The 68137-nt window shown below is 69.5% G+C and overlaps 7 protein-coding genes across 7 annotated transcripts in view; 1 reads left to right on the forward strand and 6 right to left on the reverse strand.

Annotated features, from left to right (window-relative positions):
* Window positions 1-228: 228 nt before the first annotated feature.
* Window positions 229-11825, reverse strand: LOC142595611 (CUGBP Elav-like family member 3). Its single transcript, XM_075724270.1, is given in 13 exon segments — window positions 229-356; window positions 1145-1288; window positions 1649-1747; window positions 2241-2306; window positions 2377-2526; window positions 3838-3856; window positions 3858-3977; window positions 4488-4631; window positions 5448-5527; window positions 6127-6255; window positions 6821-6869; window positions 8339-8421; window positions 11681-11825. Coding segments are annotated over 13 exon segments (1356 nt in total).
* Window positions 11826-14863: 3038 nt separating this feature from the next.
* Window positions 14864-18613, reverse strand: MRPL9 (mitochondrial ribosomal protein L9). Its single transcript, XM_075724513.1, has 7 exons — window positions 18533-18613; window positions 17640-17799; window positions 17149-17273; window positions 16721-16771; window positions 16306-16407; window positions 15775-15858; window positions 14864-14995 (listed from the first exon to the last, which is right to left on the reverse strand). Exons 1-7 carry the CDS (start codon window positions 18611-18613, stop codon window positions 14864-14866), a joined length of 735 nt encoding a protein of 244 aa, XP_075580628.1.
* A 1845-nt stretch (window positions 18614-20458) lies between these two features.
* On the reverse strand, window positions 20459-24102 carry TDRKH (tudor and KH domain containing). The gene is made up of 12 exons (XM_075724592.1): window positions 23979-24102; window positions 23605-23711; window positions 23293-23482; window positions 22921-23060; window positions 22562-22847; window positions 22038-22204; window positions 21781-21953; window positions 21436-21500; window positions 21188-21339; window positions 20947-21072; window positions 20731-20827; window positions 20459-20514 (listed from the first exon to the last, which is right to left on the reverse strand). The coding sequence occupies exons 1-12, from the start codon at window positions 24100-24102 to the stop codon at window positions 20459-20461; spliced, it is 1683 nt and encodes a 560-aa protein (XP_075580707.1).
* A 3148-nt stretch (window positions 24103-27250) lies between these two features.
* Window positions 27251-34423, reverse strand: RORC (RAR related orphan receptor C). Its single transcript, XM_075724354.1, is given in 11 exon segments — window positions 27251-27310; window positions 27312-27410; window positions 27614-27717; window positions 27720-27737; window positions 29156-29266; window positions 29342-29449; window positions 29987-30119; window positions 30290-30411; window positions 31494-31856; window positions 33347-33488; window positions 34349-34423. Coding segments are annotated over 10 exon segments (1131 nt in total). The 5' UTR covers window positions 33360-33488; window positions 34349-34423.
* A 10431-nt stretch (window positions 34424-44854) lies between these two features.
* LOC142595736 (acyl-coenzyme A thioesterase THEM4-like) lies at window positions 44855-49978 on the reverse strand. The gene is made up of 5 exons (XM_075724563.1): window positions 49841-49978; window positions 49642-49790; window positions 45238-45348; window positions 45020-45144; window positions 44855-44916 (listed from the first exon to the last, which is right to left on the reverse strand). The coding sequence occupies exons 1-5, from the start codon at window positions 49976-49978 to the stop codon at window positions 44855-44857; spliced, it is 585 nt and encodes a 194-aa protein (XP_075580678.1).
* Window positions 49979-57312: 7334 nt separating this feature from the next.
* S100A10 (S100 calcium binding protein A10) lies at window positions 57313-61535 on the reverse strand. Its single transcript, XM_075724517.1, has 3 exons — window positions 61506-61535; window positions 60033-60174; window positions 57313-57474 (listed from the first exon to the last, which is right to left on the reverse strand). The coding sequence occupies exons 2-3, from the start codon at window positions 60162-60164 to the stop codon at window positions 57313-57315; spliced, it is 294 nt and encodes a 97-aa protein (XP_075580632.1). The 5' UTR covers window positions 60165-60174; window positions 61506-61535.
* Window positions 61536-64662: 3127 nt separating this feature from the next.
* Window positions 64663-68137, forward strand: part of DEDD (death effector domain containing) — a 13468-nt gene continuing 9993 nt past the window's right edge. The window contains exon 1 of the mRNA XM_075724373.1: window positions 64663-65461. The gene's annotated coding sequence lies outside the window, so the exon portion shown is untranslated. The remainder of the gene's footprint in view (window positions 65462-68137) is intronic.

Here is a 68137-nt window from a genome sequence, read left to right on the forward strand (position 1 = left end):
GGACCGAGCCCCCTGCGGGCACCACTGGGGGGGGGAAGGGAGGGGCTGCTCTGCAATCGGGGGGCACCCGAGGGTGCTGCTCCACAGCCTCCGGACCTGGATCGGGGCGGGGGGGGAGAGATGGGGGGCATTGAGCAGAGCTGGGGAGGGGGCAGGTGGGGCTCCCAGCCAAGGGTGCCGGGGGGTTCCTGGGGGGGTCCCGGGGGGGTCCCGGGGGTCTCACCGGGCTCAGTACGGCCGGTTGGCGTCTTTGGGCCTCTTGAGCTGCACCTTGAGGCGCTTCATCCCGATCTGGAAGCCGTTCATGGCCTGGATGGCCGCCTGGGCGCTGGCCGGGTTGTCAAAGCTCACGAAGCCTGCAGGGACGGCGGGGACATCGGGGGACATTGGGGACTGGGGGAGGTGGCCACAACCCCCCTGCCTCTGCCCCGCCACCCTGGGGGGGCGGGGGCTCTGCTGTGGGGCGAGGTGGCCCCGTGGCACCCGCTGTGGTGGCCCTGTGGCACCCGCTGTGGTGGTCCTGTGCCCTGGCCGCGGTGTCCCCGGCCCCCATCCCTGGTGTCCCTGGCCCCGGTGTCCCTGTGCCCTAGCCGCGGTGTCCCCGGCCACAGTGTCCCCATGCCCTGGCCACAGAGTCCCCATCACCGGTGGCCCTGGCCCTGGTGTCCCCGTGCCCCGGCTGTGGTGTCCCCATCCCCAGTGGCCCCATCCGTGCTGGCCCCATCCCCGGTGTCCCCATCCCTGGTGGCCCCATCCCTGGTGGCCCTGGTCCCGGTGGCCCCATCCTTGGTGGCCCCATCCCTGGTGGCCCCATCCCCGGTGGCCCTGGTCCCGGTGGCCCCATCCCCGCTGGCCCCATCCCCGGTATCCCTGGTCCTGGTGGCCCCCTCCCCGCTGGCCCCATCCCCGGTGTCCCTGGTCCCAGTGTCCCTGGTCCCAGTGTCCCCATCCCCGGTGTCCCTGGTCCCGGTGTCCCCATCCCCGGTGGCCCTGGTCCCGGTGTCCCCATCCCTGGTGTCCCCATCCCCGCTGGCCCCATCCCCAGTGTCCCTGGTCCTGGTGGCCCCATCCCCGCTGTCCCTGGTCCCAGTGTCCCCGTCCCCACTGGCCCCATCCCCGCTGGCCCCATCCCCGCTGGCCCTACCGAAGCACTTGCTCTGGTTGGTGGCGCGGTCCACGAAGACCTTGGCAGAGATGACGTTGCCGAAGGGCAGGAACATCTGCAGGATCTCGGTGTCGGCGAACTCCTGGGGCAGGTGGTAGATGAAGATGTTACAGCCCTCGGGGCCTGCGGAGGGAGCGGCGTCACAGCAGGCACGGGGGGGGCACCGGCCCCGCGCCCCCCAAACCCGGCCCCATGTGCCCGTGGGCACCCCAAAACCCAGCCCCGGGCACCCACCGGGACCCCCAAAACCTTGCCCTGCACCCACAGCCCCATGGGCACCCTCAGTCCCAAACCCCGCCCTCCCCAGTGGGGCACCCCTAAACCCCGCTGGGGGGGGGGAGGCACCCCAACAACCCCCCATGGGGCATCCCCAGCCCCGCCGATGCCCTGGGGCACCCCGGCCCCGCAGCTCGGGGCACCCCAAGCCCAGCGCCCTGGGGGGGCTCCCTCGGGGGTCTCGGGGGGGCCCTGGGCCGTGCTCACCTTCGCGCTGCTGCTGCTGCGGGGGGGGCGGGGGGGCGAGCAGGGGCCCCGGGGGGGCGAAGGCCGGGCTCACCAGCCCGTAGGCTGCCGGGTAGGCGGCTGCGGGGGCGAGACAGGGTCAGCCCGGTGCCGGGGGGACACAGACACCCCCCCCCCCCCGGCACCCCCCTCCAGCCCAGCACTTCCCAGTGCCCCCCAAAGCCGTGCGATGCCCCCCCAGTAGCCTCAAACGGCCCCCAGTGCCCTCCCAGCACTTCACGGTGCCCCCCAAAGCCATGCAGTGCCCCCCCCAGTGCCCCCCAGTACCCACCCACCCCAGCCTTCCAGTGTCCCCCCAGTGCCCCCCTGAGCCCCGAGTGCCCCCCAATGCCATGCACTGGTCCCCCACTGCTATCCCAGTGCCCCCCCAGTCCTAATCAATGCCCTCCCAGTCCCTCCCAGGTACCCCCAACGTCCCCCCGGTGCCTCCCAGGTGCCCCCAACATCCCCCAGTGCCTCCCAGGTGTCCCCAGTACCCTCCCAGTACCCACCAGTGCCATGCAATGCCCCCCCAGTACCCTCCCAGTGCCCCCCAGTGCTCCCAGTTCCCGACCTGTGTAGTGCTGCATGCCGGCGTAGGCTTGCTGCAGGGGGTCCCCCGGGGCGGCGGGGCTCTGGGCTGGGGGCAGAGGGGGCTGTTAGGGGGGCCGGGGGGCGGCGGGGGCACGGGGTGGGGGGGTGGCAGGCACCTGGGAAGGGGGGGACCCCGCCGGCGTAGACGGCCTCGGGGGCGGGGGGTCCCGCGGGCTGCGCCGGCACTGGGCTGTAGCCATTGACGCTCAGCGGGGCCGCGATGGCGGGCACCGGCGTGGCGGCCATGGCCGGCGGCGTGCTGGTTCCTGCGGGGACACCCGCGTCACCCCCGTGGTGGCACCTCCATGCCCTCCGTGTCCCCCCACCCCACCCCAGGTGGCCCCGTCCCTCCGCGTCCCCATCGTGAGGGTCCCGAATCCAGGTGTCTCCAGCCCGCGGTGCCACCTCCACGTCTTCATTGCAGTGCCACCCTCCCCGTGTCCCCGTCCCATCCCTGGGCATCCCCATCCCTGGTGCCCCCCATCCCTGGTGCCCCCCATCTCCCCCTGCCTCCCTGTCTTCCCATGGCCCCCCACATCTCCCCTTGCTGCCCCTGTGTCCCTGCCGTGTCCCCACATCTCTGTTCCCATCGCCCCCATCCCGATGTCCCCGTCCCCAACGCCACTCTCGTGTCCCCATCCCTGGTGCCCCACCTCCCAGCGCCACCTCGCCATGTGCTCCATCCCTGGACAGCCCTGATGTCCCCCATTCCCAGGTGTCCCCCCCCATCTCTGGTGTCCCCCATCCCTGGTGTCCCTCATTCGCAGGTGTTCCCTCATATCCCATGTCCCCATCTCTGGTGTCCCCCATTCCCGGGTGCCCCCATTCCCAGGCATCCCCCATATCCCCATCCCTGATGTCCTCCATCCATTCCCAGGTGCCCCACGTCCCGTGTCCCCATCCCTGATGTCCTCCATCCATTCCCAGGTGCCCCACGTCCCGTGTCCCCATCCCTGATGTCCTCCATCCATTCCCGGTGCCCCCATGTCCCGTGTCCCCATCCCTGTTGTCCTCCATCCATTCCCGGTGCCCCCATGTCCCCATCCCTGTTGTCCTCCATCCATTCCCGGGTGCTCCCACGTCCCGTGTCCCCATCCCTGATGTCCTCCATCCATTCCCGGTGCCCCACGTCCCGTGTCCCCATCCCTGTTGTCCTCCATCCATTCCCGGGTGCTCCCACGTCCCGTGTCTCCATCCCTGATGTCCTCCATCCATTCCCGGTGCCCCCATGTCCCCATCCCTGTTGTCCTCCATCCATTCCCGGGTGCTCCCACGTCCCGTGTCCCCGTCCCTGATGTCCTCCATCCATTCCCGGTGCCCCCATGTCCCCATCCCTGTTGTCCTCCATCCATTCCCGGGTGCTCCCACGTCCCGTGTCTCCATCCCTGATGTCCTCCATCCATTCCCGGTGCCCCCATGTCCCCACCCCTGATGTCCTCCATCCATTCCCAGGTGCCCCCACGTCCCGTGTCCCCATCCCTGTTGTCCTCCATCCATTCCCGGGTGCCCCCACGTCCCGTGTCCCCATCCCCAGTGTCCCCAGTGTCCCCGTCCCCCCTGTGCCAGGTGCCACCTACCTGAGGAGGGGGGCAGGGGGAGTGGCGATGAGCCCGTTGGGGTTGACTGTGCCCATGTGCTGCATCTGGACGGCCATGGTGGCCATGGGGCTGAGGTAGGCCGAGTGGGCGGCCACCAGGGCCGCCTGCTGCTGCATCAGCTGCGGGGACAGCGCCTGGCACCGGGGTCCCCTCCCGGAGCCGTGACCCCACCCCGCCGAGGGGGACCCTCATGGCCCTGTGGCCGCCACCCCGCACCCCGGTGCCACCACACTGGGCCGTGGAGAGCCAGCAGCTCCCCATCACCCCAACGCTCATCACCACTGGGTCCCCACCCCGGAGCGTGGAGCTCCACCACCTCCCCAGCCCCATCACCCCAACATCCCTCACCCCCTGGCCCTGCCCTGCGTTACGGGGTCCATCCCCCTCCCGCTGTCACCCCAGAGCCCCCATTCTGGACAACGGGGCCCAGCCTCTCCCAGTGCCCATCACCCAGCATCCCCATCCACCATCAAGGGGGTTTGGTCCATCAGTGTCCATCATGATGGACGTCCCAGCATCCGTCACCAGACACCCATCACCCCAATGACCTCATGCTGGGCCATGGCAGGGGGGGTCCAACAGCCCCATGACCATCCTGTCCCCCCCCCGGTGCCCCGTGCCCACCCTACCGCCTGCGTGTAGGCGCTGTAGGCCCCGAACTGGAGGGCGATGGGGCTGAACATGCCCAGCTGGCTGGCGACCTGCTGCATCCGCCGCAGGCCCCGCTCCTTCTCCGTGTCCGCAAACTTCACCACCAGGCTGGAGGAGGCGCCCTGCGAGGGGACACGGTGCCCACGCCGTCACCCGGGGGGGCGGCCACCCGTGCTGGGCTGCTGGGACCCCCGGGGGGCGAGAGGGTGGGGGCGGTGACAGGGATGGTGGGGATGGTGGTGGGGTGATAACGGGAACGAGGAGAGGGATGATGATAGGGATGATGGTGGGGATGATGACAAGGATGATGACGGGGATGATGGTGGGGATGATGACGAGGGTCGTGATGGGGATGATGGTGGGGATGATGACGAAGGTGGAGATGGGGAGCATGAAGAGGGTGGCGATGGGGACGATGACGAGGGTGATGATGGGGACGATGGTGGGGACGGTGACGAGGGTGGCGATGGGGACAATGACGAGGGTGGTGATGGGGATGATGGTGGGGACGATGACAAGGGTGGCGATGGGGATGACAAGGGCAGCAATGGGGACAATGGTGGGGATGATGACGAGGGTGGCGATGGGGAGGATGGGGATGATGACGAGGGTGGCGATGGGGAGGATGATGAGGGTGGCGAAGGGGATGATGGGGAGGATGACGAGGGTGGCGATGGGGACGATGGGGAGGATGACAAGGGTGGTGATGAGGATGATGGTGGGGGCGATGACAAGGGTGGCGATGGGGACGATGGTGGGGATGATGACGACGAGGGTGGTGATGAGGATGATGGGGACGATGGTGGGGATGATGACGAGGGTGGCGACGGGGACGATGGGGAGGATGACGAGGGTGGTGATGAGGACGATGGTGGGGATGATGACGAGGGTGGCGATGGGGATGATGATGCCGGCGTGCCTGGCAGTGCCCGTCTCACCGGCAGGGTGCGGCTCCCGTGGAGGGCGGCAATGGCGGCCTGGGCCTCCGCGTGGCTCTGGAACTTGACGAAGGCGCAGCCTGGGGACAGCAGGTCAGCGCCGCACGGGGCCCAGGGCACCCACCTCCCCCCAGCGCAACCCCCCACGGGGCCCGGGGCACCCACCTCCCCCCAGCGCAACCCCCCACGGGGCCCGGGGCACCCACCTCCCCCCAGCGCAACCCCCCACGGGGCCCGGGGCACCCACCTCCCCGCGGGGCAACCCCCCATGGGGTCTGGGGCACCCACCTCCCCCCGGGGCAACCCCCCATGGGGCCGGGGGCACCCACCTCCCCCCGGGGCAACCCCCCACGGGGCCCGGGGCACCCACCTCCCCCCGGGGCAACCCCCCATGGGGCCCAGGGCTCCACCCAGGGTGTTTGGGGACGGGGACAACGGCCACCGTGCAGGGTGCCCTGAGCCCTGCCATGGCCTGCGGGCCCCCTCGGACCCCCCCCCATCACCCCCCTGCCCCATGGCCCCCCTTGAACCCTCTCCACCCCCCCCATGGACCCTCAACCCCATCCCTGCCCCCTGCACCCCCCCCACTTCACACCCCTGCCCCACGGATCCCCTCCTCCCCACCCCACAGAGCCCTCGGGGACCCCCCAGGCCCCCCCCAGCCCCCCCGGCCCCCCACCTTTGCTGGTGCCGTCGGGGCCGCGCAGCACCGTGCACTCATCAATGGTGCCGAAGGGCTCGAACATCTTGCGCACGTCCTCGTCCGCCTGCTGCTTGCTCAGCATCCCCACGAAGAGCTTGCGGTCCTCTGCGGGGACAGCGGGGGTGGCACGGGGACAGCGGGGTGGCATGGGGACAGCAGGGTGGGGACCCCCCCCCGGGGACACCGTGCTGAGCTGGGACCCAGGAACAGGGATATGGGGACATCGGGATGGGCTGGGACCCCTGGGAATGGGGACACCCCACGGGGCTGGGGACTCCCCCCCAGGGAATGGGGACATGGGGGGGACAGGGATGGGGACCCCCTGCCCTGGGGACAGAGCCCTGGGATGGTGGCAGGGATGGGGACCCTGGGATGGGGACCCTGGGGTTGGGGACCCTGGGATGGGGACCCCAGGGATGGGGACAGGGATGGGGACCCTGGGGATGGGGACAGGGATGGGGACCCCGGGGATGGGGCCAGGGATGGGGCCCCGGGGATGGGAACAGGGATAGGGACAGGGATGGGGCCCCCCCACCCGGCTGACACCCGTCCTGGGGGTGGGGGTGGGGGTGGACGTGGGGTGGCCCTGGGGTCTCGGGGGGGCACGGGGGCGGTTTGGGGACACAGGGGTTGGGCCCGGGGCCCCGGGGGGGGGGAGGGGGGGGGGTACCTCCGCGGCTCTCACTGTCCGCCGGCTTCACCTGGATGGGCCGGTTCATCTGGGGGGCACAGAGGGGGGATGGGGACACAGCCCCCCCCCCCCACCCCCCCGAGGGCCCCAGGCGTCCGGCCGGGCACCCCCACGCGCGGCAGCTGCACGGATCTTCCCCCCCCCCCCGCCCCCCCCGGCCCCCCGAAGATGCTCCCGTCGCCATGGCAACCCCGGCCCTGCATCCCGTTACCCGGCAACGGGCGCCGCGGCGGCCGCCGCTGGGGGGGAGGCTGAGGGGCCCCGGGGTGCGCTCACGAGCACCCCCCACCCCCCCTGCTAATTAGGGGGGGATGAACCCCCCCCCGCCCCCCCTCCAGCCCCGTAACCCCCAGAGACCGGGGGGGGGGGCAGGGCGCAGATGCCCGGTAACCATGGCAACGGCAGAACGTGCTCCATGGCAACCGCCTACTCATCCCCAATTTACCCATCCCCGTTGCCCGGCAACGCCGCTGACATCATCAGCGCTCGCTATAAACAATGACGGGGATGGGGGGGGGGTGGAGATTTGGGGGGGGGGGGGGGCAGGGAAGGGGGGGGACCCCCGGGCCGGCCGTGACCCCGCCCCCCCCCGGGATGGGGCCGTGCCCGGGGGGGGGGGGAGGGGCCGTGCCCCGTGCCGGGGGGGGCGGGGTCGGCCCCATCTGACCCCCCCAGCCCCTTTCCCCGCCGAAAGCGAAGGTGCCCCCCAGCCCCCCCGCCCCAGCTGCCGCTGCCCCCCCGCACTAATCCCCCCCTAATCCCCCCGGGCCCGGATCAGCCCCGGCCGCAGCGCGGGGGGGGGGCGGCGCGGGGGGCACCGGGCCCCCAACGCCCCAAATTGCCCCGGGGCTCCCCCCCCCCCCCCAGCGTCGCCCCTCGGGGCCTGGGGGTGCGGGGGGGCCCGGCGCGGTGGGGCGGGGGCAGCTGGCGGGGCGGTGCCGCCCCTAATCCCCCCCCCCCCCCCCCGTAAATCCCCCCCCCCCGGGATTTACAGCCCCCAAATCCCCGGATTATCCCGGCGAAGCCAAATCCCCCCCGGGGCCGGCGGGACACGCGCAGCCCGGCGGGGGGGGGCACCGACCCCCCCTGCCACCACACCCGGGACCCCTAAACCCCCCCCCCAAAACCACCCCCCCCCACGAGGCCCCGCACCCGCATCCCCCCGCAGCCACGATGGGGGGGGGGGGCTGGGACCCCCCAGCTGCCATGGGGGGGGTGGGGGGGCACCCAGAGCCTGGGATCCCCCCCCCAATTCCCCCCCCCCCCGGGCTTTGTTAGCTCAGCTGCCCGGTGCCCGCCGCTCGCCTGGCAACGCTTCGTTAGCGCCAGGCCTTCGTTAGCGCCAGGCCTTCGTTAGCGCCAGGCCTTCGTTAGCCGTCTCCAGGCGACGCGGCGCCCGCCCGCTATTTATAACCCCCCCCAGCAGGTGTTCGGGGGGTGCCCCCCCCCCCGCCCCAGCAAAGGTGGGGGTGTCACGGGCGGGGGGTCCCCACTCACCCCCGGGAGGGTTTTCTGCTCGTGCAGGGCGCTCTGCGCCTTCAGGGCCGACTCGCGGGCGCAGTAGGTCAGGAAGGCGCATCCTGGGGGGAGAGATGGGGCGGGGGGCGGCATGGGGGGGTGCGGGACCCCGCACCCACAGCCCACGGCCCCACAGAGCACCCAGACCCCCTATAGCACCCAGACCCCCATATAGCACCCAGACCCCCATATAGCACCCAGACCCCCTATAGCACCCAGACCCCCATATAGCACCCAGACCCCCATATAGCACCCAGACCCCCCTATAGCACCCAGACCCCTATATAGCACCCAGACCCCATAGAGCACCCAGACCCCATATGGCACCTATGTCCCCATAGAGCACCCAGACCCCCACGCCCCCATATAGCACCCACGTCCCCATATGGCACCCAGATCCCCTATGGTACCCACACCCCCATATAGCACCCATGCCCCCATATAGCACCCAGATCCCCTATGGCACCCAGACCCCCATGTCCCCATATAGCACCCACGTCCCCATACAGCACCCAGACCCCCACACCCCCATATAGCAACCAGATCCCCTATGGTACCCAGACCCCCACGGCTCTATACAGCACCCACGCCCCCATACAGCACCCAGACCCCATATGGCACCCAGAGCCCCTATGGTACCCAGACCCCATATCCCCATAGAGCACCCACAGCCCCACAGATCACCCACGGCCCCATATAGCACCCGCTCCCCATATGGCAGGCACCCAGAGCCCCTATGGTAGCCAGACCTCACATCCCCATATAGCACCCAGACCCCCACGCCCCCATATAGCACCCACATCCCCGTAGGGTACCCACGTCCCCATATAGCACCCAGATCCCCTATGGTACCCAGACCCCACGTCCCCATATAGCACCCAGACCCCCACGCCCCCATAGAGCACCCACATCCCCATAGGGTACCCACGTCCCCATATAGCACCCAGAGCCCCCATGGTACCCAGACCCCACGCCCCCATACAGCACCCACTCCCCATATGGCACCCAGACCCCATGTCCCCCTACAGCACCCAGACCCCCTACAGCACCCAGACCCCCTCTTTTGGGGCGGTGCCACCCCTGGGGACCTTGGCTCTGCCCCGGGCCCAGGCAGGGGACAGGGACAGGGACAGGGACGGGTCCCCGGGGTCCCCAGGCACGGGGCAGCCTCAGCCGGGGGGCAGAGCCCCCGTGCCCCCCCCCAGCCCCGGGGGTCCAGGGCCAGCGGCCCCAAGCCCCCCGGTTCCGCTGTGCGGGCGCCCATCGCCCCGGCCTCAGGCCTGCGCCCGCCTGCCCCGGGGCACAGCCGGTGCCGGGGGCCCAGGGGGACGGGGTCGGGTGTTGGGGGGGCCCTGCGCCGGACAGGCCCCCACTGTGGGCAGCACAGCCCACGCCTCCGCACACCCGCGGCCGTTACACCCCAACCGTGGCACCCCACACAACCATCGTGCACCCCCCAACCATCGCACCCCACACACACCCACTGCGCACCCCCAACCATCGCACACCCCACACACACCCACCGCGCGCCCCCCAACATCGCACACCCCCCACAACCATCGTGCACCCCCCAACCATCGCACACCCCCCACACAACCACCGTGCACCCCCCAACATCACACATACCCACTGTGCACCCCCAACCATCACACCCCACACACAACCACTGCACACCCCCCAACCATCGCACCCCCCACACACCCATCGTGCACCCCCCAACCATAGCACACCGCACACAACCATCGTGCACCCCCCAACCATCGCACCCCACACACAACCATCGTGCACCCCCCAACATCACACATACCCACTGTGCACCCCCCAACCATCGCACACCCCACACAACCATCGTGCACCCCCCAACCATCACACCTCACACACAACCACCGCACACCCCCCGCCATCACACCCCATGCACAACCACCGCACACCCCACACAACCATCGTGCACCCCCCAACCATAGCACCCCACACACAACCACTGCACACCCCCTGCCATCACACCCCACGCACAACCATCGTGCACCCCCCAACCATCGCACACCCCACACAACCGTCGTGCACCCCCCGCCATCACACCCCCCACACAACCATCATGCACCCCCCAACCATCACACCCCACACAACCACCACGCACCCCCCAACACTTCACCCCACACACAACCACTGCGCACCCCCCCCCCAGCACCCCCATCTCCCACCCCCCGCAGCCGTCACAGCCACAGCCCACACCCGTCACCCAGCACCGCAACCAGCCACCCACACAACACCCTGTGCCGGCACAGCCGCTCGCAGCCACCCCCCGCGCCCGCACCGCCGGGCATCACCTGCGCAAACACCCACAGCGCACCCACGCGACACCCCGCACCCACGCGACACCCGGACACGACGCCCCCACCCACCCAACACCCTGACACAACACCCAACACCCGCACGGCCTCCACCGATGTGACAGCCCCAGCGCCCATGGCCGCACAACCACCACCCTACGCCCGCAGCGCCCCGACGCACCCAACACCCCCAGCGCCCCGACACCCCCAGCGCCCCAACACCCCCAGCACCCCGACACCCGCGCGGGCTGTAGCCGGTGCCGGGGGCTAAGCCAGCACCGGGGCCTGGGGTGCCGGGGCCGTGCCCGGGGCCTGCGGCTGCCGGCTGTGCCGTGGGGGTGCCCAGGGCCCCCCGCCGAACCTGGGGCTGGGCCCGGGGCTGTTGCCAATGCCAGGGCTGCTCCCGGTACCGGGGGCTGTACCCGGGGCTGTTCCCGGTACCGGGGGCTGTTCCCGGTACCAAGGGCTGTATCCAGGGCTGTTCCCGGTGCTGGGGGCTGCTCCTGGTACTGGGGGCTGTTGGTGGTACCGGGATTTCTGGTGCCCAGGGCTGTACCTGGGGCCGTTCTCGGTACCGGGGGCTGTACCCGGGGCTGTTCCCGGTACCGAGGGCTGTTCCTGGTACCAAGGACTGTACCCGGAGCTGTTCCCGGTGCCGGGGGCTGCAGCGCTGTTCCCGGTGCCTGAGGCTGCACCCGGCGCTGTTCCCGGTACCGGGGGCTGTACCCGAGGCTGTTCCCGGTGCCTGAGGCTGCACCCGGCGCTGTTCCCGGTACCGAGGGCTGTTCCCGGTGCCTGAGGCTGTACCCGGCGCTGTTCCCGGTACCGGGGGCCGTACCCGGCGCTGTTCCTGGTACCGGGGGCTGCACCCGGCGCTGTTCCCGGTACCGGGGGCCGTTCCCGGGGCCGTTCCCGGGCCCCGCGGCTGCACCCATCTCCCGTTCCCCGTTCCGGCGGGGCCGTGGCCGGTACCGGAGGCCGGCGGCCGTACCTTTGTGCATGCCGGTGTACTTGTCCTTGATGACGGTGAGCTCGTAGATCTTGCCGAACTGCTCGAAGATGGGCTTGAGGTCCTTCTCCTCCAGGTGCCGCGGGATCTGCCCCACGAAGAGTTTGATGGCGTCGGGCTCCTTCATGGGGCCGCCGGGGGGGGGCCGGGCCCCGGGGCCGCTCCCGGCGCTCGGTGCGGCTGCCGGTATCGCCGCCGCGATCGCCGCTGCCGCTGCCACCGCCCGGGATCGGCTACCGCAGCGGTTGCCGCTTTGCGGCTGCCCGGGAACCGGTGCCCGGTGCCCGGTGCCGGCCCGGCCGCGGCGCACACAAAGGACGAGGCGGCCCCGGGGCTCGGCTCGGCTCCGGGGACGGGGCGCGGCGGGGCGGGGGCAGCTCTGCCCGGGGGGCGGCGCTCCCGGCGCTCCCGGTAGGTCCCGGCGCTTTCCCGATGGGGCCTCCCGTGCGGCGGCCCCCAAATCCCGGCGGCTGCCGTCAGCGCCCGGCCCCGCCGGTACCGCCCGCTCGCCGCCCCGGTGCCCCCGGGGGTGGCGGGGGGGGGGGGGCCCGGTACCGGGCGGGGTTGGGTGGGGGGGTGTGGGGAGGGGGGGGGGTCAGCGCCCGGCCCGGCCCATGGCGGCCGCACCGGCCGCCGCTCCCCGAGAGCCCCGGTGGCGGCGGAGCCCCGCGCCCGCTGCGCTCCGGTACCGGCACCGGTACCGGCACCGGCTCCGGACGGGCCCGACCCCGCTCGCCGCTTTTCTTCCTCGGCCGGGGCCGCCCCGCCCCGCCCCGCCCGGTGCTGATGTCAGAGCGGCGGCGGGCACGGCGCACCGGCACCGGGCACCGCACCGGGCCCCGGCCCCGCACCGGGCACTAGCACCGGGCCCCAGCACCGGGCACCGGCCCCGCACCGGGCACAGCACCGGGCACCGCACTGGGCCCCGCACCGGGCCCCGCACCGGGCACCAGCACCGGGCACCGCACCGGGCCCCAGCACCGGGCACCGGCCCCGCACCGGGCACAGCACCGGGCACCGGACTGGGCCCCGCACCGGCCCCGCCTGGGCCCGGGGCTCCGCCGCGGCGGCCCCGCTGGGTGGGAGGGGGGGGGCGCACGGGGGGCGTGTCCGTGTCCCCGTGTGCACACGCGTGGGGTGCGCGGGCACAGGAGCCTGGGCGGGGGGCGGGGGGGGGGGCGAGTCCCCGTGCCCGCCCCCCCGGCGCTGTCCCCGGTGCTGAGCGCCAGGAGCCGGCGGGGCGGGGCGGGGCGCGGCCCCACGGCCCCGCTGTGCACCGGAGCCCCCCCCCCACGGGGACACAGCCCCGTGTCGCCCCCCCCCCCCCCGTTGCCATGGCGACCGGCCGCTCCGGCCGCAGCCAAGATGGCGTCGCCGCAACCGCCGCCGCGTCCCCAGCAGGTGCCGTGGGGCGGGGGCACCCACGGGGGGACCCCCACCCCCCGGCACACGATCGCACGTGGGGGACACTGGGGGGGGGGGGTGCGGTGCCACCCCCCCCCCCCCCCCCCGCGGCGGTGCGGCCCTGCGTGACGCGGCACAGTGCTTTTTTGGGGGGGGGGGGGGGGGGTATGCCGGGGTGTGGCGTGGGCCGACCCACGGGTGACAGCCCCCCCCCCCCCGCAGCCCCCGCTCCGCCTGAGCAGCGAGCGGTACCTGCGGGCGCACCCGGAGACCCGGCTGCTGCTGCGGGGCTTCCTCAGGTGGGACGCGGCCCCCCGTGCCCCCCTCCCCACTCCCCCCGTGCCTCAGTTTCCCCACTCCCCCCCCGTGCCTGTTTCCCCACTCCCCCCGTGCCTCAGTTTCCCCACTCCCCCCCCGTGCCTCAGTTTCCCCACTCCCCCCCGTGCCTCAGTTTCCCCACTCCCCCCGTGCCTCAGTTTCCCCACTCCCCCCCCGTGCCTATTTCCCCACTCCCCCCCCCGTGCCTCAGTTTCCCCACTCCCCCCCCGTGCCTATTTCCCCACTCCCCCCCCCGTGCCTCAGTTTCCCCACTCCCCCCCCGTGCCTCAGTTTCCCCACTCCCCCCCCGTGTCCGTTTCCCCACCCCCCCCCGCCAAGGAATTCCACAGAAACACCTGGATCGGGCCGAACCGCTTCCCATTTGCCGCAGCGGGAACACACACAACAGCCCCTTCCCCCCAAAACCCTGTGCCCCCCCCAAACCCCGCTGTGTGTCCCCCCCCCCCACACTCTTGCAGGGAGCTGCTGCTCCAGCGCCCGGCCGACGTCCTGGAGTTCGCTGCAGGTGAGGGGGGCACGGGGGGGTCCCCACAGCCCACGGGGGTCCCACAGCCCGGGGGGGGGGGTCCCCACAACCTACACGGGGGGGCCACGGGGGTCCCACAGCCCGGGGAGGCACGGGGGGGTCCCCACATCCCACGGGGTGGGGCACAGGGGTCCCCCAGCCCACAAGCAGGGCATGGGGGGGACCCCACAGCCCAGGCTGGGGGGGGCATGGGGGTCCCACAGCCTCGGGGGGGGCATGGGGGGGACCCCACAGCCCACAGGGGCAGACACTGGGGGGTCCCCACAGCCCACGGGGGGGGCACGGGTGTCCCACAGCACAGGGGGGGGCATAGGAGGGTCCCCACAGCCTGGGGGGGGCATAGGAGGGCCCCCACAGCCCACAGGGGTGGGGGCCCAGCCTCCCGCTCCCCCCCTGCCCCCCAGGGTACTTCACGCAGCCGGAGCTGCCGGGCCGGATCCAGGAGGAGCTGGGAAGGCCGGGAGCAGCGCCCTGAGGCGGGGGGCAGCAGGGGGGGGCATGGGGTCTCGCTCCAATAACAGGCGCTGAGACCCCACGCCCAGCGTCCTGTGCTGCTGCGGCGTCACCGTCCCCCACGGCGTCACCGTCCCCCACCGGTGCTCCCAGGGGGGCTGGGGGGAGAAGGTGCCGTCGCGGGGGGGGGTGTGGGTGCAGCGAGGGGGTGTACGGGGGGTCCCCGGGGAGCTGCACCCCACCGTGCCCGGGAAGGGGACCCCCACCACGCCCTTTATTCGGTGCAGCGGTGCCAGCAGGAGCAGGGCCGGGGGGCACCGTGCCAGACCAGCCCCACACCAAATCCTTCCCGGGGAAACCCCCCTCCCGCTCCCCCAGCGCCTACCGGCACCGAACGGGCGCTGGGCACGCGGTGGGGCGCACGCGGCGGCCCCCCCCCGGGCTCAGAGGAGCGCGTCCCGGCGTGCCGCCAGCTGCGCCTGCTGCTGCGCCAGCCAGTGCTTGTAGCGCTTGGTCTTGGGCCGCAGGAACTTCACCACGGCCATGGGCACCCGCACGGTCTCCAGCCCATTCACCTGCGGCACGGGAGGAGGGAAGGGGGGGTCACGGTTGGGGAGCCCCCCCCGTGACCACCCCCCCGTACCCCCCATAGAGCAGGGAGCGGCTGCTGCGCTCCGGCTTGCGGCTGCTCGCCTTTCTCTTCCCCCGTCCTGCGCCCACGGGAGCTCCGACCCTAAATCCCGGTGGGGTCTGAGCTCGGGGAGGAGCAGGGGAAAGCTGGGAAGCGGGAGGGAAGCGGGAGGGAAGCGGGAGGGAAGCGGGAGGGAAGCGGGAGGGAAGCGGGAGGGAAGCGGGGTGCCCTCGCCCCTTCCCTTCCCCGCTCGCCGCGGGGATTCAGCGCAGGGAACGAAGCGGGAGCCTTTGCCGAGGCGCCCGGCGGCAATGACACGGATTCGGAGCCACGGGAGGTGGTTTCGGAGCCGGCTCCGCTCCCTGGAGGAGCCGGGAAGGACAAAAGATGAATGGCGGCGGGCGAGGAGATGCTCTCGTCTATCTAGGTCATGGGGATGGGGTTTTTTGTTGGGTTTCTTTTTTTAAATAAAGTATTTCCGCTCCTCACACCCCACCCTGTGCCAGAGGCCGGGCACCGCCGGCTCGGCTCGGGGTTTCTCTGCTGCAGGCACGTGGGCAAAACCGCTGGCGGCAGACCCCTGTGGGAGACCGGGACGGGTTGTGCGAGGCGGAGAGGTGCGGAGAAGGGAAACTGAGGCACAGCGGGGCTGCGCTCGCAGAGCTGGGAAGGGAACAGAGAGGCGGGGACGGAGAGGTGGGGACGGAAGGGCCCCTCGCTCACCGTCACGTCGCACCAGTACTCGCCCCACCGGGTGATGGGCTCCTCCGGCAGCTTCAGCGCGTGGGGAGGCACGAAAACTCGCAGCTGAGAAACAAAGCCAGGCCTGGGAGTGAAGGCTGGGGAGCGGGGGCAGCCCACAGCCCCCCGCCCTGGCTCCCCGGCCCCTTAACGGGACACCGGCACGGCAAGGGCAGAGCTGCCGGGCCCCGCGCTGCCCGCGGGAGGGACGCGGCCTCGCCTCCCCGTTTATCGTCTTCCTTTCTTAAGCCCTTTAAGGTCTTAAACCCTCTGCTGAGCTGCTCTCGGCACGCGCCGCGGCTGAGCCCCAAACCAGCTACGGACGCGCCGCTGGCTCCTCAAACCCGAGCTAAACCCCTTCGGCGACGTCCCCCCGCCCCGCCCCGCCCTGGGATTTGGGCCCCCACAACTGATTCCCGCGGCTCCGCTCACGCATGGGAGCTCCTGGCAGCGGCAAAGAGCTCCCAGCCGGCGCGGAGCTGGCTCTAGGCAACGCCGGCAAGAACCACTCACGTTTTTGAGGAAGTGGCGAGCCACGATTTCGTTGTTCAGCTCCCACTTGACGTTGTTTTTCATGCCCACCTCGAGGCGGCAGCTCTTGAGGAACCTGATGGTCTGTAAAAGCGAGGAGAAAGGTGTCGGGGAGCGGAGGGGAGAGTGCTGCGCTCCCAACGCTCCAGGCAGGAAGTCGGTGAGGGCCTGAGGGGCTCGGGCAAGCGAGCAGGGGGGTGCTGGGGGTACAGGGGTGCCCCGGCCCTCAACCCAGCTCCGGGAAGCACACAAAGCAGGCAGCTGCCTGCTCGAGCCACAGCTGGAGGGAAAAGGCTCCCGGCCCCTGGCCAAGAGGCTCCGGCTGAGGCTTTGCGCTTTCCAGGACTCACAGATCTCTCTGGAACAACTTTAGACTCGCTGGTGCCCCTGCGCTCACCTTCTCCCCGCTCTGGGTTTGGAGCACCTCCAGCTTCCCTTCTTGGCGCAGCTGCGAGGAAAAGGGGATGGAGAAGAAGAAATTAAAGAAAGGCTCGGCAACGCCGTGTGCCGGGCAGCCTGCACGCTGCCAGGGGAAAGGCAGAGGCACCGAGGGTTCCCCTGTCAGCGCAAACCCTTCGGCACTCCGCAAAGGAATCTATTAACAAGTGGGGCTCATCACGGGACCGTATTTCTAAGGCAATCGGCAGATCACGCCCCACACAACCAAAGGCACGTGGGTGGAGCGAGACAGGGGCGATCCCAAAGAGCACCCGACCCTTTTAAACCGACATCTCTGCCCCTTCTTTAAGATCTCCTGATTTCAAAGCGTGGACAGGCTAAAAACACCCCGGCCGGGCTCAGAGAATCCCCTGCATGCCGACTCACCTTCTTCTCCTCCTCGAACATCTTTTTGTTCTCCGGCGATGCGTAGACAGCCAGCCCCTGGGGCAGGAGCTTGTTACGACCCACGTGTTTCTTCACGCTGACCAAGTCACCCCGGCTCCCCAAATCTGTGAGGACAGGGGCGAGAGAAGAGGTGATGTTAGCAAGGCGTGCGCTGGAGAAGCGCCAGGTCCGCAGCCCCCACAGCAGCTCTGAGGTTCCATCTGACAGAGATTTAAAAAAGAAAAAAGACCCAAAATACCACAAAATTATCGGTTTCGGGACTCCGCAACCCTAAACCAGCCCGCAGCCTGACGGATGAATCCCTGCCACCACCAGATCATTGGGAACGGGGACTAACTGGGGGGATCCTGCCTCTCCCCTACACGGGCGAGGGCGAAATGCGACAGAAACCGAATTAAGCCCCGAGACCGGTGCCCAGCTGGGGCCCAGCACTGCTGCAGGAAGGCGAACGCCTGTGAAAAGGCACGCACTCTCCACCGACTGGGTGAGGATCAGCTCCAAATCCTTCTTGGGCAGGTGCTTGGTGTCCTCCAGCAGCCGGTAGACACGGTGCCTCCGGGGGTGCAGGCGGGGCTGCCGCCCCTCCTTGCTGAGCGGGACCTGCCACCACCGCTCCACCACCACCGTCCCCTGGCCCGGGAGGGACAGTGAGCCCGCAGCCGAGGAACCCGGGCGCTTCCTGGCCGCGAATCCCGCTCCCTCGCGGGGAGGAGCGACCGAGGCGAGAGGAAAACACGCACACACCCCCCTGCAAAAGTCAGGGTCACCCCCGCCCTCCCCATCCCCTCCCCGTCCGACACAAGGGCCACAAATCCCCCGGGGACAAGGTGGCTGCCCCCTGGGTGAGCCCGACACCCCCCGGCGCCCAACCGAGCGCTCCCCATGCCCATACGCTCTATACCCCCTCCCGCACCCCTATGGATGCCCCGACGCCCCTGTGCAGGGCCTCACACGCTCCATGAACACCCCCCGCTCCCCAGCACCCAACAGCCGCCCCCAGCACCCCCCTCACGGACACCCCGCACCCCCCCAGCACCCCCCACCCCGCCAGCACCCCCCACCCCCCTCACGGACATCCCGCACCCCCCCAGCGACACCCCCCCCCCCAGCACCCTCCACCCCCCTCACGGACACCCCGCACCCCCCGCTCCCCTCACGGATACCCCGCACCCCCCATCCCCCTCACGGACACCCCGCACCCCCCACCCCCCTCACGGACACTCCACACCCCCCATCCCCCTCACGGACACCCCGCACCCCCAGCACCCCCCTCACGGACACCCCGCAACCCCCAGCGCCCAGCCGCCCACCCCGGTACCCGGGCAGCCCCGGCAGCCCCCCCGCAGAAGCCCCCGGCCCTCACCCGGCCGTGGCTGAGGCTCAGGGCCCGGCTCGCCGCCCGCAGCAGGAGGCCGCAGCCCCCCGCCGCCCCCCGGCCCAACATGGCGGCCCCCGCCCCGCTCCCGCCGCGCCTGCGCACAGGGGGCCCCGCGCCTGCGCCTGCGCAGCACCCACGGCCCGCTGCGGCCGGCGGGACAGCGGGATAGCCGGCCCGGTAGCCCAGGCCCCGCCCCCGGTAGCCCAGACACCCCCGGTGGCCCAGACCCGCCCCCGGTGACCCAGACACCCCCGGTGGCACAGCCGTCCCCGGTGGCCCAGACCCCGCCCCCGGTGGCCCAGACACCCCCGGTGGCACAGACCTGCCCCCGGTAGCCCAGACCCCTCCCCGGTGGCCCCAACCGCCCCCGGTAGCCCAGACACCCCCCCGGTGACCCCAACTTCCCCCCCAATGCCCCACACCCCCCCGGTGACCCAGCGGCCCCCGGTAGCCCAGGCCCCGCCCCCGGTGGCCCAGCCGCCCCCGGTGGCCCAGACACCCCCCCCCCCCCCGGTGGCCCCAACTGCCCCCCCAATGCCCCACACCCCCCCGGTGACCCAGCTGCCCCCCAGTAGCCCAGACCCTCCCCCCGGTGGCCTCAACTCCCCCCCGGTAGCCCAGACCCCGCCCCCGGTAGCCCAGACACCCCCGGTGGCACAGCCGCCCCCAGTAGCCCAGACACCCCCCGGTGGCCCCAACCGCCCCTGGTAGCCCAGACACCCCCCCCCCCCGGTGGCCCCAACCGCCCCCGGTAGCCCAGACACCCCCCCCCCCGGTGGTCCCAACCGCCCCCGGTAGCCCAGACACCCCCCCCCCCCCCCCGGTAGCCCAGACACCCCCCCGGTGACCCCAACCGCCCCCCCAATGCCCCACACCCCCCCGGTGACCCAGCTGCCCCCTGGTAGCCCAGACCCTCCCCCGGTGGCCTCAACTCCCCCCCCCCGGTAGTCCAGACACCACCCCCCCCGTGGCCCCAACTGCCTCCCCAGTAGCCCAGACCACCCCGGTGGCCCCTATTCCCCCCCCAATGCCCCACACCCCCCTGGTAGCCCAGACCCTCCCCAGTGGCCCCACCTCTCCCCCAGTAGTCCAGACCTGCCCCGGTGGCCCCAACCACCCCCTGGTAGCCCAGACCCCCCTCTCAGTGGCCCCAACTGCCCCCTGGTAGCCCAGACCCTCCCCAGTGGCCCCAACTGCCACCTCCCATGGCCCCAACTACTACCCAGTAGTCCAGACCCTCCCCCCAGTGGCCCCAACTGCCCCCTGGTAGCCTGCACCACCCCCCGCCATAGCCCAGACCCCCCCCCAGTAGCCTGCACCATCCCCTGCCGTAGCCCAGACCTGTCCCCAGTAGCCTGCACCACCCCCCGCCGTAGCCCAGACCCGCCCCAGTAGCCCCAACTGCCCCCCAGTGGCCCCGAGCCCCCAGATGCCCCCAAACCGGGGGCTCCCCGCCCCCCCGCCAGTTCTCCCCGGCCCGGCCCCAGCAGCCTCCCCCCGGGGGCTGGAAGCCCCCCGGGGGCAGCGGGGCCATTCCCCCCGTCAGGAACGCCGGGAGCCCGTCGGTCCCCACCGTGCCATTTTTACGGACTCGGGACAGCAGAGCGGCTCTGGCCCCTCGCGGTGAAACCGGGCTGGGGGGCAACAACCCAACCGCGATGGCGGGCAACCGACCCCGGAGCGGTGGCAAGGCCAGGCAGGCAGCAAAGAGAGCAGTGGTGCTGGGAAACCATTTTAAAGTCAAACGGGTGAACACAGGCACTGAATCCCTCGGGAAGCTCCCGCCGGAGGCGGCTCGCCTCGGCTCTCCCCGAGCTCGCTCTCCGGCACGGGCGGGAGCGGAGAGCCCCGCACCTTCCCGCTCTGCGCTCCCCGGGGGTCTCCGCGGGGATGATCCGGCTGGCGGGGGCATCACCGGGAGCTCCTCTCGGTCAGGACGACGTCCTCGCCGCTGCCGGAGGCGCTGTCTGCGCGGAGCGAGGGACCCGCTTTAGGGAACGCCGTCCCGTCCCGGGGAGCGCCGCAGCCTTGGGGCAGCCGCGCGGTGCCAGAGGGAACCGGCAGCTCCACGCCGCGGGGGCCCAATCCGGTGCCAGAGGCCTCGGCCGGCGTGTTCCCGGCGTAACCAGGCACGTTCCCACCCGGCATCTCCTCTGGCACGAGGGCTCGGCGACCAGGCTTACCCGACAGGCTGACGCAGGACAGGGGCAGGGGGGGCTCGCCTGGACTTTTCCGGGGCTCCGACAAAAGGCTCTCCAGGGAGGCGCAGGTGACGTCCTCCTGCGCGGGGAAGAACCGGGTGAACCATTCCCAGAGGACACGGGGATGGCTTTGGGTCAGCAAGGAAACGTCGCCAGGCGGGAGAAGCCGCCGCCTTCTCCAGTCCCGCGGCAGCTCACCGGCGTCTCCGCTGTGGGCTCCTTCGCCAGCTGCGCGGGGCTGTCCCCCACCGCCCCTTCCTCTTCCTCCTGGGGAGCGGGGACGGCGTAGCCCAGCCGCACCAGCTCCGCTCCGACGTCCAGGTTCTGCGCAGGAATGAGACGGGGCTGGAGAGCAGGCGGCTGGGGGGAGCGGGGCAGGCGGGGGGCCGGGGCGTGTTTGCGGCCGACGGAGAGAGGGGGAAGAGTGGCGGGGGCTCACCTCGCCGCGGTGGATGGCGTAGAGCCTGACCCTCGGCCAGGGGCACAGCCCAGACTGGGCGTAACTGGAAATTTTTGCCACCAGAGGTTTCCACATGGCGCAGTGGGTGAGGCGGTCGAACTCATCCAGCGCCGCCTCTTCCCACTCGTCTCCTGCGGGAGAGGATTTGCCGGATGAGCGCAGTGGACAACTCCGAATCCAGCCCCCCGCCTCCCCCAGGGGCTGCCTGGGGCCCCTTCCCTGCTCACCAGCGGGCACGATCCCGGCCAGGCTGCACTCGATGGCCTGGAAGGGCAGGCTCAGGAAATCGCTCCTGACGGGGAGAGAAAGCCGCCGTGACACCACGCTGCCGGAGCTGCTGGCTCTCCCAGCGAGGGCAGCCCACCACAGCCGCGAGCCCGGCTCCCCGGGGATTTCCGCAGCTCCTCACGCTGCAACCGCTTCACAAAACACCAAACTGCCTCGGCTAATGCCTCCGGTGACGCAGCCACGAGCCCTCGCCCAGGCCACGCTGCAAGCTTCCCTGGGGACGTCAAACCACGGCCCCGTTGTCCCCTCCCGGAGCTCTTCCCCAGGTGCCAGCCTGTGCTCACCGCAGGGCTCGCAGCGCCTCACGGGGGGCCTCCCCGTTGTCCCCAAAATCCACGTAGTAAAGGTCAAAGTTGCCGTTCTCCAGGGTGCCCAGGACACGGGCTCGGTACCATTCGCTGCTGTCCACGTAGGGAGCGGCCACGATGTCCCCTGCTTGGACAGCCGAGAGCTCTGCCTGGGGGGGGACAGGGCGGGTGACATCCCCAGGACGGGCAAGGGGAGCTGGGGGACACGAGGCCGGCGCCCCGCGGGGTCTCACCGCGCGGCCGCTGCTCTGGTAATACTGCCGCATCTCGGTGGTCAGCTTGTCCAGCTGCAGGCTGCGTTGGCCGATGATCTGGATCCAGAAGTGGTTGGGGTTTTCCGCAGCCGAGACGTAAACTTCCAGGTGCTCGTCGGCGTGGAAGCTGAAATCGGGGCTGGGAACTATGGGAGAGGCACGGGGAGCTCCGGTGAGAGCAGGACGGGGCGGCCAAGGGCACCCCCAGCCTCCCGCAGAGATGGGGAGAAGCTGACCCACAGATCCCGCTCGCAGAGACGCATCTCGGACCATCCGCGGGACAAAGGGCTCCTGCCCGGCCTCAGCTCTGGCCACGTCAACACCCGGAGCAGGGACAGAGGGAACAACTCCAGGGAATGGAGCCACAGGCAATCCGGGGTGACCCGGTGCCATTAAAATGGATCCCGACGCTCTGCAGGTCCCTAAGGGACCCGAGCAGATGTGTTCCCCCCCAGCGCAGTTTTCCCGATGCACCCTGGGGACAACACAAACACTTCTCTTACTCTCAAATTTCGGCACTGCCGTGTCAGGCCCTGCCGCCGGCTCCTCCAGCTCCTTGCTCTCATCCTCCAGCTCCTCCGCCTCCTCAAAGGGAGCCTGGCCCGGGAGCGAGCCTTCGCCCCAGGACGAGCCCCCGTCCTCCTCCCTGTGCTCCAGTGCCCCATCGGGGAACGGCTCCCGCTCCCGCTGGCTGCCCAGGGGCTGCTTGCGCTGGCACCGCATCGCCGTCGAGTGGGCCAGCTCCTTCCAGAAAGCATCGTCTTCCATCAGCTTCTCCATGATGAGTTTCTTGGGGGGGGAAAGAGGAGAGGGTTGGGCTCGGGGGCCGAGCCGTGCACCGGCCCCACTGCCTCCTGCTCACCTTGGCGGCTGCCACCTCCTTCCGCGTCCCCGAGAGCTGGATGACCCTGTTCGGGGCCAGGCCGGCGTCGGCCTCGCGCTCACAGAGCACTTTGGCCCCCGAGCTGCGGCAGATGCTCCGCACCGTCTCGCCGCCCCGGCCTATGGGAGACAGGGGAAAACCCTGGGAAACCGAGGCGGAGCGGACTCAGAGCAGGAAGCGGGCTCCATCCCGCAGGGAAGCGGAGCGGCTCTCCTGCCCCGACACACGCTGTTGGGGCTTTTGGCAGCAGCTGTTGCCGCCACGGACACCAAGAGGGTAAATTCGTGACACCTCCCGCTGGCCCCTGCCTCCCTGGGGGGATGGAAGGGCCCTGGGGGGGAGCAGGGGTACCGATGATCCTGCCGACGGCTCTCTGGGGCACGCAGAGCTGCTCTGACACCGGGGCACTCTCCGTCACGATCTGGTGGACGGCGGCTTTCGCCTGGCAGACTTGGCCCGGGGAGCCCGAGATCAGCAGCACCGTCTCCTCGCCCTCGTCCTCTCTCTCCATGTCGATGCGAGCCCCCGTCTCCTGGCTTAGCTGCGGGCACAGGGCGGGGGGGACCAGCCCCCAGCTGCCGTTTACTGGGGCTCCCAATAAACGTCCCGCAGGAGCAACTCGGCCCTCTCCCGTCACCCCTGCACGCCTCCAGCGTCCCTTACCTTTTTGATGGTGGCTCCCTTCCGGCCGATGATGGATTTCACGGCCGCCCGGGGAACTCGCATCTCGATCTCCAGCTCCTCATCTCCCACGAAGATCAGCCGCTCCTCTGCGGGCAGAGTGACGGCAGCCGGTCTCCACAGCCACGTCCACCGGCCCAGGGAGGGGGAAACCCCCGGGGGGGGGTTATAAACAGTAAAAAAGGAAATTCAAAGTGGGCAAAGCCAGGGAGGGGGCCCTCAGCAGCTCTGGAAATCCCAGGGGCGTTCACGTCTGGGGAAGGCGAGGGGAGGTCGGGGTACGGGGGAGGCGGCTGAACCCTCAAGCCCACGCGTGGGAGGGGGTGGGAAGGACACGGGGGGGCTGCGACACCCACCTCGGCTCTCCCGGTACCTGCGGTACAGGATGTAGAGGACGGTGGCACCGGCCGGGATCCCCAAGACCACCGCGGTTTTCTGCAGCGTCGTCAGGCTGCTCCAGCAACCCCGCTCCGCCGCCATCGTCCCCGGCCTGAGGGAGGAGAGGCCTTACCGGGAGCCCCTCCCCAGCCGGGCCCGGGGGGCCAGGCCGAGCCCCCCGCACCGAGGCACCCCCCGCCACCCCCGCTCCCGCCCGCACAGGCGCTGCAGGGGGCTCAGGCCGGAGCCCGCCTCAGCCCCGGTCCCGCCGGAGCAGGCCGCGCTTCCCGGACGCAGGCGGGCGGGCACGGACCCTCGCGGTCCCGCCGCCTACCCGGGGCGGCCTCAAGCTCCCCGGGGAGCCCGACCCCGGGTACCGGTACCGGTACCAGCCCCGGGCACCCGCCCCGGCCCGGCCTCGCCCCGCGCCCCGCCGCCCCTCGAGCCGCCGCCGCTGCCTCACGCGCCCGGCCGCCGCCAGCCCCGCCCCCCGCCGCCACGCTCCAATCATAGCGCCGCTCCTCCCCGCCCCACCAATCACCGCCAAAGGGGCGGCGGCCAATCCCCGGACGGCCTCCCACAGGAGGGGGAGGGAGGAGAGGGGCGAGGGGGGCGGGGCACAGCCCCTTTGCCTGGGAATAAAACGGCCAATCCGCGCCGCGCCGTCGCCGGCTGGAGCCAATCAGCGAGCAGCAGAGGAGGGCTCGGCCCCGCCCCGAGCGGTGAGTGACGTGCGGGGGGTCCCGTAGAGCGCGGAGGTGGGCGCTCTGCCCCGCCCCACAATGCCCCGCGCGGCGTGGCCGTGGGGTCGCGGGGGCGGGGCGGGGCTCGCGCCGTGTGCGCCGCACCCGGTGCCACCCGTGTCACCCCCTGCCCCCCCCCCCCCCGCGCCCCGTTCCCCCCGTGACGGAGCCCACGCACGCGCCGTCCCCCAAAACGCCTTTATTGCACCGCGGTACCGCCCCGGCCCCGGCCGGGCCCCCCGGGGCGGGCCACGCGTGTTCGCCCGCGCCGGAGCCCGTGGCCGTGGGCCTGACCCCCGCCCCGGGTGGGGCCGAGCGCCCGCCGCGGCCCCGGGGACCCCGAAGTGCTCTGCGGGGTGGGGGCCCGACCGGGCGTCCCCCCGTGACGGGGCACCCCCCAGTTTTGGAGCGCCCGTGGGTGAGGGAGCACCCCCAAGTGAGGAGGCACCCCCGGGTGACGGGGGCGTCCCCCCGTGACGGGGCACCCACAGGTGACGGAGCCTCGCCGGGTGACAGCACATCACTGGGCGATGGAGCCCTGCCGGGTGACGGATCCTGCTTGGGTGACGGAGCCCCTCTGGGTGACGGGGCATCACCGGGTGACAAAACCCCTCTGGGTGCCGGAGCATCACCAGGTGACGGAGCATGGCCGGGGTGACAGGCCGTCACTGGGTGATGCAGTGTCACCAGGTGACGAAGCTCCTCTGGGTGACGGAGCATCACCGGGTGATGGACACTCCGTGGGTGACAGAGCACCGCTGGGCGATGGGGCATCACCGGGTGACAGAGTCCCACCGGGGTGACAGACCATCACTGGGTGACGGAGCATGGCCGGGGTGACAGGCCATTGCTGTGTGATGCAGTGTCACCAGGTGACGAAGCCCCTCTGGGTGATGGAGCATCACCGGGTGATGGACACTCCATGGGTGACGGAGCATCGCTGGGTGACGGGGCATCACAGGGTGACAGAGCCCTGCCGGGTGACAGACCATCACCAGGTGATGGAGCATGGCCAGGTGACAGGCCAGTGCTGTGTGATGCAGTGTCACCAGGTGACGAAGCCCCTCTGGGTGATGGAGCATCACCGGGTGATGGACACTCCATGGGTGACACAGCCCTGCCAGGTGACAGACCATCAGTGGGTGACGGGAGCATGGCCAGGTGACAGACCATCGCTGGGTGATGCAGTGTTACCAGGTGATGAAGCCCCTCTGGGTGACAGAGCATCACCGGGGTGATGGACACTCCATGGGTGACGGAGCATCGCTGGGTGACGGGGGCATCACAGGGTGACAGAGCCCTGCCGGGTGACAGACCATCACCAGGTGATGGAGCATGGCCAGGTGACAGGCCATTGCTGTGTGATGCAGTGTCACCAGGTGACGAAGCCCCTCTGGGTGATGGGAGCATCACCGGGGTGATGGACACTCCATGGGTGACACAGCCCTGCCAGGTGACAGACCATCAGTGGGTGACGGAGCATGGCCGGGTGACAGACCATCGCTGGGTGATGCAGTGTTACCAGGTGATGAAGCCCCTCTGGGTGATGGAGCATCACCGGGTGATGGACACTCCATGGGTGACGGAGCATCGCTGGGTGACGGGGCATCACAGGGTGACAGAGCCCTGCCGGGTGACAGACCATCACCAGGTGATGGAGCATGGCCAGGTGACAGGCCATTGCTGTGTGATGCAGTGTCACCAGGTGATGAAGCCCCTCTGGGTGATGGAGCATCACCGGGTGATGGACACTCCATGGGTGACACAGCCCTGCCAGGTGACAGACCATCAGTGGGTGATGGAGCATGGCCGGGTGACAGACCATCGCTGGGTGATGCAGTGTTACCAGGTGACGAAGCCCCTCTGGGTGACGGAGCATCGCTGGGTGACGGGGCATCACAGGGTGACAAAGCCCTGCAGGTGACAGACCATCACCAGGCAACGGAGCATCGCTGGGTGACAAAACCTCTCTGGGTGACGGGGGCATCACCGGGTGATGGACCCTCCATGGGTGACACAGCCCCGCCAGGTGACAGACCATCAGTGGGTGATGGAGCGTGGCTGGGTGACAGGCCATCGCTGGGTGACGGAGCATGGCCGGGTGACAGGCCATCACTGGGTGATGCAGTATCACCAGGTGACGAAGCCCCTCTGGGTGACGGAGGATCACCGGGTGACAAAACTCTGGGTGACAGAGGTGTCACCCACCGGGTGACAGACCATCACCGGCTGACGGACCCTCCATGGGTGACAGCCCATCACCGGGCGATGGAGCATCGCTGGGTGCCGAAGCCCCTCCGGGTGCCGGAGCCCCTGTGAGCGTTGGATCCTCGGCGGGTGCCGGAGCCCCCGTGGGTGCTGGTGTCCCGCCGGCTGCGGGAGCCCCCCCGGCCGTGGGAGCACCCATGGGTGCCGGCGCTCCCCGCCGCCCCCGGCCGCAGGCGGGCAGGGGGCAGGGGGGAGGGCAGGGCGAGGACCCGGGCGTCCGGGCCCCCTCGGGGGGGGGCTCAGCGGGCGCTGCCGGGGGTCTCGGCCTCGGAAGCGAAGAGCTCGCGGTAGAGTGGGGGGGAAGGCGGCGTGCAGCACCCCGGGGTGCAGGCGGCGGAAGGCCTGGAGCTGCTCCACGTGCTGCGAGCACAGCGCCCGCAGGCGCCCCGGCGGCGGCAGCTGCCGGCGGGGGACACGGGCCCGTCACACGCCCGCCGTCGCGGGGCGACGCCGCCGCGTGCACGGAGCGGAGACACGCCTGTCGCACGCGCGGGGCGCCCCACGCCCCGGGGTGACCCGTGGCAGCCCCCCCCCCCACCCCGATGCCCGCGGCCACCCCAGCCCACTTGTGCCCGTGGCACCCGCCCCGCGCCCCCCGGCACCCCGGCGCCCGCACCCTGGCCAGGAGCCCCTCGCGGTGGGTCCGGCGCAGCAGGAGGTGGAAGGCGACTTCCAGGCGTCCCTGCAGCCGCGCCACCTTCGCCTGCTCCTGCAGCCACGGCCGGTCTGGGGACGGGACACGGCGGGTGGCGTGGGGACGGGGACGGGGCGGGAGACGGATGGGTGGGCACGGGGACGGGTGGGGACAGGGATGGGATGGGGACGGGGATGGGATGGACACAGGGATGGGATGGGCACAGGGATGGGATGGGATGGGCACGGGGACAGGGATGGGCATGGGGATGGGATGGGATCAGGATGGGGACTGGATGGGATGGACACGGGGACAGGGATGGGATGGGATGGGCAGGGGGACAGGGATGGGATGGGATGGGCACAGGGACAGGGATGGGATGGGATGGGCAGGGGGACAGGGATGGGATGGGATGAGCATGGGGATGGGATGGGATCAGGATGGGGACTGGATGGGATGGACATGGGGACAGGGATGGGATGAGTACCAGGAAAGGATGGGGACAGGGATGGGATGGGATGGGCATGGGGATGGGATGGGATCAGGATGGGGACTGGATGGGATGGACACGGGGACAGGGATGGGATGAGTACCAGGAAAGGATGGGGACAGGGATGGGATGGGATGGGCATGGGGATGGGATGGGATCAGGATGGGGACTGGATGGGATGGACACGGGGACAGGGATGGGATGGGATGGGCATGGGGATGGGATGGGATCAGGATGTGGACAGGATGGGATGGACACGGGGACAGGGATGGGATGAGTACCAGGAAAGGATGGGGACAGGGATGGGATGGGATGGGCATGGGATGGGATGGGATCAGGATGGGGACTGGATGGGATGGACACGGGGACAGGGATGGGATGGGATGGGCATGGGGATGGGATGGGATCAGGATGTGGACAGGATGGGATGGACACGGGGACAGGGATGGGATGAGTACCAGGAAAGGATGGGGACAGGGATGGGATGGGATGAGCACTGGGACAGGATGGGGACAGGGATGGGATAGGCACAGTGACAGGGATGGACAAGGATGGGGATGGGGATGGGATCGGATGGGATGAGTACCGGGACAGGATGGGGACAGGGATGGGATGGGCATGGGGACAGGGATGGACAAGGATGGGGATGGGGATGGGATGGGCACGGGGACAGGGACAGGATGGGATGGGATGAGGGTGGGGAACATTATGGGGACAGGGACAGGATGGGCACGGGGACAAGGTGGGCATGGGGACAGGGATAGGGACAGGGATGGGGATGGACAAGGAAGGGGCCAGGGACAGGATGAGGATGGAGATGGCGGCAAGGACAGGGGGGGGGACAGGGAGAGGTGGGACCGCGGCAGGGTGGGACGAGGATGGGACGAGGTGGGGCCAGGGCCAGGGGCACCCCAGGAAGGGGGGTGGGGGACGCCCCACCCCAGCACCCGCGCCAGGACCGAATGAGGGGGTGCGGGGCGGGGGGCTGAGGCACGGGGCGGGGGGACGGGGGCCCCTCACTGGCGTTGACGAGGACGAGGGCGCTGAAGAAGGCCACCTCGCTCTCCGAGAAGTGCAGAGCGCAGAGGCTCTGGGCGAAGTCGAAGATGGAGCCGATGAGCTCATGGCAGCCTGGGGGGACCCTCGTCACCGCATGTCCCCACGTGTCCCCTCATGTGTCCCCCCCCCCCACGTCCCCAGCCCTACCCAGGGATCGGAAGAGCTCGGCGCCAGCGTACTTGCCCTCGAAGAAGACGGTCCGGTTGTCGGAGTTGAAGGCTCGGCACATGCGCACCAGCACCACCTCCATGGCGCCTGCCGCCGCCCGGCAGCGGGACGGGGACGGCAACGATGGCACCGGGGACACGGGGCCCCACGGCGCCGCTGCTCAGGGTTGGGTTGATGCCCCCACGGCACCAGCCCCGGGGGCTGTCACCTCCCCGCTGGGGGTCAGGGTGGCCCTTTGGGGGCTGTCACCTCCTTGCTGGGACCCTCGGGGCTGTCACCTCCCCACGGGGGGTCAGGGTGGGGCCCTTGGGGGCTGTCACCTCCCTGCTGGGACCCTCGGGGCTGTCACCTCCCCATGGGGGTCAGGGTGGCCCTTGGGGGCTGTCACCTCCCTGCTGGGACCCTCGGGGCTGTCACCTCCCCACGGGGGTCAGGGTGGCCCTTCGGGGCTGTCACCTCCCCGATGGGACCCTCGGGACTGTCACCTCCCCGATGGGACCAGAGCATCCCATCGCCTGGGGACACCAGGGCTGGGGACGCGGGGGGCAGCAGCGACTGTGGGGCTGGGGACGAGGGGACGGGGTGACCCCGGGGCTGGGGACAGGGGACATGGTGGCCCCGTACCCGCTTTGAGGAGGACGATCTGGTCGTTCTGGCAGAGGTCCATGAAGCCGCGCAGGCGCTTGGCGAACTCCACCACATACTGGATGGCCTCGGTGATGCGCCCGGCGCAGCGCTGCCACATCTCCTCCATCGACTGCGGGACCGGCCGTCACCCCCACCCCAATGCCCCCCCCCCCAAAGCCCCCAAGAGCATCCCCATCGCTCCGCGCCATGCCGGAGCCCCGGGCACCCGGCCCTCGGCATCCTCCGGGTGCCCCGCGGACCGCCGTGTCCCCTCCTAAATCCCCACCATGGTGACCTCACCTTCTTCTGGTAGGCGCAGACCTCCTCACGGGAGAAGGTGTCCCAGCGCCGCAGCTGCAGGTCCTCGGCACGGAGCTGGCAGGTCTCCCGGTACGACTTGAGGACATTCTGGGTGAGGTGCTCTGCGGGGACACGGGGGCTCGGGGACAGGGCCAGCAGCCCTTGCCTGTGTCCCCGATGGGCGAGATCCCACCACCACCCAGCACCCATCAGCAATGGAGCCAGGTCCCACCACCACCCAGCACCCATCAGCGATGGAGCCAGGTCCCCCCACCACCCAGCACCCATCAGCGATGGAGCCAGGTCCCCCCACCACCCAGCACCCATCAGCAATGGAGCTAGGTCCCACCACCACCCAGCACCCATCAGCGATGGAGCCAGGTCCCCCCACCACCCATCAGCAATGGAGCCAGGTCCCACCACCACCCAGCACCCATCAGCAATGGAGCCAGGTCCCACCACCACCCAGCACCCATCAGCAATGGAGCCAGGTCCCACCACCACCCAGCACCCATCAGCGATGGAGCCAGGTCCCCCCACCACCCAGCACCCATCAGCAATGGAGCTAGGTCCCACCACCACCCAGCACCCATCAGCGATGGAGCCAGGTCCCCCCACCACCCATCAGCAATGGAGCCAGGTCCCACCACCACCCAGCACCCATCAGCGATGGAGCCAGGTCCCCCCACCACCCAGCACCCATCAGCGATGGAGCCAGGTCCCACCACCACCCAGCACCCATCAGCAATGGAGCCAGGTCCCACCACCACCCAGCACCCATCAGCAATGGAGCCAGGTCCCACCACCACCCAGCACCCATCAGCGATGGAGCCAGGTCCCCCCACCACCCAGCACCCATCAGCAATGGAGCTAGGTCCCACCACCACCCAGCACCCATCAGCGATGGAGCCAGGTCCCCCCAGCACCCATCAGCAATGGAGCCAGGTCCCACCACCACCCAGCACCCATCAGCGATGGAGCCAGGTCCCACCACCACCCAGCACCCATCAGCAATGGAGCTAGGTCCCACCACCACCCAGCACCCATCAGCGATGGAGCCAGGTCCCACCACCACCCAGCACCCATCAGCAATGGAGCTAGGTCCCACCACCACCCAGCACCCATCAGCGATGGAGCCAGGTCCCACCACCACCCATCAGCGATGGAGCCAGCCCCCATGGGCACGTGGCACCCAGCGACTCACCGATCTCCACGCCGGAGAATGTGGGTGACTCCAGGAGGCCACCAACATCGGGGTGGGGGTAGAAATCGGGTCTATCCCTGTCCCCATCCCCGTCCCCGTCCCCATCCGGGCCCCGCTTGGTCCCCTCCAGCCGCCCCGGCTCCAGCTCCGCCGTGGGAGCAACCCTGCCCTCCGTCCCACTGTGGTGGGTGCCGGGGCACCCCGGGGTGCCGGCGGGGGTCAGCGGGTGGCCCCGGCACCCCATCAGCCCCAGAGCGATGGTGGGTGCCCCCTCGGCCGCCCGCTGCCGCTGCTCCAGCTGCTGCTGCACCTCGGCGTGCAGCCGGTCCCGCTGCTTCTTGGACATGCGGCCGAACTTGACGGCTGCGGGGAGAGGCGGTGGCGGTGCTGGGGGACACGCGTGCCGCGCACGTGTCTGCACGCGTGTGCATGCACCGGCCCGGCTCCCCACGACCTACATAGCTGTGGCACCAGGGCTTTCCGGCCCCACGCGCGTGTCGCAGCGGCCCCCGCTGCCCCGCTTCCTCCGGGTGCACCCACGGCCCCTCCGCTTCCTCCCGGGGACGCCGCGGCCCCCCCAGGGCGTCCTGCGGCCCCCGAGCAGCCACAGCCCCGCGGGCACAGGCGGTGGGAGCGGGGCCCGGGGATGCACCCACTTCTGGGGTGGGGGATGTGCCCAGCATTGGGGTTGGGGATGCACCCAGGGTTGGGGTGGGGGATGCACCCAGGTGTGGGGATGCGCCCAGGGTTGGGGTGGGGGATGCACCCAGGGTTGGGATTGGGGATGCACCCAGGGTTGGGGTGGGGGATGCACCCAGGGTTGGGGTGGGGGATGCACCCAGGTGTGGGGATGCGCCCAGGGTTGGGGTGGGGGATGCACCCAGGGTTGGGATTGGGGATGCACCCAGGGTTGGGGTGGGGGATGCACCCAGGTGTGGGGATGCGCCCAGGGTTGGGGTGGGGGATGCACCCGGGTGCGGGGATGCACCCAGGGTTGGGGTGGGGGATGCACCCAGGGCTGGGGTGGGGGATGCACCCAGGTGTGGGGTGGGGGATGCACCCAGGGTTGGGATTGGGGATGCACCCAGGGTTGGGGTGGGGGATGCACCCAGGTGTGGGGATGCGCCCAGGGTTGGGGTGGGGGATGCACCCAGGTGTGGGGTGGGGGATGCACCCAGGGTTGGGATTGGGGATGCACCCAGGGTTGGGGTGGGGGATGCACCCAGGGTTGGGGTGGGGGATGCACCCAGGTGTGGGGATGCGCCCAGGGTTGGGGTGGGGGATGCACCCAGGGTTGGGATTGGGGATGCACCCAGGGTTGGGGTGGGGGATGCACCCAGGGTTGGGGTGGGGGATGCACCCAGGTGTGGGGATGCGCCCAGGGTTGGGGTGGGGGATGCACCCAGGTGTGGGATTGGGGATGCACCCAGGTGTGGGGATGCACCCAGGGTTGGGGTGGGGGATGCACCCAGGGTTGGGGGTGGGGGATGCACCCAGGTGTGGGGTGGGGGATGCACCCAGGGTTGGGGTGGGGGATGCACCCAGGGTTGGGGTGGGGGATGCACCCAGGTGTGGGGATGCGCCCAGGGTTGGGGTGGGGGATGCACCCAGGGCTGGGGTTGGGGATGCACCCAGGGTTGGGGTGGGGGATGCACCCAGGGTTGGGGTGGGGGATGCACCCAGGTGCGGGGATGCACCCAGGGTTGGGGTGGGGGATGCACCCAGGGTTGGGATTGGGGATGCACTCAGGTGTGGGGATGCACCCAGGGTTGGGGTTGGGGATGTGCCCAGGTGCGGGGATGCACCCAGGCGTGGGGAGGGGGCTGCACACGTAGCCCGGGGTGGGCACCCACCGTCGCGGGACATGCCGAGGCGCAGGCACTTCTGCAGGCGGCAGTGCTGGCAGCGGTTGCGGCTGGCCCGGTCGATGGGGCAGTTCTGCTGGCGGCTGCAGGCGTAGCTCAGGCTGCTCTGCTGGCTGCGCCGGAAAAAGCCCTGCGCCGGGGGTCACCCCTGTGCCAGCACCCCCGGCACCCCCCGGCACCCTCCCGGCACCCCTAGTACCCTCCCAGCATTCTCCTGACACCCTCGGCACCCCCCCGCACCCTCCTGGCACCCTCCGGGCACCCCCAAGCACCTCCAGTACCCTCCCAGCACCCCCCGGCACCCCCAGCACCCCCAGCATCCCCTGCACCCCCAGCACCCTCCTGGCACCCCTGGCACCCCCCGGCACCCTCCCAGCACCCCCAGCGCCCTCCTGGCACCCTCCTGGCACCCCCCAGCATCCCCGGCACCCCCAGCACCCTCCTGGCACCCCCAGCACCCTCCTGGCACCCCTGGCACCCCCCGGTACCCTCCCAGCACCCCCGGCGCCCTCCTGGCACCCTCCTGGCACCCCCCAGCATCCCCGGCACCCTCCCGGCACCCCCAGCACCCTCCTGGCACCCCCTGGCACCCCCGGCACCCTCCCAACACCCCTGGCACCCTCCTGGCACCCCTGGCACCCTCCCAGCACCCTCCCGGCACCCCCAGCACCCTCCTGGCACCCCCTGGCACCCCCAGCACCCCTGGCACCCTCCCAGCACCCCCAGCACCCTCCTGGCACCCCTGGCACCCTCCCGGCACCCCCCGACACCCCCAGCACCCCCTGCACCCCTGGCACCCTCCCAGCACCCCCTGGCACCCCCCAGCACCCCCAGCACCCCTGGCACCCCCTGGCACCCTCCCAGCACCCTCCTGGCACCCCCCAACACCCCCAGCACCCCCAGCACCCCCCGGCGCCCCTGGCACCCCTGGCACCCCCAGCACCCCTGGCACCCTCTCAGCACCCCCGGCACCCCCGGCACCCGGCCCACCTTGCAGCCCTCGCAGGTGATGACGCCGTAGTGGATCCCCGAGGATTTGTCCCCGCAGATCTTGCAGGGGATCACCTCGATGTGGGCTGCGGGCGGGAGGGACGGCGTGGGCACCCGCCCGGGGACCCCCGGGGCTCGCGGGGTGCTCAGGGCCCCCCCGGGCTCACGTGGCACCCGTGGGACCGTGTGTCGCCGCCTGGGTCCTCGCAGGCGCTGCCTGGGCTCACATGTCCCCTGTGGGACCACGTGTCCCCAACGGGCTCACGTGTCGCTCACATGTTCACGTGTCGCCACACGGGTTCGCGTGACCGCTGTTGGGCTTGCGTGCCCCGTGTAGGCTCACGTCCCCCATCGGCTCACGTGTCACCCCGTGGACTCCCGTGTCCCCACCAAGTTCACGTGTCACCCCGTGGGCTCCCGTGTCCCCACTAAGTTCATGCGTCACCCCGTGAGCTCCCGTGTCCCCACTAAGTTCCCGCGTCACCCCGTGAGCTCCCATGTCCCCGCTAAGTTCCCGTGTCACCCCATGGGCTCCCCTGTCCCAAGTTCCCGTGTCACCCCGTGGGCTCCCATGTCCCCACTAAGTTCCCGTGTCACCCCATGGGCTCCCGTGTCCCCACCAAGTTCCCGTGTCACCCCGTGAGCTCCCATGTCCCCACCAAGTTCCAGTGTCACCCCGTGAGCTCCCGTGTCCCCACCAAGTTCCCGTGTCACCCCATGGGCTCCCGTGTCCCCACCAAGTTCCCGTGTCACCCCGTGAGCTCCCATGTCCCCACCAAGTTCCCGTGTCACCCCATGAGCTCCCGTGTCCCCACCAAGTTCCCGTGTCACCCCATGAGCTCCCATGTCCCCACCAAGTTCCCGTGTCACCCCATGAGCTCCCGTGTCCCCACCAAGTTCCCGTGTCACCCCATGAGCTCCCGTGTCCCCACCAAGTTCCAGTGTCACCCCGTGAGCTCCCATGTCCCCACCAAGTTCCCGTGTCACCCCATGAGCTCCCGTGTCCCCACCAAGTTCCAGTGTCACCCCGTGAGCTCCCATGTCCCCACCAAGTTCCCGTGTCACCCCATGAGCTCCCGTGTCCCCACCAAGTTCCAGTGTCACCCCGTGAGCTCCCATGTCCCCACCAAGTTCCCGTGTCACCCCATGAGCTCCCGTGTCCCCACCAAGTTCCCGTGTCACCCCGTGGGCTCCCAAGGGCCCTGCAGGACCACGCGCCCTCTCCAGGACCACGTCTGCCACCCACGTTCCCAGTGGGACTCCATGGCCTCCTGTGTCCCCTATGGACCCCGATGTCATTTAGGGGCTCACGTGCCCCCCATGAGCTTGCGTGGTCCCTGTGGGCTCCCACGGGCTCCCAGGGCACCTATGGGCTCCCAGGGCACCTATGGGCTCCCACAGCACCTATGGGTTCCCACGGCACCTATGGGCTCCCACAGCACCTATGGGCTCCCAGGGCACCTATGGGCTCCCACAGCACCTATGGGCTCCCAGGGCACCTATGGGTTCTCATGGCACCTATGGGCTCCCAGGGCACCTATGGGCTCCCACAGCACCTATGGGCTCCCACAGCACCTATGGGCTCCCAGGGCACCTGTGGGCTCCCACAGCACCTATGGGTTCCCACAGCACCTATGGGCTCCCAGGGCACCTATGGGCTCCCACAGCACCTATGGGCTCCCAGGGCACCTATGGGTTCCCACGGCACCTATGGGCTCCCAGGGCACCCCATGGGCTCCCACAGCACCTAGGGGTTCCCACAGCACCTATGGGCTCCCACGGCACCTATGGGCTCCCGTGGCACCTACGGGCTCCCAGGGCACCCCATGGGCTCCCACAACACCTATGGGCTCCCACAGCACCTATGGGCTCCCAGGGCACCTATGGGCTCGCACAGCACCTATGGGCCCCTGTGGCACCTATGGGCTCCCACGGCACCTATGGGCTCCCGTGGCACCTATGAGCTCCCGTGGCACCCCATGGGCTCCCAGGGCACCTATGGGCTCCCAGGGCACCTATGGGCTCCCGTGGCACCCCATGGGCTCCCACGTCCTCCACACACTCAGGTCCCCCCCAGGGACCCATGGGTGCCCCCCGGGCGTCCCCCCATAGCCCCACCGCAGGGTGGGCCCTGCCGGACGCCGGGGGCTGCTGAAACCGCAACGGCAGCGAGCGCCGGCAAAGCCACAACTGGGACACAGCCCCACCTTGCAGGAAGGCACCCGCCGCCCCGGCATGGCACGGCACGGCCCCGGCACGGCCCCGGCATGGCTCGGGCACGGCACAGCACAGCCATGGCACGGCATGGCCCCGGCATGGCTCGGGCACGGCACGGCACGTCCCTGGCATGGCCCCGGCATGGCTCTGGCACGGCACAGCACAGCCATGGCATGGCCCCAGCACAGCATGGCACAGCCCTGGCATGGCCCTGGCATGGCCCCGGCATGGCTCTGGCACGGCACAGCACAGCCACGGCACAGCACGGCCCCAGCATGGCTCTGGCACGGCACGGCACAGCCCCGGCATGGCCCCAGCACAGCATGGCACAGCCCTGGCATGGCCCCGGCATGGCTCGGGCACGGCACGGCACGGCCCCAGCATGGCTTGGGCACGGCACGGCATGGCCCCGGCATGGCCCAGCATGGCACAGCACAGCCCTGGCATGGCCCCAGCACAGCCCCAGCATGGCTCGGGCACGGCACGGCCCTGGCACGGCACAGCCCCAGCATGGCCCCGGCATGGCTCGGGCACAGCCTGGCACAGCCCTGGCACCTGTGGCCAGGGGGCCATGGCCTGTGGTCACAGGGACGGGGAGCTCCAGAACCATGGGAGTGGGGGACACCAGGTTTGGGGACAGCGGGGCTGGGGAAATTGGGGCTGGGGACATCGGGGTTGGGGACACCGGGGTTGGGGACATCGGGGTTGGGGAAGTGGGGGGACACCAGAGCCAGGGAACAGCTGAGCTTGAGGGGACACCAGAGCCAAGGGACACCGGAGCAGGGGGGCCAGGAGCAGGGGGACACCAGAGCAAACACGTCGGAGCTGGGGGACACCAGGGGGGACACCGGGGGGGACACCGGGGGGGACCCCAAAGCTGGAGCTGCCCCAGAGCCCCCAGGAGACCCCTCCTCTCGTCCCCCAACCGCCACCAGCTTGTCACCCCCCGCCCTGCACACGCTCGTGCACGTACCTGCACACCCGCGCGCCCTCGTGCATGCTTGTGCACGCTCAGACGTGCCTGAGCCCCCTCCTGCCTGCTCACGCGCGCTTGCGCGCTTGTGCACACCCGCATGCGGTCGGTCGAGCACGGGGATGTTGGGGGGCTGACGCATGCTTGGGCACACTCGGGCACGCTCGGGCACGCGTGGGCACATGTACACACCCTCAGTCGTCACACACGCTTGGGCACACTTGCGTGTGTGCATTCGCAAAGGGTTGTGCAAAGCTGCGAATGCTTGCGCACGCTCCTGCAGGCTGCTGCACACCTGTCATGCTTGCACATGTTCACGCATGCTTGCCCATGTTCACAAATGCTTGTGCACACTCCTGCAGGCTGCTGCATGCCTGTCATGCTTGCACACATTCATGCACGCTTGCCCATGTTCATAAACGCTTGTGCACACTCCTGCAGGCTGCTGCATGTTTGTCCATGCTTGCACACACTCACACATGTTCACAAATGCTTGTGCACACTCCTGCAGGCTGCTGCACGCTTGTCCATGCTTGCACACATTCACGCATGCTTGCACATGTTCACAAATGCTTGTGCACACTCATGTGCGCTTGCACACGCCCGTGCATGCCTGCACACGCTCACGCACACTCTCGCACGCTCGGGGACGCTTGCACAGGCTGCTACACGTCCACCGACGCTCCCGCGCGCTCCCTCGCACCCTCACACACGTTCTCGCGCGCTTGTGCACGCACGCGGGCCGCTCCTTCACGCACGCACACGTGTGCACACGCCCGCACCTCTTCCTCCTGGGGCTGAATCCGCTTCGTCGGCTTTTTCCACCTGCCCCAGTTTTGGGGCCCGGCGGCCGCCCTCGCATCCGGCGGCGGTGGCCGGGCACCGGGGACCCCCGCGGCGACGCCGGCCCGGAGGGGCCCTGGGAATTCGGCGCTTTGAGTCAGCCCCGCACCCCGGCACCCGCATTAGTCAACGGTGCCGGCGCCGGTGGCTGCCAGGAAGCGCCGCTTTCGGGTGCTGCTCCTGCCGGGAACCGGTGGCGAGAGGTCGCCGAGGTCTCGCCCGGCCCCACGCCTCGCCGCCGGCGCCCGCCACTCCCACGGCACCCACCCGCACCTGTGGGCACCGGGTGCCCCGGGCGCCTGCCAGCACCATGGGCACCCAACGGCACCGGCCATCCCCACCGGCACCCACCGGCGCTCGTCAGCACCCGCCAGCCCCATGGGCACCCAACGGTACCTGCCATCCCCAGCAGCACCCAGCAGCACCCAGCAGCACCCAGCAGCACCATGGGCACCCACCGATACCCAGCATCTCCACCCACATCCATCAGCCCCATCAGTCCCAGGGGCACCCACCAGCAGCCATCATCCCCACCAGCACCCACCAACATCCACCAGCACCCACCAGCACCTTGAGCACCCACTGGTACCCCGGCAGCACCACCAGCACCATGAGCATCCGTCAGTACCCACCGGTACCGGTCATCCCCATGAGCACCCACCGGTACCCGTCAGCCCCACGGGGACCTACTGGCACCCATCAGCCCCACCAGCACCCACTGGTACCTGTCAGCCCCACCAGCACCCATCAGCCCCACAGGGACCCACTGGCCCAGGGCACCCACTGGCCCCCGCCAGCTCCACGGGCACCCACAGGCACCCGTCAGCCCTAGGGACACCCACCAGCACCCTCAGCCCCCCCAGCACCCATGGGGACCTGCTGGCACCCGTCAGCACCCATGTCCCTGGGGCGGGGGGATGACCCGGCGCTCCTGACCCCCCCGCAGCATGGCGTCACGGCAAAACACGCCATGACACGGGCGGGCATGTCATGGCACCAGGCCGACACGCCATGAGGCGGAGGGGAAGGAGGGGACCCCTGGGGACCCCAGCCCCAGCACCCATGGGTGCCGGCGCCCCTGCCTCAGTTTCCCCACTGCCAAAGCAGGGTGGGGGTGGGGGGGGCTGCGGGTGGGGGTGGCGCGGGAGCGGGGCCACCTGCGTGTCCCCGTCCGTGTCCCCAGCGGCGTCACCTGCACCGGCCCCGTGCAGCTGCCAGCCCCCACCACATCTAAGGGTGAGCGCCCGACCCGCAGGTGCGCGGGGGCACCCATGGGTGCTGGGGGGCACCCGCGCCCCCCGGCCTCGGGTGCTCGGCGGCCACGGCTGTGGGTGCGGGGGGAAACGGGGCTGCCTGGTGCCGCGGCACCACCGGGACAGGCGGCAACATGCAAGAACATGTGTGCACACCCCGCGACATGCATGCACATCACGCTCCGTGCACGGACACCCGGAGCCGTGCACAACACCCGCACGCGCTGTACCGCCCTGCAACACGGGTGCACACACCATAACATGTGTGCATATGCAGCTACACATGTGCACACGCAGCAACATGCTGTAACATGCGTGCACATGTAGCAACACGCCATAACACGCATGCACAGACCCCATAGTGTGTGCAGATGCAGCTACGCAACCTGCATCGCATGTCTGCCCCAAAACATGCCTGCACATGCCACGACATGCGTGGTTGTGCTGTAACATGTGCCAAGAAGCCTGTGTGAGCTGTAAAACACATGTGGTGCTGCAACATGCTGACACACGCTAACACACGCGGCCCCCATGCCCTGGTAGCTCCTGGTGCTCTCACGCATGCATACATGCAGGCACACTCATGTGCATGCTCACACACATGTCTGCACACACATGCGTGGTCCCTCAAGGTGTGCACACCCCTGCCTGCACCCTGCCCTCGCACACACGCTCACACACTTGCATGCGCATGGCCCAACATGCTCCCACCTGCTTGTACAAGCACACAGCCATGCCCACACATGTGCGCACACACACATGCACGCCCGTGTGCTCCCACACCCTTGCACACACATGTGCAAATGCACACGCCTGCTCCCACCTGCTTGCACACCCCCCCACACCCACATGTCTGCACACACGCGCTCCCACATGCTTGCACACGCACACAGGTCCCCGTGTGCCCCCACACCCTCGCACACACGCTCCTGCCTGCTCCCACCCGCATGCCTGCTCCCACATGCTTGCACACACACTCACACACCCCTGCCTGCTCCCACATGCTTGCACACACACTCACACACCCCTGCCTGCTCCCACATGCTTGCACACACACTCACACACCCCTGCCTGCTCCCACATGCTTGCACACACACTCACACACCCCTGCCTGCTCCCACATGCTTGCACACACACTCACACACCCCTGCCTGCTCCCACATGCTTGCACACACACACGCACACCCCTGCCTGCTCCCACATGCTTGCACACACACTCACACACCCCTGCCTGCTCCCACATGCTTGCACACACACACGCACACCCCTGCCTGCTCCCACATGCTTGCACACATACTCACACACCCCTGCCTGCTCCCACATGCTTGCACACATACTCACACACCCCTGCCTGCTCCCACATGCTTGCACACACACACGCACACCCCTGCCTGCTCCCACATGCTTGCACACACACACGCACACCCCTGCCTGCTCCCACATGCTTGCACACATACTCACACACCCCTGCCTGCTCCCACATGCTTGCACACATACTCACACACCCCTGCCTGCTCCCACATGCTTGCACACACACTCGCACACCCCTGTCTGCTCCCACACGCTTGCACACATGCATCTGCATGCTCCCTCACCCTTGCACACACACACACACGCCTGCAGGCTTCTACATGCCTGCGTGCACGTACGTTTGCTCTCGCAAGCTTCCACTGCCCACACACACACCCTTGTGCTCCCGTGCTTTGCACACATGTGTGCATACCCCACCCTGCTCCCACACCCTTGCACACCCACATGCAGACCCCAGCACGCTCCCACTCGCACACGCACCCCCGGCACGCCCGCTCCCACCCTCCTCCGTGCGTGCGCCTCCACTCTCACACGCTCCCGACACGCTTGCACGCTCCCGGCACGCTTGCACGCTCTCACACGCGTGCACGCACCCGCGCCCGGCCACAGGCACCTGCCAGCTCCCCCGCCTTGCACACACGCACGCCCCCTCCCACCCCCAGCCACACACAACCCCCCCGGCCTCGCCCGCACGCGCCCGCACACGCGTGTGCCCCCCGCCCGCAGCCCCCCGCACCAGGCCCTACCTCGCATGGCGGCGGCGGCGGCGCGGGCGGCGCGGCCGAGCGTTATAAGGGCGCCGGGGCCCCCCCGGCATCCTGCCCCCCCCGGCATCCTGCCCCCCCCGGCCCCACGCACTGGAAATTTCCGACTTTCCACGGCGCGGCCGGGGGGGAAACTGAGGCACGGAGGGGCGGCGCGGGGAGCCAGGCCCGGGGGCGCCCCCCGCCCCCCGTGACCCCGCTGACCCCGCCAAGCCGAGCGGGCACCGGGGGCCGGGCGGGCACCGCCACCGTCGCCCCAAATCCCCCGGGGCGGCTCCGGCACCCCCAGGCCCCACGGGACCCCAGGGCACCCCGGTGTGCGCGGGTTTGGGGTGCAGCCGGCGCACCCCAGGGCACCCCGATGTGCCCAAGTTTGGGGTGCAGCCGGGGGACCCCAGGGCACCCCGGTGTGCGCGGGTTTGGGGTGCAGCCGGCGCACCCCAGGGCACCCCGATGTGCCCAAGTTTGGGGTGCAGCCGGGGGACCCCAGGGCACCCTGGTGTGCATGGGTTTGGGGTGCAGCCAGGACACCCCAGGGCACCCCAATGTGCATGGGTTTGGGGTGCAGCCGGGGGACTCCGCAGCACCCCGGTGTGCCCAAGTTTGGGGTGCAGCCGGGGCACCCCAGGGCACCCTGATGTGCCCGGCTTTGGGGTGCAGCCGGGGCACCCCGCAGCACCCTGGTGTGCGTGGGTTTGGGGTGCAGCCGGGGCACCCCATGGTACCCCGATGTGCCCAACTTTGGGGTGCAGCCGGGGGACCCCGCAGTACCCCGGTGTGCGCAGGTTTGGGGTGCAGCCGGGGCACCCCAACGTGCCCAGCTTTGGGGTGCAGTGATGGGACCCCATGGCACCCCAATGTGCCCGGCCTTGGCATGCATCTGCAGAACCCCACAGCACCCCAATGTGCCCAAGTTTGGGGTGCAGCCGGGGCACCCCGACGTGCCCAGCTTTGGGGCGCAGTGATGAGACCCCAGGGCACCCCGATGTGCCCATTTTTGGGGTGCAGTGATGGGACCCCAGGGCACCCCAATGTGCCCATTTTTGGGGTGCAGCCGGGGCACCCCGATGTGCCCAACTTTGGGGTGCATCCATGGGACCCCAGGGCACCCCGATGTGCCCAAGTTTGGGGTGCAGTGATGGGACCCCAGGGCACCCCAACGTGCCCGTCTTTGGGGTGCAGTGATGGGACCCCACAGCGCCCCAATGTGCCCAACTTTTGGGGTGCATCCATGGGACCCCATACTTTTGGGGTGCATCCATGGGACCCCATGGCACCCCAATGTGCCCATTTTTGGTGTGCAGCCGGGGCACCCCATGGCACCCCAATGTGCCTGTCTTTGGGGTGCAGTGATGGGACCCCAGGGCACCCCAACGTGCCCGTCTTTGGGGTGCATCCATGGGACCCCATGGCACCCCGGTGTGCCCACTTTTGGGGTGCAGTGATGGGACCCCGCAGCACCCCCGGCACCCGCGGGGGTTCAGGCGCTGCCGGCTCTTGGGGCAAACTGAGGCCCCAGCTTTGGCGAGCGCAAGCCAGGCCCCCGGGGGTCCCCACGGCCACGCGGCCCGGCCCTGGCCCGTGGCCCCTGTGACCCCCGTCTCCAGTGTCCCCCCGTGTCCCCCCGTGACCCCCGTGTCCCCCGGTGACCCCCGTGTCCCCCCATGTGCCCCCGTGTCCCGTGCCCCCCGGTGACCCTCGTGTTCCCCCATGTGCCCCCGTGTCCTGTGCCCCCCCGTGACCCCCGTGACCCCCGTGTTCCCCCATGTGCCCCTGTGTCCCGTGCCCCCCGTGTCCCCCGTTGACCCCCGTGTCCCCCCATGTGCCCCCGTGTCCCGTGCCCCCCGGTGACCCTCGTGTTCCCCCATGTGCCCCCGTGTCCTGTGCCCCCTGGTGACCCCCGTGACCCCCCGTGTGCCACCGTGTCCCGTGACCCCCGTGTCCCTCCGTGACCCCCGTGTCCCGTGTGCCACCGTGTCCCATGACCCCCGTGTCCCCCCGTGACCCCCGTGTCCCCCCGTGACCCCCCGTGTGCCTGTGTCCCCCCGTGACCCCCCGTGTCCCCGGGCCCCACCCGCCGCCGCCGCCGGGGCTCAGCGCTGCCCGAGGGGGGCGCCCGGCCCCGCCCACAAACCCACCCTGACCCCGCCCACAAACCCACCGACCCCGCCCACAAGCCCACCCGACCCCGCCCGCAAGCCCACCCGACCCCGCCCACAAACCCACCCGACCCCGCCCACAAACCCACCAGACCCCGCCCACAAACCCACCCTGACCCCGCCCACGCAGCCAACCAGACCCCGCCCCCCTCCTGGCCCCCGCCCCCCATTGTGACTCCGCCCCCTCGCCTGCTGCCGTGGCCCCGCCCCCCGCTCAGGCCCCGCCCCCCCGCTCAGGCCCCGCCCCCCCCCCCCGGGCAGCGCAGCGGGGGGGGCGCCGAGGTGGCAGCGGGGGACACGGGGGGGTCCCGAAGGGGCCCCTGCCCCCCAGCACGGGGGGTCCCTCCTGGCCGCGGGGTCCCACCCGTGACCCCCCGGGACGCGGCCGGACCCCACAGAACGAGCAGGGGCGGGGGGTGATCAGCAGCGGCTCTGATGTGTGCCCCCCCGGCCCCGCCCGGGAAACTGAGGCGGGGGGACACAGGGGGACATGGGGACAGTGGGGGACACGGGGGGACGGGGGGGATGGGGGGACAGGGGGGACACGGGGGGGACACGGGGGGACAGGGGGGACACGGGGGGACAGGGGGGACATGGGGACAGTGGGGGACACGGGGGGACGGGGGGATGGGGGGACGGGGGGACACGGGGGGGACATGGGGGGACGGGGGGGACACGGGGGACACGGGGGGACAGGGGGGGACATGGGGTGACACGGGGGGACATGGGGGGACACGGGGTGACACAGGGGGACACGGGGGGACATGGGGTGACACGGGGGGACAGGGAGGGACACGGGGTGACACGGGGGGACACGGGGGGACAGGGGGGACACAGGGGGACGGGGGGGACACGGGGGGATGGGGGGACAGGGGGGACATGGGGGGACACGGGGGGACGGGGGGGGCAGAGGTGACACGGGGGGACATGGGGTGACATGGGGTGACACGGGGGCACACGGGGTGACACGGGGTGCCCGGGCACAGCTACTGGCCGCCGTCCTCCTCCTGCGTCCGGCGCTTGGTGGGGTCCAGCCGGATGAAGAGACCTGGAGGGGGGGGGCATGGGCTGGATGGGACCCCCGCGTCCCCACCCCCTCCCGCCCGCCCCGGCCACCCCTGGGGCGTCCCCAGGGGCGTCCCCGTCCTCACCGGTGGCCCGGGCGTGCAGCGTGTCCTCGTCGGCGCCGCGGACCTGGCAGGAGAGGAAAACCTTGCGGCCCTCCAGCCGCTCGGCGCGGCCGTCCACCAGCACCACGGCGCCCAGCGGGACGGGGCTGCGGGGGGACGGCGGGGCTCAGCTCCCCCCTGTCCCCGCGTGTCCCCCCCCCCCCCACCGTGGGGACACCCCCGTCCCCGGGGACACTCACGCCAGGTAGTCGATGTTGAGGTTGGCCGTCATCACCTTCCCGGCCACTGCCAGGGCGCAGGCCCCCAGCGTGTTGTCGATGATGGCGGCGATGGCACCGCCGTGGGTCAGCCTGGGGGGCGGGGACGCGGGGTGAGGGGACACGGGGTGAGGGGACACGGGGTGAGGGGACACATGGGGATGCGCGGCGAGGGGACACGGGGTGAGGGGACACGGGGTGAGGGGACATGGGGTGAGGGGACACATGGGGATGCGCGGCGAGGGGACACGGGGTGAGGGGACATGGGGTGAGGGGCCGCGTGGGGACACGTGGTCACGTGGGGACATGTGGCGAGGGGACACATGGGGATGCGCGGCGAGGGGACACGGGCTGAGGGGATGCGTGGCGAGGGGACACGTGGTGAGGGGACACGTGGTGAGGGGACACGGGGCGAGGAGACACGTGGCGAGGGGACATGGGGTGAGGGGACACATGGGGATGCGCGGCGAGGGGACACGGGGTGAGGGGATGCGCGGCGAGGGGACATGGGGTGAGGGGATGCGTGGCGAGGGGACACGTGGTGAGGGGACACGGGGCGAGGAGACACATGGCGAGGGGACATGTGGGGATGCGCAGCGAGGGGACACGGGGTGAGGGGACATGGGGTGAAGGGTCGCGTGGGGACACGTGGTCGCGTGGGGACATGTGGCGAGGGGACACATGGGGATGCGCGGCGAGGGGACACGGGGTGAGGGGATGCGTGGCGAGGGGACACGTGGCGAGGGGACATGGGGTGAGGGGACACATGGGGATGCGCAGCGAGGGGACACGGGGTGAGGGGACATGGGGTGAAGGGTCGCGTGGGGACACGTGGTCGCGTGGGGACACGTGGCGAGGGGACACATGGGGATGCGTGGCGAGGGGACACAGGGTGAGGGGACATGGGGTGAGGGGCCGCGTGGGGACACGTGGTCACGTGGGGACACGTGGCGAGGGGACACATGGGGATGCGCGGCGAGGGGACACGGGGTGAGGGGATGCGTGGCGAGGGGACACATGGGGACACGTGGTGAGGGGACACGGGGTGAGGGGATGCGTGGCGAGGGGACACGTGGTGAGGGGACACGTGGTGAGGGGACACGGGGCGAGGAGACACGTGGCGAGGGGACATGGGGTGAGGGGACACATGGGGATGCGCGGCGAGGGGACACGGGGTGAGGGGATGCGCGGCGAGGGGACATGGGGTGAGGGGATGCGTGGCGAGGGGACACGTGGTGAGGGGACACGGGGCGAGGAGACACATGGCGAGGGGACATGTGGGGATGCGCAGCGAGGGGACACGGGGTGAGGGGACATGGGGTGAAGGGTCGCGTGGGGACACGTGGTCGCGTGGGGACATGTGGCGAGGGGACACATGGGGATGCGCGGCGAGGGGACACGGGGTGAGGGGATGCGTGGCGAGGGGACACGTGGCGAGGGGACATGGGGTGAGGGGACACATGGGGATGCGCAGCGAGGGGACACGGGGTGAGGGGACATGGGGTGAAGGGTCGCGTGGGGACACGTGGTCGCGTGGGGACACGTGGCGAGGGGACACATGGGGATGCGTGGCGAGGGGACACAGGGTGAGGGGACATGGGGTGAGGGGCCGCGTGGGGACACGTGGTCACGTGGGGACACGTGGCGAGGGGACACATGGGGATGCGCGGCGAGGGGACACGGGGTGAGGGGATGCGTGGCGAGGGGACACATGGGGACACGTGGTGAGGGGACACGGGGTGAGGGGATGCGTGGCGAGGGGACACGTGGTGAGGGGACACGTGGTGAGGGGACACGGGGCGAGGAGACACGTGGCGAGGGGACATGGGGTGAGGGGACACATGGGGATGCGCGGCGAGGGGACACGGGGTGAGGGGACATGGGGTGAGGGGACATGGGGTGAGGGGCCGCGTGGGGACACGTGGTCGCGTGGGGACATGTGGCAAGGGGACACATGGGGATGCGCGGCGAGGGGACACGGGGTGAGGGGATGCGTGGCGAGGGGACACATGGGGACACGGGGTGAGGGGATGCGTGGCGAGGGGACACATGGGGACACGGGGTGAGGGGATGCGTGGCAAGGGGACACGTGGTGAGGGGACACAGGGCGAGGAGACACGTGGCGAGGGGACATGGGGTGAGGGGACATGGGGTGAGGGGCCGCGTGGGGACACGTGGTCGCGTGGGGACACGTGGCGAGGGGACACATGGGGATGCGCGGCGAGGGGACACGGGTTGAGGGGATGCGTGGCGAGGGGACACATGGGGACACGTGGTGAGGGGACACGGGGTGAGGGGATGCGTGGCAAGGGGACACGTGGCGAGGGGACATGGGGTGAGGGGACACATGGGGATGCGCGGCGAGGGGACACGGGGTGAGGGGACATGGGGTGAGGGGCCGCGTGGGGACACGTGGTCACGTGGGGACACGTGGCGAGGGGATACATGGGGATGCGCAGCGAGGGGACACGGGGTGAGGGGATGCGTGGCGAGGGGACACGTGGTGAGGGGACACGGGGCGAGGAGACACGTGGCGAGGGGACATGGGGTGAGAGGACACATGGGGATGCGCGGCGAGGGGACACGGGGTGAGGGGACATGGGGTGAGGGGCCGCGTGGGGACACGTGGTCGCGTGGGGACACGTGGCGAGGGGACACATGGGGATGCGCGGCGAGGGGACACGGGGTGAGGGGATGCGTGGCGAGGGGACACATGGGGACACGTGGTGAGGGGACACGGGGTGAGGGGATGCGTGGCAAGGGGACACATGGTGAGGGGACACGTGGTGAGGGGACACGTGGTAAAGGGACACGCAGTGAGGGGACGTGTGTGAGGGGACGCACAGTGAGGGGACACATGGCAAAGGGACATGTGGTGAGGGGACATGCAGCGAGGGGATGGATGCGTGGCAAGGGGACATGGGGCGAGGGGACACGCGGTGAGGGGACATGTGGTGAGGGGCCACGTGGGACGGGACACGCAATGAGGGGACACGCGATGAGGGGCCACGTGGGACGGGACACGCAATGAGGGGACACGCGATGAGGGGCCACGCGGGAGGGGGCATGCGGTGAGGGGACACGCAGGAGGGGACACGCGATGAGGGGACACGTGGGAGGGGACACACGGGAGGGGCCGTGGGGAGGGGACACACGGGAGGGGACACGCGGGAGGGGACATGCGGGAAGGGGCACGCGGTGAAGGGACACATGATGAGGGGACACGTGATGAGGGGACATGCGGGGAGGGGCTGTGGCGAGGGGACACGCGGGAGGGGACACACGGGAGGGGCCACGCGATGAGGGGCCACGTGATGAGGGGACACATGGGACGGGACATGCGGGACGGGACATGCGGGAGGGGACACGCGGGAGGGGACACGCGGGAGGGGACACATGGGACGGGACACGCGGGACGGGACATGCGGGAGGGGACACGCGGGAGGGGACACGCGATGAGGGGACACATGGGATGGGACATGCGGGACGGGACATGCGGGAGGGGACATGTGATGAGGGGACACATGGGACGGGACATGTGGGAGAGGACATGTGGGAGGGGACACACGGGAGGGGACACGCGATGAGGGGACACATGGGACGGGACACGCGGGACGGGACATGCGGGAGGGGACACGCGGGAGGGGACACGCGGTGAAGGGACACGTGATGAGGGGACATGCGGGAGGGGACACGCGATGAGGGGACACGCGGGACGGGACATGTGGGAGGGGACATGCGGGAGGGGACACGCAGGAGGGGACACATGGGACGGGACACGCGGGATGGGACATGCGGGAGGGGACACGTGGGAGGGGACACGCGGTGAAGGGACATGTGATGAGGGGACACATGATGAGGGGCCACGCGATGAGGGGACACATGGGACGGGACATGCGGGAGGGGACACGTGGGAGGGGACACGTGGGAGGGGACACGCGGGAGGGGACATGTGATGAGGGGACATGCGGGACGGGACACGCGGGACGGGACATGCGGGAGGGGACACGCGGGATGGGACATGCGGGAGGGGACATGTGGGAGGGGACACGCGGGATGGGACATGCGGGAGGGGACATGTGGGAGGGGACACGCGGTGAAGGGACACGCGATGAGGGGACGCGCGATGAGGGGACACATGGGACGGGACATGCAGGAGGGGACACGCGATGAGGGGACACATGGGACGGGACACGCGGGACGGGACATGCGGGAGGGGACACGCGGGAGGGGACACGCGGTGAAGGGACACGTGATGAGGGGACATGCGATGAGGGGACATGCGATGAGGGCCCGTGGGGAGGGGACACGTGGGAGGGGACACGTGGGAGGGGCCACGCGGGAGGGGCCGTGGGGAGGGGCGTGGGGGGCGCGGGCGCCGCTCACCCCGGGTGCCCCTCGAGGTAGGGCCCGGGCTGGAAGAGGCAGAGCAGGCGGCGCTCGGCGGTGTTGAGGAACATGGCGTACTCGAAGCCGGCGCCGGCGGCCTCGATGGCGCGCAGGAAGAGCCGCGTGTCCCCCGGCGTCCCCGACGCCTCTGCGGGGGCGGCAGCCGGGTCGGGGGGGGGAGACACGTGGGCCGGACCCCCGCGCCGCCCGCGCTCCCCCCCCCCGAGCACCCACCGGCCGCCGGGAGGTGGTGGCTCGCGCGGGGGTAGGACGGCAGCCGCGCCCAGGCGCCGGCGGCGGCCATGGCGAGCAGGCGCCGGTAGTGCCGCCGCATGGCGCCGCTCCAGCCGCCGTTGGGCACCGCCCGGTCCTGGGGGGGCCGCGGGGCGCGGGGCCGCGGGCGGGCGCGGGCGGGGGGAGGGGGGCAGGCGCCGGCGGCCAGCACCCGCCCCGCGGCCCCGCCACCGCGCCACATGGCTGCAGGCCGCGAGGGCGGCGCGGCGCGGGCGGTGTCACACGCGGTCACTGCTGGCGATGTCACACCCAGTCGCTGGGGTCACTGGTGATGTCACACCCGGCCGCTGGGGTCACTGGTGATGATGTCACACCCGGCCGCTGGGGTCACTGGTGATGTCGCACCCAGCCGCTGGGGTCACTGCTGGCGACGTCACGCTCCGGCCGCTGGGGTCACTGGTGATGATGTCACACAGGGTCGGTCTGGTCACTGGTGATGATGTCACACCCGGCCGCTGGTGTCACTGGTGATGATGTCACACCCAGCTGCTGGGGTCACTGGTGATGATGTCACACCTGGTCACTGGGGTCACTGGTGATGTCACACCTGATCAGTGGGGTCACTGGTGATGACGTCACACCTGGTCGCTGGGGTCACTGGCGACATCACACCCGGTCGCTGGAGTCACTGGTGATGTCACACCCAGTCAGTGGGGTCACTGGTGATGTCACGCCTGATCAGTGGGGTCACTGGTGATGATGTCACACCTGGTCACTGGGGTCACTGATGATGTCACACCTGGTTGGTGGGGTCACTGCTGATGATGTCACGTCCGGTTGCTGGGGTCCCTGGTGATGTCACACACAGTCGCTGGGGTCACTGGTGATGTCACACCTGGTCGGTGGGGTCGGTGGTGACGTCACGCCCGGTCGCTGCTGCTGCAGGGTGGTGATGTCACACGCCCGTCGCCGGCCCCGATGGTGATGTCACGCCCTGTCAAGGAGACCCCGTGCTGCCACACTGGAAGCCGGGGGTGACGTCACTCCCAGCTGAGGGCGGGGTGCTGACGTCACTCCCGGTGCCCTCCCCCATGTGACCCCGGTGGGGTCAAGGATAGCCAGGTCAGAGGTCAGAGGTCAGCTGGGTCCCTCTCCCGGCCACCCGCCCCCGTGACCCCCCGCCCCCTGACCCCCGCCCCCTTGACCCTTGACCCCATGACCCCCAGCGCCCCCGCGCGCACCCCCCGGCTCCCGCGACCCCGCGCGAGGCCCCGGACGCGGTGACCGCGAGCGAGCTGCCCGGGGCGGCCACGCCCGTCTACGTCACCGGAGGGGCGGGACCGGAAGCTGAGGAGGCCCCGCCCCGCCCCGCCGGACCCTTATGGAGCCCTGGGCCCCTATGGAGCCCCGCCCCGCCCCGCCCCGCGGGGCCCCCGTACAGCCCCTACAGCCCCTATAGAGCCCTACAGACCCCTATAGACCCCTATAGACCCCTACAGACCCCTACAGACCCCTACAGACCCCTACAGACCCCTATAGACCCCTATAGACCCCTATAGACCCCTATAGACCCCTATAGAGCCCTACAGACCCCTACAGAGCCCTATAGAGCCCTATAGACCCCTATAGAGCCCTATAGACCCCTACAGAGCCCTATAGACCCCTATAGAGCCCTACAGACCCTATAGACCCCTATAGAGCCCTACAGACCCTATAGACCCCTACAGACCCCTACAGACCCCTACAGACCCCTATACAGCCCCTATAGACCCCTATAGAGCCCTACAGAGCCCTATACAGCCCCTACAGACCCTATTGACCCCTATAGAGCCCTACAGACCCTATACAGCCCCTACAGACCCCTATAGAGCCCTACAGAGCCCCTATACAGCCCCTACAGAGCCCTATACAGCCCCTACAGGCCCCTATACAGCCCCTACAGACCTCTATAGAGCCCTGAGCAGCCCCTATAGACCCCTATACAGCCCCTATAGACCCCTATACCACCCCATACAGCCCTGTGCAGCCCCTACAGACACCCCCCCCATACAGCCCCTATACAGCCCCATACACCCCTATACAGTCCCTTTAGACCCCTATACCACCCCCATACAGCCCTGTGCGGCCCCTACAGACCCTCTCACACCCCTATACAACTCTGTACAGCCCCTATACACCCCTATGCAGCCCCATACAGCCCCTACAGACCCCCTACACCGCTATACAGCCCCGTACAGCTCCTGTGGATCCCTATACAGCCCCTATACACCCCATACAGCTCCTGTGGATCCCTATGCAGCCCCTATACACCCCCATACAGCTCCTGTGGATCCCTATACAGCCCCTATACACCACCATACAGCTCCTGTGGATCCCTATACAGCCCCTATACACCCCCATACAGCTCCTGTGGATCCCTATACAGCCCCTATACGCCCCATACAGCTCCTGTGGATCCCTACACAGCCCCTATACACCACCATACAGCTCCTGTGGATCCCTATACAGCCCCTATACGCCCCATACAGCTCCTGTGGATCCCTATGCAGCCCCTATACGCCCCATACAGCTCCTGTGGATCCCTATGCAGCCCCTATACACCCCCATACAGCTCCTGTGGATCCCTATGCAGCCCCTATACACCCCATACAGCTCCTGTGGATCCCTATACAGCCCCTATACACCACCATACAGCTCCTGTGGATCCCTATACAGCCCCTATACGCCCCATACAGCTCCTGTGGATCCCTATGCAGCCCCTATACGCCCCATGCAGCTCCTGTGGATCCCTATACAGCCCCTATACACCCCATACAGCTCCTGTGGATCCCTATGCAGCCCCTATACACCCCCATACAGCTCCTGTGGATCCCTATACAGCCCCTATACACCACCATACAGCTCCTGTGGATCCCTATACAGCCCCTATACACCCCCATACAGCTCCTGTGGATCCCTATACAGCCCCTATACGCCCCATACAGCTCCTGTGGATCCCTACGCAGCCCCTATACACCACCATACAGCTCCTGTGGATCCCTATACAGCCCCTATACGCCCCATACAGCTCCTGTGGATCCCTATGCAGCCCCTATACGCCCCATACAGCTCCTGTGGATCCCTATGCAGCCCCTATACACCCCCATACAGCTCCTGTGGATCCCTATGCAGCCCCTATACACCCCATACAGCTCCTGTGGATCCCTATACAGCCCCTATACACCACCATACAGCTCCTGTGGATCCCTATACAGCCCCTATACGCCCCATACAGCTCCTGTGGATCCCTATGCAGCCCCTATACGCCCCATGCAGCTCCTGTGGATCCCTATGCAGCCCCTATACACCCCCATACAGCTCCTGTGGATCCCTATGCAGCCCCTATACACCCCATACAGCTCCTGTGGATCCTATGCAGCCCCTATACACCACCATACAGCTCCTGTGGATCCCTATACAGCCCCTATACGCCCCATACAGCTCCTGTGGATCCCTATGCAGCCCCTATACGCCCCATACAGCTCCTGTGGATCCCTATACAGCCCCCTATACACCCCTACGCAGCTCTCTGTGGCAGTACAGCCACCATAACATACCTATAGAGCCCTGCGCAGGCCTTACAGGCAGCTATATGTGCCTATACAGCCCTCTGCAGGCCTTATGCAGCTCCAAACCGCCCTATACGGTCCCCTCTAGTTGCCTGCCACGGCCCCATACAAACCTCCGCAGCACCTATAGGTCACCTATATGCCAATGTATACCCCCTGTATGGGCCCTAAGGACCCCCTCTACAGCCGGTGCAGCCCCTATAGACCCCCCACGCAGCCCCTATAGACCCCTATACACCCCTGCATGGCCCTCTGGTGCTGCTGCAGACGCCCTATACAGCCCGGTGCAGCCCCTATAGATCCCTATACACCACCCCTGCACGGCCCTCTGGGGCGGCTGCAGACCCCCTTATACAGCCCAGTGCAGCCCCTATAGACCCCACGCAGCCCCCTATACACCACTATACACCCCTGCACAGCGCTCCAGGGCAGCTGCAGACCCCCTATACAGCCCGGGTGCTGCCCCTATAGACCCCCACACAGCCCCTATACACCCCCGCACAGCTCTCCAGGGCAGCTGCAGACCCCCTATACAGCCCGGTGCAGCCCCTATAGACCCCACGCAGCCCCCTATACACCCCCGCACAGCTCTCCAGGGCAGCTGCAGACCCCCTATACAGCCCGGTGCAGCCCCTATAGACCCCACGCAGCCCCTATACACCCCTATACAACCCCCGCACAGCTCTCCAGGGCAGCTGCAGACCCCCCTATACAGCCCGGTGCTGCCCCTATAGACCCCACGCAGCCCCTATACACCCCTATACAACCCCCGCACAGCTCTCCAGGGCAGCTGCAGACCCCCTATACAGCCTGGTGCAGCCCCTATAGACCCCCACACAGCCCCTATACACCCCCGCACAGCTCTCCAGGGCAGCTGCAGGACCCCCCTATACAGCCCGGTGCAGCCCCCTATAGACCCCATGCAGCCCCTATACACCCCTATACACCCCCCGCACAGCTCTCCAGGGCAGCTGCAGACCCCCCTATACAGCCCGGTGCAGCCCCTATAGACCCCACGCAGCCCCTATACACCCCTATACACCCCCGCACAGCTCTCCAGGCAGCTGCAGACCCCCTGTACAGCCCGGTGCAGCCCCTATAGACCCCACACAGCCCCTATACACCCCTATACACCCCCGCACAGCTCTCCAGGGCAGCTGCAGACCCCCTGTACAGCCCGGTGCAGCCCCTATAGACCCCACACAGCCCCTATACAGCCCTGCACAGCTCTCCAGGGCAGCTGCAGGACCCCCTGTACAGCCCGGTGCAAGCCCCTATAGACCCCACACAGCCCCTATAGACCCCTATACACCCCCGCACAGCTCTCCAGGGCAGCTGCAGACCCCCTATACAGCCCGGTGCAGCCCCTATAGACCCACACGCAGCCCCTATAGACCCCTATACACCCCCGCACAGCTCTCCAGGGCAGTCTCCAGGGCAGCTGCAGACCCCCTATACAGCCCGGTGCAGCCCCTATAGACCCCACGCAGCCCCTATACACCCCTAGACACCCCCGCACAGCTCTCCAGGGCAGCTGCAGTCAGACCCCCTATACAGCCCGGTGCAGCCCCTATAGACCCCACGCAGCCCCTATACACCCCTATACACCCCCGCACAGCTCTCCAGGGCAGCTGCAGACCCCCTATACAGCCCGGTGCTGGCCCCTATAGACCCCACGCAGCCCCTATACACCCCTATACACCCCCGCACAGCTCTCCAGGGCAGCTGCAGACCCCCTATACAGCCCGGTGCAGCCCCTATAGACCCCACCCCGACACAGCCCCTATACATCCCCCGCACAGCTCTCCAGGGCAGCTGCAGACCCCCTATACAGCCCGGTGCAGCCCCTATAGACCCCACGCAGCCCCTATACACCCCTATACACCCCCGCACAGCTCTCCAGGGCAGCTGCAGACCCCTATACAGCCCGGTGCTGCCCCTATAGACCCCACGCAGCCCCTATACACCCCTGCACAGCTCTCCAGGGCAGCTGCAGACCCCCTGTACAGCCCGGTGCAGCCCCTATAGACCCCACACAGCCCTATAGACCCCTATACACCCCCGCACAGCTCTCCAGGGCAGCTGCAGACCCCCTATACAGCCCGGTGCAGCCCCTATAGACCCCACGCAGCCCCTATACACCCCTGCACAGCTCTCCAGGGCAGCTGCAGACCCCCTGTACAGCCCGGTGCTGCCCCTATAGACCCCACACAGCCCCTATAGACCCCTATACACCCCCGCACAGCTCTCCAGGGCAGCTGCAGACCCCCTATACAGCCCGGTGCAGCCCCTATAGACCCCACGCAGCCCCTATACACCCCTATACACCCCCGCACAGCTCTCCAGGGCAGCTGCAGACCCCCTATACAGCCCGGTGCAGCCCCTATAGACCCCACGCAGCCCCTATACACCCCTATACACCCCCGCACAGCTCTCCAGGGCAGCTGCAGACCCCCTATACAGCCCGGTGCAGCCCCTATAGCAGCCTAGCGCCCTCCCTATACAGCCCCCCCAGGGCCTCTGAACCCCCCAGCCCCTATAGACCCCCGGCCCTATAGAGCCCCTGCACCCCTTGGCGCGCGACCCCACCTCCCCCCCCAGCCCCGGCACCCACGGCCAGGGTCACCCCACGGGTGGGGCTGGGGGGGGCACCCCAAGACACGAGGTGGCTCCGGCGTAGTACAAAACACCTTTATTGGGGGGCAGGGGGGCGGCACCCAGGCCTTGGGGGGCGGCACCCACGGGTGGCGGAGGGGGCAGCACCCACGGGTGTGGGAGCAGCCCCCCCGGGTGTCAGGGCAGCACCCACGGGTGGCGAGGGGGGCAGCACCCACGGGTGTGGGAGCAGCCCCCCAGGGTGTCACGACAGCATGCTTGGGTGTTGCAGCAGCACCCACGGGTGTCAGGGCAGCACCCACGGGTGGTCGGGCAGCACCCACGGGTGTGGGAGCAGCCCCCCCGGGTGTCAGGGCAGCACCCACGGGTGGTCGGGCAGCACCCACGGGTGTGGGAGCAGCCCCCCGGGTGTCAGGGCAGCACCCATGGGTGGTCGGGCAGCACCCACGGGTGTGGGAGCAGCCCCCCGGGTGTCAGGGCAGCACCCACGGGTGGTCGGGCAGCACCCACGGGTGTGGGAGCAGCCCCCCGGGTGTCAGGGCAGCACCCACGGGTGTTTGAGCAGCACCCACGGGTGTGGGAGCAGCCCCCCGGGTGTCACGACAGCATGCTTGGGTGTTGCAGCAGCACCCACGGGTGTCAGGGCAGCACCCACGGGTGGTGCGGCAGCACCCATGGGTGTGGGAGCAGCCCCCCGGGTGTCAGGGCAGCACCCACGGGCGTCAGGGCAGCCCCCCAGGGTGTGGGAGCAGCCCCCCAGGGTGTCACGACAGCACGCATGGGTGTTGCAGCAGCACCCACGGGTGTCAGGGCAGCACCCACGGGTGGTGCGGCAGCACCCACGGGCGTCAGGGCAGCACCCACGGGTGTGGGAGCAGCCCCCCCAGGGTGTGGGGGCAGCCCCCCATGTGTCAGGGCAGCATCCATGGGTGGTGGGGCATCACCCACGGGTGTGGGAGCAGCACCCACGGGTGTGGGAGCAGCACCCATGGGTGTGGGAGCAGCCCCCCAGGGTGTGGGAGCAGCACCCACGGGTGGTGCGGCAGCACCCATGGGTGTGGGAGCAGCCCCCCAGGGTGTGGGAGCAGCCCCCCGGGGCGTCAGAGCAGCCCCCCAGGGTGTCGGGGCAGCACCCACGGGTGTCGGGGCAGCACCCACGGGTGTTGGAGCAGCACCCACGGGTGTCAGGCAGCACCCACGGGCGCTGCCCTCACTTCCTGCCCTTCTGCTTCATGTGCAGCACGAAGTAGTCGTTGCAGGCGATGGTGAGCCCGGCCACCAGCGAGAAGAAGCCCTGGAAGCCCACCTTGCCGTCCCGGCACTGGTCCAGGTCCTTCATGATCTTGTCCAGCGCCATCGGGTCCCGCTGGTTCTGGGGGGCGCGGGGCCGGGGGTCAGGGCCCCTCAGCCCGGCCGGGGGGCTGCGCCCGCCCGCGGGACCCCCTGGGCCCTGGGGTGCTGGGGGCCGAGCTGGCGGGGGAGGCCGGGGGTCCCGTCCCGGCGGCGCTACGGGCTCTGAGCCCGGGGTGTATAGGGTCTGATCCCGGGGTGCTATAGGGTCTGATCCCGGGGTGCTATAGGGTCTGATCCCGGGGTGCTATAGGGTCTGATCCTGCGGTGTATAGGGTCTGATCCTGGGGGGCTGTGGGGTCTGATCCTGGGGGGCCGGGGGGCCTGATCCTGGGGGGCCGGGGGGCCTGATCCCGGGGTGCTATAGGGCCTGATCCTGGGGGGCCGTGGGGCCTGATCCTGGGGGGCTGGGGGGCCTGATCCTGGGGTGCTATAGGGTCTGATCCCGGGGTGTATAGGGTCTGATCCCGGGGTGCTATAGGGTCTGATCCTGGGATGTATAGGGTCTGATCCTGGGGGGCCGGGGGGCCTGATCCTGGGGGGCTGTGGGGTCTGATCCCGGGGTGCTATAGGGTCTGATCCCGGGGTGTATAGGGTCTGATCCCGGGGTGCTATAGGGTCTGATCCTGGGGTGTATAGGGTCTGATCCTGGGGGGCCGGGGGGCCTGATCCTGGGGGGCCGGGGGGCCTGATCCCGGGGTGCTATAGGGTCTGATCCTGGGGGGCTGTGGGGCCTGATCCTGGGGGGCCGGGGGGCCTGATCCTGGGGGGCTGGGGGGCCTGATCCTGGGGTGCTATAGGGTCTGATCCCGGGGTGTATAGGGTCTGATCCCGGGGTGCTATAGGGTCTGATCCTGGGGTGTATAGGGTCTGATCCTGGGGGGCCGGGGGGCCTGATCCTGGGGGGCTGTGGGGTCTGATCCCGGGGTGCTATAGGGTCTGATCCCGGGGTGTATAGGGTCTGATCCCGGGGTGCTATAGGGTCTGATCCTGGGGTGTATAGGGTCTGATCCTGGGGGGCTGTGGGGTCTGATCCCGGGGGGCTGTGGGGTCTGATCCCGGGGGGCTATAGGGTCTGATCCTGGGGGGCCGGGGGGCCTGATCCTGGGGGGCTATAGGGTCTGATCCTGGGGGGCCGTGGGGTCTGATCCTCGGGGGGCCGGGGGGCATGATCCTGGGGGGCTGTGGGGTCTGATCCCGGGGTGCTATAGGGTCTGATCCTGGGGTGCCCATGGGGTCTGATCCCGGGGTGCTATAGGGTCTGATCCTGGGGTGTATAGGGTCTGATCCTGGGGGGCTGTGGGGTCTGATCCTGGGGGGCCGGGGGGCCTGATCCTGGGGGGCCGGGGGGCCTGATCCTGGGGTGCTATAGGGTCTGATCCCGGGGTGTATAGGGTCTGATCCCGGGGTGCTATAGGGTCTGATCCTGGGGTGTATAGGGTCTGATCCTGGGGGGCTGTGGGGTCTGATCCCGGGGGGCTGTGGGGTCTGATCCCGGGGGGCTATAGGGTCTGATCCTGGGGGGCCGGGGGGCCTGATCCTGGGGGGCTATAGGGTCTGATCCTGGGGGGCCGTGGGGTCTGATCCTCGGGGGCCGGGGGGCATGATCCTGGGGGGCTGTGGGGTCTGATCCCGGGGTGCTATAGGGTCTGATCCTGGGGTGCCCATGGGGTCTGATCCCGGGGTGCTATAGGGTCTGATCCTGGGGTGTATAGGGTCTGATCCTGGGGGGCTGTGGGGTCTGATCCCGGGGGGCTGTGGGGTCTGATCCCGGGGGGCTATAGGGTCTGATCCTGGGGGGCCGTGGGGTCTGATCCTCGGGGGCCGGGGGGCATGATCCTGGGGGGCTGTGGGGTCTGATCCCGGGGTGCTATAGGGTCTGATCCTGGGGTGCCCATGGGGTCTGATCCCGGGGTGCTATAGGGTCTGATCCTGGGGTGTATAGGGTCTGATCCTGGGGGGCTGTGGGGTCTGATCCTGGGGGGCCGGGGGGGCCTGATCCTGGGGGGCCGGGGGGCCTGATCCTGGGGTGCTATAGGGTCTGATCCCGGGGTGTATAGGGTCTGATCCTCGGGGGCCGGGGGGGCATGATCCTGGGGTGCTATAGGGTCTGATCCCGGGGTGTATAGGGTCTGATCCCGGGGTGCTATAGGGTCTGATCCTGGGGTGTATAGGGTCTGATCCTGGGGGGCTGTGGGGTCTGATCCCGGGGGGCTGTGGGGTCTGATCCCGGGGGGCTATAGGGTCTGATCCTGGGGGGCCGGGGGGCCTGATCCTGGGGGGCTATAGGGTCTGATCCTGGGGGGCCGTGGGGTCTGATCCTCGGGGGCCGGGGGGCATGATCCTGGGGGGCTGTGGGGTCTGATCCCGGGGTGCTATAGGGTCTGATCCTGGGGTGTATCGGGTCTGATCCTGGGGTGCTATAGGGTCTGATCCCAGGGTGCCCATGGGGTCTGATCCCGGGGTGCTACAGGGTCTGATCCCAGGGTGCTATAGGGTCTGATCCTGGGGTGCCATGGGGTCCGATCCCGGGGTGCCCAGGGGGTCCCCCCACCCCCGGGGGCCCGCCGCTGCCCCCACCTCCAGGAAGCCGGGGAACTCCTTCTCCATCAGCACGCGCAGGTCCTCCTTGCTGAGGTGGTTCTTGTCCCCCGCGTACTTGTGGAAGGTGAACATGAGGGTCTCCATGGCGTGCTCCATCTGGGACGGCATGGCTGGGGGGCTGGGGGGGGGGGGCACAGCTCAGCCACGCACCCGGACCCCCCCCCCCCCCCCCGCCCCCGCTGGCAGGCCCCGGGCTGAGGCTGGCACCGCTCATCACACGTGTGAGCGGTTTTCCAGCCGCTGGGAATGACTCAGCTCCGGACCGCAGCCGCAGGGTGGGGCCGGGGCGGGGGGGGGACGACGGGGGGACACATCCTGCGGGTGTGCCCCGTGTCCCCCCCCCCCCCCCCCTCCCCCCGCTACGGGGCACCCTGGGGAACCCCGCTGAGCCGGGGGGGGTGCTGCGCAAAGCAGCTCTGCCTCAGTTTCCCCACGTCTGAGGGGTCACGGGGTGGGGGGGGCAGCCCCAAAGCAGCCCCCCCCAGGGGGTGACACCCCCTCCCAAGGGGGTGACCCCCCCCCATCACTTTGGGAAGGGATGCCTGGGCCTGGCGGGGATGCGGGTGACGGTGGCGTGGGGTGACGGCGGCGTGGGCACACGCCTGCCCCACAGGACCGCTGCTCCCCGCCCCCCCCCCCGCCCAGCGCCAGGACCCCCCAACCTCGGTGCCCCCAACCCCCCCCCAACCCCAGGGCTGCCGGAGGGCGGGGGACGGGGTTGGGGACGGGGTTGGGGACGGGGTTGGGGACACCAGTGCCACACCCCACCCGCCACCGAAACAGGAACTGGCCCAGCCCGCCGCTTCGCCTCCCAAAACTTGGGGGGGCCCCGGGGGGGTGGGGTGGGGCAGCGCTGGGCCGTCCCGCTCAGCACCGGGGACCCCAGCCCGGCCCTGGGCCCCCCCAACCCAGGCAGGATGGGGCCCCCCGGGGGTGCGGGGGCTTCTCTTGGGGATGATGTGCCCCCACCCCCCCCCCCCGCGGGCCCCCCCAAACCTCCTGGGGGGGCGGGGTGACCCTGGGGGCAACCCTGGCCCAGGCGCCCATTTTCGGGGTCCCCCTCCAAAGCGGGGTGCGGGCCCTTCAAGGGGGGGGTGGGCAATGCCCGGGGGTCCCCCTGGGGGGGGGGGGGGCAGGGTGGGGTCCTCCCCTAACGGGAGGGGCAGGATCGGGGTCCCCCCCCAGCAGCGGTGCAGGATTGGGGTCCCCCCCATCAGGGGTGCAGGATTGGGGTCCCCCCCCCAGCAGCGGTGCAGGATTGGGGCTCCCCACGCGTGGGGGGGGCACGCCCGGGTGCCCCCCCCCCCAAACGAGGGGTGCAGGGCTGGCCCCCCCCCCAAAGCGGGGCGCAGGGCTGGGCCCCCCCCAAAGCGGGGCGCAGGGCTGGGGTCCCCGCCGGGACGCAGCCCCGGTAGGGGGGCGCGGGGGTCCCCCCGCTGCGGTACTCACGGTGCGGAGCGGCGCGGCGCGGGCAGTGGCGGGGAGCGGCGCCGCCCGGGATAGGCACGGCGGGGGGCGGGGGCGGGGGCGGGCCGGGGGGGCCGGGGGGGGGGGGCCGGGCCCGGGGGGGCCGGGGGGGGCCCCGCTGAGTCACCGCTCCCCGCCCGGCCGCGCTCCGCCGCGGGGCCTCCCCCCCCCGCATCCGCCGGCCCCCCCCCGCACCCCCCGGACCCCCCCATCCTGCCCCCCCCCGCACCCCCGATCCTGCCCCCCCGCACCCCCCATCCTGCCCCCCCCGCCCGCCCCGGTGCCCCTCGGACCCCACCGCACCCCCCTATTCTGCCCCCCCCGCACCCCCCGAGCCGCCCCCCGGACCCCCCCGCCCGCCCCGGTGCCCCCCGGACCCCCCTGCACCCCCCTATCCTGCCCCCCCGGACCCACCTATCCTGCCCCCCCGCACCCCCCGGCACCCTCCGGACCCCCCATCCTGCACGCCCGCACCCCTCGGGCTGCCCCCCGCACCCCCTGGACCCCCCTATCCTGCCCCCCCCGCTCCCCACGGCACCCCCCGGACCCCTCATCCTGCCCCCCCGCACCCCTCGGGCTGCCCCCCGCACCCCCCCATCCTGCCCCCCCAGGCTACCCCCCGGACCCCACTGCACCCCCTGGACCCCCCTATCCTGCCCCCCGGACCCCCCGGCACCCTCCGGACCCCCCATCCTGCCCCCCCGCACCCCTGGACCCCCCCATCCTGCCCCCCCGCACCCCCCCCCGATGCCCCCCGCCCCCCCCATTCTGCCTCCCCGAGCTGCTCCCCCGACAGCGGGGACCCCCCCAGCACCCCCCACCCTCGGGGGCCTGGGGTACCCCGTGTTCACCCCCTCCGCCCCGGGGACCCTCCGTCATCCCCGGCGGGGACGCCACCCCGGCGCGTGCCGGCTAATTACGGCTAATTGGGTGCTGGGGCGGGGGCCCCGGGGCAGCACCCTGCGCGTGGCGGGGCGCCCCGCCGCCCCCGCAGCACCCGGGGCTCGGCTCCCTGCGCGGCCCGGGCGGGGGGCACGGGGACCCCGCCGCAGGCCTGAGCCCCCCCTTGTCCCCAGGGCCCCCCCAAGGACCCCCCCGCCCAGAGGGGACCCTCCCACCTCCCCCAATTCCCAGGAATCCCCTTTTGCCCCCCCCAAACTCCAAGGGACCCCCTTGTCCACATGGGACCCCCCCTCTCCAGGGCCCCCCCTTGTCCCCAGGGTCCCCCCAAGGACCCCCCCGTCCAGAGGGGACCCCCCCAGCTCCCCCAATTCCCAGGAATCCCCCCTTGCCCCCCCAAACCCCAAGGGACCCCCCCGTCCCCATGGCCCCCCCTTGTCCACATGGCCCCCCCTTGTCCCCATTGGAACCCCCCTCTCCAGGGCCCCCCCTTGTCCCCAGGGTCCCCTCAAGGACCCCCCCGGCCAGAGGGGATCCCCCAACTCCTCCAAGCCCCAGGAATCCCCTTTTGTCCCCCCCAAACCCCAAGGGACCCCCCTGTTCCCGTGGCCCCCCTTGTCCACATGGGACCCCCCTTGTCCCCATGGGATCCCCCCCTCTCCAGGGACCCTCCTTGGCCCCAGGGCCCCCCCAAGGACCCCCCCGGTCCAGAGGGGACCCCCCCAGCTCCCCCAATTCCCAGGAATCCCCCCTTGCCCCCCCCAACCCCAAGGGACCCCTCTGTTCCCGTGGCCCCCCTTGTCCACATGGGACCCCCTTGTCCACATGGGACCCCCCTTGTCCCCAGGGTCCCCCCAAGGACCCCCCCGTACAGAGGGGACCCCCCCAGCTCCCCCAAGCCCCAGGAATCCCCCCTTGCCCCCCCAAACCCCAAGGGACCCCCCTGTCCCCATGGGCACCCCCCGTCCCCATGGCCCCCCCTTGTCCCCATGGCCCCCCCTTCTCCCCATGAGCCCCCTGTCCTCAGCACCCCCCCCAGCCAACCCCCCCAAGGGCCTCCCCTTTCTCACAGCCCCCCCCCAATCCCCAGCCTCCCCCTGGCCTCAAGGACCCCCCTCAGTCCCAGGGAACCCCCAAGGGACACCCCCCCCGACACCCCCCCTCGCAGCGCCGGCGCCCCCCCTCCTCCACTCTGCCCTCAGTCAAGATGGCGGCTCCCCCTCATGCCCCGCAATAGGCGCGAAGCCGCGCCCGGCGGACCCCGCCTGCCCTCTCCCGAGATGGCGGCCGCGGCCCCACGTGCCCTAAGGGCGTGGCGGCCTTGCCATCTTGCCCTCACCCAACATGGCGGCGTTCGCCAATGCTGCCGAATGGCACCGAAGCCGGCGGCCGGTGACCCGGATGGGCCCGCCCTCCTGCCCTTATCCAAGAGGGCGCCGCGCTCCCCAGCTTTCCCAATGGGAGTGAGGGCGGCGAGGTGAGCGTGGCCCGGATGTGGGCGGGGCCGCACGGCGCCAGGGGGCGGGGCCGAGGCCCCGGATGTTGCGTCGCGCCGGAGCGGCCGCCTGCGAGCGGGGAGCGGAGCGGACGGAGCCAACATGGCGGCGCCGAGCCTGGGGCGGCCCTGAGGGGGAGGCCGCGGCGCCCTCAGCCCGGGCAGCCCCGCAGCGCCAGCGGGGCCCGCACAGCGGAGCGGGGGCCGAGCCGGCGGGCATGGCGGGGGCGGCGTAAGGGAGGCCTCGGCGGTCCCTGTGGGTGAGGGGACGGGCCCGGGCCCAGGCCGCCTTCCCCCACCCCGCCCGCTCAGCGCGGCCCGGTACCGGGCAGGGGCAGCGCAGGAGAGGCCTCGGGTGCCCGGGGGATGGGGGCCTAGCGGGGGGGCCGCAGCGCCGTGGCCGCGGGGCCGAGCCGCTCCCCTCGGCAGCCCGCGGAGCCCCCCACCCCCTCGGGCCGGCGGCCCCCTCCCCGCCCCTGCCGTTCCCGGGGCCTTGCGGGGGAGGACGGGGCCGTCCCCGAGCCGCGGTTACCGGACTGAGGCTTTCAGAAGCCGCGGGGGGAGGCCGGAGCCGGGGCCGCGGGAGCCGCCGGGCCGCTGCGGCATGTGCCGGTAACGGGGAGGGAGGAACCGAGCGGCGCAGCGGAGCCCCAGCCCGCTTCGGGCTGCCCTGTTTTGGTGGTTGAGCGCTGTGTTTTGGGAGCTTTAAGTGGAACTGCTGGGAGAGTCAAGAAGGGGTTTGTTTTTTTTTTTTATTCTTATTTTTTAGCATTTAATACCAGCGTAGGGCAGCGCGGCTGCAGAGGTTGGGCCGCAGCAGCGGGGTGCCCCGGCGCTGGGCCCCGCTTTCGGAGCAGGCTCTCCCCTGGGAGATAAGCTAGTCTTAAGGAGCTGGTGGGGAGGAGACAAGCGCTCTAATTGTGAGTAAACGCGAAGGAGAAGGTATGGGCTGAATTTTAAACGAATAACCCAGTTCAGGTGACCTTCTCTTGGCTTTTTTATTAAGGTTTATCACTTAACCCGATCCAGTTTCTGGAGGAGTTGCTATACTAAGAAAGCAAACCGAGGTTTAAGGTGTTGTGAGCACCCTGCCCGTCGCCTGGGCTTGTGAGGGCGGCTTCTCCCGCTGGTAAGAAGGCAACAGGGGAGTTTAGTTCTTCAGGAATGCTGTCTTTAAAAAAAGAAATGACCTAGAGAGCGCAGGGTGAGTTCTGGACTTTCCTTTTCCTCCTCTCCATGTCAATAAATTATTAAGTAGGAAAAAAAAAAAAAAGAAGGTTTTGGGGGAAAGAAAAAAAAAATTGGGTGGCTTCTGGCAAGTCGACCAGCTTTAACACTGACCACCGATACCTGACTGGAAGTTTGGCTTCCCCGCTACAAGAGCCGTACGTGAAACTCTCAGCAGGAGCTTCCGTGGTTTTGTCGGGTAGTTTATTTTAAAAAATCAAGGAGAAAAGGGGATAGAAGACTTCTTAAAAACACTCTCGCTTGGCCGCTATTCAAATCGTGGATATAAGCAAGACCAGAAGAGCTCCTCGCTAAGGTGGGTGTTCCTATATGCATATTTTTTATTTTTTTTCCCTAATGTACTAACCGTTCTCCCATCCCTCCTCTCCTGTAAGGAGCTGCTCGGGTGAGCCTTGTGCGGTCAGGACGGATCGGGAGAGGCTCAGTCCTCTGCGCACGGAGCCCGGCCTCGCCGAGATTTACATCTCGGGTCCGATGGGCACCTGCCTGTGTTAATAACTCTGCGGTTGGCCTAATTGTCCTGGCTCGGAAAAGTTTGGGAAGCTCGGCTGCAAGGTGAATCCCGATCAGGCGTCTTTTTTTGCTGATGGAAAGGGCAAGATTGGTAAAGCCGGCTGCCCGGTGCCTTCCCGATGAGCCGCTGGGCGCGATCCAGGGCTCCGGAGGGGACCCGGCGGCGCTGCCTGGCTGACGTCGGTGACGGCACGTCCCCTGCTCGCGCTCCCGTTTCCATGGCTCGAGCGTCGCGGGCGGTTACGCGCCGGCGTAGGGGAGGCTCTGGGAGAGCAGCTCCGGCCCTGGTGGGAGTTTCCAGCTTTGGGATTTTTATGTAGGATTTTTGTCGGTGTGCAGTGGCGCGGGCACCGTTCCCGGCTGCTGGTGCTCCGCCTTGGCACCCCGGTGGTAACCGGAGAGGTTTCTGCGGGGTCCCTTTGCCGGGGCGGGCGTTAGTGGCGTTGGAAATCAAGGCTGTAGTTGCCACTCTGCGGCAGAAATGAGATTGGGGGATTAACTGAGGTGGCGGGGGTTGGACGGGGCGATGAATGGAAGCGAAAAGCACTTTCTGCACTTAAAAATAAAAATCCCCCTTCCCCCAACTAAGCCCATGCACCACCACCCCCCCCTCCAATCCCACCCTGAAACAACTGCTACAGCAGAACTATTTTTGCATCTGGCTCGTTCTCGTGGGGTTACGAATACTTTGTCCGGTGACGCAGCGTGGCTGAGCGCTTCCTCCTTCTCCGGCCTTCCCTGCCAAGGGGTGCCGGGGGATGGCTGTGCACGCTCGTTTTCTGCCGGGGAAATCAAGTGTGTTTTGCTGGGCTGGGACTGGGAGGTTTGCTGTAATTAGCGGTGGGTTTAGGATTTTTTTTCCGCCCTGTGGGTGTTATTGTACCGGCTCAGACCCGCTGTCCCCTCACCAGCGCTGACCCAGATACAAAGTGCGATAGAGGGGAGGACCAAAAAAAAAAAAAAAAATCAAAAACCGCCCTCCAAAGAGGACAATTATGGATTAATCTTATTTCTTCTCAGCTCCCTTCGATCGCTTCGTCCTCTGCGGAGCAGGAACTGTTCGTATCCCCGCTTTTTTCATTAATCCGTCTTGTCCTGCAGTGAGTTCATCAGCTGGGGTTACCTGTCCCATGGGTGCGATGCCTCGGGATGACAAGGGTGCTGGGACGGGTGTTGGGGTGGCCACGCCGCGGGCAGCGTCCCATCTGCCTGCCGGCCTGGCAGTCGGGAAGATTTGCCGACCGTGTGCCCAGGTATTTGATCCCACAAAAAAGCAGCAACCGAGTGGCCTCGGCGAGCGGCTCCTGAGCTCGTGGCCCGTCTGGCGCAGTCCCGGGCTCCTGGGCGAGGAGCCGGCTGCGGGCGGAGGTTCGGGGCCGGGATTGCCGTCCCGACAGACGGGATCCGTGCCCTCCGCTCGCCGCGTGCCTGCGGGGAGCTGCGGGGCGGCTGAGCCCTTTCCCAAAGGAAGAAAGGCGGCTTTGGCGCGATGGAGCTGTCGGGAGGAGAGCGGGGGCAAGGCGGGCAGCCGGAACGACTCCGGACTAATTGCGTTTTTGCAAAGGCGGTTTCACGGTGAAGGTGTCTGAAGAGGAGAGGAAGAAACCTGGTTAAGTGCTGCTGGGGCGGCGAAACCGAAGCGTTCGGCCCTTTTGTTTCTCTCTGCGTTTCCTTCTCTTTGGTAAACTTGGGAAAGCTGGCGTTTGGGTTCTGGTTCTGCCTCGGCCTTCGCGCCTCTGCCCGGGCTCCACCGCGCCGTTCACCTGGCTGTGCCGCGGCCGGTCCTCGCCCGAGCGGAGCGGGACGGGGTCTGGTCTGCAGCGAAAACGCGACTACAGCGAAACGCGACTACAGCGAAAACGGGAGGTGTCTCCCTCGCCTCTGTTTGCAGCGTGCCGGCCGGAGGAGGCCGGGATAGGGCTGCTCTGGAAAATTCGCCTCAAAGCCAAATTTCGACTTGAAGTTGGTATTTTGTGACTTCCGTGCCAATCCGGGCAGGAATGTGCTGTCGGGCGGTGGGTTTTTGTGGTAGTTACCTGAACCTCAGCGGCAAAAATCCCCAGCATCCGCACGGGTTAAGTCAGATGTTTGAGTAAGGCTTGGACTGATTAACTTCGGAGCTTTGTAGGCACCAAAAGCTTGTTTTTCCTGTTCACCTTAAATGATTTGAATGCTTCTGGAGCACTGTGGAAGGTCTCCTCCTGAGGAGAGTCCCCTCCTGAGCGGCTGTGCTGTGCTGCTCGTGGGCAGGGGTTTTCGGGGACGTGTTTGCGGGGTCTTGTCACTTCTGCCCCGGTACAGGAGACCCATGGCGTGATCAGCGAGCCGGGCCACGGGCAGCTCCTCGCCGTCTTCTGGGAGATCTTTCCCGCTCCGTATGCTCACGATGGGGCCGTTCCTTGAGGAAGATAAAAGGATTTTAGGTTGGTTTTTTTTTAACGTGCACAGCAAAGCACTC

This window comes from Pelecanus crispus, chromosome 22 (assembly GCF_030463565.1).
Source record: "Pelecanus crispus isolate bPelCri1 chromosome 22, bPelCri1.pri, whole genome shotgun sequence".
NCBI classification, from domain to species: domain Eukaryota; kingdom Metazoa; phylum Chordata; class Aves; order Pelecaniformes; family Pelecanidae; genus Pelecanus; species Pelecanus crispus.

Bases quoted from the DNA above. Each gene is read 5' to 3' on its own strand.
- MRPL9 (XM_075724513.1), bottom strand. From the start codon at position 18,613: ATGTTGGGCCGGGGGGCGGCGGGGGGCTGCGGCCTCCTGCTGCGGGCG. The intron at 16,772-17,148 runs GTGAGTCGGCAT...TTTTCCTCGCAG, and splicing joins TGTTCGAGGAGGAGAAGAAG to CTGCGCCAAGAAGGGAAGCT. The intron at 14,996-15,774 runs GTGAGCGAGGGG...CCCGTGCCGCAG, and splicing joins AGTACTGGTGCGACGTGACG to GTGAATGGGCTGGAGACCGT.
- LOC142595736 (XM_075724563.1), bottom strand. From the start codon at position 49,978: ATGCGGCGGCACTACCGGCGCCTGCTCGCCATGGCCGCCGCCGGCGCC. The intron at 45,349-49,641 runs GTGAGCGGCGCC...CCCGCCCCCCAG, and splicing joins TACCTCGAGGGGCACCCGGG to GCTGACCCACGGCGGTGCCA. The intron at 44,917-45,019 runs GTGAGGACGGGG...CCCCCCCTCCAG, and splicing joins GCTGCACGCCCGGGCCACCG to GTCTCTTCATCCGGCTGGAC.
- TDRKH (XM_075724592.1), bottom strand. From the start codon at position 24,102: ATGGCGGCGGAGCGGGGTTGCTGGAGCAGCCTGACGACGCTGCAGAAA. The intron at 23,483-23,604 runs GTAAGGGACGCT...CTGTGCCCGCAG, and splicing joins AGGGAGCCACCATCAAAAAG to CTAAGCCAGGAGACGGGGGC. The intron at 22,848-22,920 runs GTGAGCAGGAGG...TCCCCCCCCAAG, and splicing joins AGGAGGTGGCAGCCGCCAAG to AAACTCATCATGGAGAAGCT.
- S100A10 (XM_075724517.1), bottom strand. From the start codon at position 60,164: ATGCCGTCCCAGATGGAGCACGCCATGGAGACCCTCATGTTCACCTTC. The intron at 57,475-60,032 runs GTGGGGGCAGCG...CGCGCCCCCCAG, and splicing joins AGTTCCCCGGCTTCCTGGAG to AACCAGCGGGACCCGATGGC.